The following is a 72,089-nucleotide window of genomic DNA, read 5'->3' as shown; positions in this document are numbered from 1 at the left end:
GGGTCTGCACAAAGTAATTGATTGTGATATCATTTTAAAGGATTTATTTGTGTGTGAAGAAAAATATTGTTTCTCTCCTTTCTGTAGCATTACTATATACATTCATAATATTTATCTTTTAAAAAAAATAAATACTAAAATATGAATCACAATTAAGAAAAAAAAAATTGTTTCATTTTTCCCTGTTCTTGAATGGTAAAAAACATAAATTATGCTTACCTGATAATTTTCTTTTCTTCTGATGGAAAGAGTCCACAGCTGCATTCATTACTTTTGAGAAATAAGAACCTGGTCACCAGGAGGAGGCAAAGACACCCCAGCCAAAGGCTTAAATACTCCTCCCACTCCCCTCATCCCCCAGTCATTCAGCTGAGGAACAAGGACCAGTAGAAGAAATATCAGGAGAAAGGTGCAAGGAAAATAAATCAAGGACTCCACACAAAATAATTATGGGTGGGGAGCTGTGGACTCTTTCCATCAGAAGAAAAAAAATTATTAGGTAAGCATAATTTATGTTTTTCTTCTTAAATGTAAAGAGTCCACAGCTGCATTCATTACTTTTGGGAAAACAATACCCAAGCTATAGAGGACACTGAATGCCAAGACAGGAGGGTACAATAGGCGGCCCATACTGAGGGCACCAGGCTGAACTCCTACCCAACAAAAAACCCTGCTTTGTCCGAAGCCGAGAAAAACCTTAAAAGGAAAGGCCCCAAGAACACTGACCCGCAGATAGTCCAGAAGCCAAGCTTGAGACCGCAAATCGGACTCAACTGAGCCAACAGTCCTCCAGGAGACATCGTCACCCAACAGTTGGTCCCTTACCACTCGCACCTCACTAATGAAGGGGACACCAGCCTAGACTACCAAGGAAACCAAAAAGGTCACCACAATCCATAAAAGGAAACCTCCAATAGTGAGCCCAGCTCACAAGGACCCAAATGGGCCCAAACATAGAAAAGGAGGCTACGCCTAGACCAAGCGGAACCCGGGAAAGACCGGGCATAGAGACAGAGAAAGTCCTCTCTCCAATATCATGCAAGCACTAAAAGAAAACTGAAGACAGAGTCCTAACAGCATCTGAACATAGAATACAAAAATAGGTGTAACGAACCCAGACAAAGAGAACAGAGAGTCTACATCAGGACGACACAGAGGATACTTGCTAGTAAGTAGAAGCAGCCAACAAGAGAACAGACTGCAAAAAGCAACCCCCAGATAGAGGGCACGCTCTAGGCAACCTAAGCCGCCAGACCTACACACAGGTCTCCAAAAGGGGAACACAGAACCTGAATCGAGGCCCTCCAAAAAATAGAGGTTACACCCAGAGCCCGAAGGAGGTGTAATCCTGGACCCTCTGCCTGTAACCCTAGGGAGCTAGCAACTATGCCCATCTAGATCCTGAAAATGACAACGTCTCTCAGAACCCACACCCACCCGGACCAACCCAGCATCAGCAGATCCAAAACAGGGGAACAGAAGAACCCCAAAACCAGCTCAAGAACGAGCAGAAGAATGGCCACAGCCATTCCCACAGAGCACGGGTACAACCTGACTCCTAGAACAGACGATAAGGCCATAGACCCAAAGGATCTAGCAATAAGGCCCAACAAAGTCTTGACTTGGAGCCAGCAAGACTCCAGATGGAACGTAACAACCCAGAGAGAACCCCCTCTCCAATAAGTTAGCCCACAGTTCCAACCACCTGAATCCAGGAGAAGCCCCAAGAAAGGGGCTACGTCTCTATAAAAAGGAGAATAACCCCTTAAGAAAAGGGATGGAGCCAGAAGGGCAACATCTGACCTCAAGGCATGAAGACACCAGCTAAGGAGAGATCAATCCCCAACACAGATGTTTTTTCGAAAGGACCCCCCCGAAAAGTAGCTTGCTAACACACATCCCCTGTGTAATGGATGCAGCAGAGACACTGCAAACATGTTCGCCTGAAGAGCAGTGAGTCCAAAGGGTTACCCTAGCAAGCCTAATGAGCAACAGACACTCAGAAAACCTGACCAACCATGACCAGGTCAAGTAGATTGAGTAAAGGACATATCTCAAGTTCCCAGTACTGGGAAACCCCAAACCAGCCCTTAGGCCTAAGATTCCGGTAACAACCCATAACTGGGTCCACAAGGGAAAACGCTGAGCGAAGCCTCCAACCGGAAGCCTTAGGGAGAAAACAGGTCCGGGCACCCAATTGTTAAATCAAATAATACCTGAGAACTTAACACCCCGTCTCACAAAAAAACAGACACAAGGGATATGAATGCAATATCCATATCATCCGGATAACGAGAAGAACTCGTAAGTCTCGCCCGAAGGAAGGAACCACCCTTTGCTAAAGTCCTACGCTCCAAGGAGCAAAGCGATAAAAGTTGTATAACGACCCTAGAGCTCCTAGACTTCTCAAACAGCCTCAGGACAACATGGCAAGGGATACCTCGAAGTCAAAACTCCTCAAGCAGGGCTAGTCTCCACATCACCTCCATACAAACAGAGGAATACAGGAAGAAAAGGGGCAAAGCCTTTCCAGCTCCGGGAACCCTGAGCTAAGCCCAATGTGCCCACAGGGATCAACCATCTCCCGGAGGGAACCCAGGTCCCTAAAAGGAGACCGAACCCACCCAGAGACAACGTAGGAAGACCAAGAAGGCCTTATAACTCAGCTAGACAGTGCACAATCAATGTGCAATAGCTGCAGCTGTTTACATTGAACAGCTTGCAAGCACACATCCAAGGTGAATAGAGCTGCAGCTGGTTTCAAACTGCAAAACTTTCCACATGCTAGTCAGCTATTCTAGCTACTAGCTGTTGGTGGACCAAGACCAAAAAGGACAAATCCAGAGCCTCAAAAAAGAAGGAGCTAAGCCCTCCAACCCTCCACTACGTGGGGGAGGAAACTCTAGGGTCCAATAATACCAGACATAAGAAAGGGTGACACAGCGGAACTCCACTGACCCTGTTAATCCATGATTGAAGGCTATAAGGAATTAAACAATCCTTCCCGCCTCATGGACCCACAGGTCCTCTTGAATGCTTAGTTGAAACATGTAAAACAAATGATAACATGAGCACTCGACCGGACCAGCCAAGCAGAACAGCGCCACATGTCTGAACAGCCACAAGACAGAACCAAATCCAACAGGACCAGCCTGCACCCAGGGTCCTAACCGTCAAGCTGCATAAATCCTCCCTCAGAGGGGAAGAAAGGAAAACAGACATTTTTAAAATAGGACTAACATGTCCAAAACAACTTCCGAAGAAGTAACAAAGAGTATCGATCCCAGAAGGTTCCCGAAGGAAACAATAAACAAAATAAAAAACATCCTATTGGATAAAAAGAAAATATAAGGCAACCCGGAAGTTAACGCCCAAGAAGAAACAGGCCTACCCGCAGGACCAGCCAAACGGAGACCTGATCTTCCATAAACTGGGAAAGATCTCAATAAAATAACAATCAGGAGATTACATCATCCCCACATGTCTAATGAGGTGCACTATTTGAATTAACAGACTGAAAATTCCCGTATCCGATAAGGATAGGGTCATTTAATAACTGAAAAACATGTCTGAGTAATACGCAAAGGCGTGCAATTCTGTAACTAAAGGCACAACACTCAGGGACAGTTACACCCGCAGGGAACTGTAGAGGCACTCCCTAAGGCGGGAGACCCGGGACAATAGGGCACGAGCACAATCGCAAATAAACGTCTGGACTCTGCAGAAGAATAATCGCCAAAAATAAGTGGAAGTGAAAACGTGCTGCAACCTCCGGGGGGGAACACGCCGCCCTGCATGGAGGAATAATCATAAACTGTCTAATAATAATAAACTGGGTAACCTGAATGTGTAGAAGTATGGAGCGGTAGGGAACTCGCCTCTCGGAGGACGGGACCCCAGAGGCGGATGGCTCAGCTGTCCCTTGATTCCCTGAGCCCGAGGAACAAGGCGCTCTCATATGGCATACAGAACATAACCGGTTGATATGTGTCAACGAGGCCAATCCAGATTTGTCACCGGACACAGAATCTGAATCTGAAATTAAAACAGTCTCAGCATCAGAATCCTCCATAACTGGATAGAGGATATGCAAATATGGACTAAAGAAGTAAAACTAAACGGCCCCTGACACCCCAATGGCTGGGGCAGTCACCACCTCCTATGAACCAGACCCCTGCGGACTAGAATTTCTCCTTCGCCACACAGTCAGGAATGCGGAAATGGAAGATGGAACGTAATCACGCCCGGTCACAAGTTGAACCGTACAGTCCAAAAAAGCGCAACCAACCATAAGGTCGCGTCACTTTAAGAGTTCTTAATGTTCCAAACCATGAGCCCAATTAACATCACACTGAGGGGGATAGTTATCAACGTGTCAACTTTCCTGCCTTCGCCGGCCCAATACGCCCGCCTAAGCTTGCCTACCATCGCCGCCGTGGACCTCAAAAAATTCGCCTAAGTTATCAATAAATCTGTCAAAAAGCCGCGCACCAAGTATGGGGCGATGAGCAGCGGACTGTGAGAGTTATCACTCATCTGATCTCGCTGCTCTTTGGCTTTTTTACAGCTTTATTGCTAGCCTGTCATTAAGCACCCACACTAAACTACACTGTTCTACCCCCTATACCGGAGCCCCCCGCAACTCAATAAAGTTACTAACCCCTAAACCGCCGCTCCTAGACCACGCCGCAACTCTTATAAATGTATTAACCCCTAAACCGCCGCTCCCGGACACCGCCGCAACCAACATTATACCTAGTAACCCCTATCCTGCCCCCCCTATACCGCCGCCCTCTATAATAAAGTTATTAACCCCTATCCTGCTGATCTACCCCCTATACCGGCGCCCCCGGAGCCCCCCACAACTCAATAAAGTTACTAACCCCTAAACCGCCGCTCCTAGACCCCGCCGCAACTCTTATAAATGTATTAACCCCTAAACCGCCGCTCCCGGACACCGCCGCAACCTACATTATACCTAGTAACCCCTATCCTGCCCCCCCATACCGCCGCCCTCTATAATAAAGTTATTAACCCCTATCCTGCTGATCCCGCACCTCGCCGCAACTAAATAAATAGTTTAACCCCTAAACCGCCGCTCCCGGACCCTGCCGCAACCTATATTAAATTTATTAACCCCTAATCTGCCCCCCCTACACCGTTGCCACCTATAATACATTTATTAACCCCTATCCTGCCCCCCACTACACCGCCGCCACTGTAATAAATTTACTAACCCCTAAACCTAAGTCTAACACTAACCCTAACACCCCCCTAACTTAAATATTAATTAAATAAATCTAAATAATATTTCTATTATTAACTAAATTAATCCTATTTAAAACTAAATACTTACCTTTAAAATAAACCCTAATATAGCTACAATATAAATAATAATTATATTGTAGCTATCTTAGGATTTATTTTTATTTTATAGGTAACTTTCAATTTATTTTAACTAGGTACAATAGCTATTAAATAGTTATTAACTATTTAATAGCTACCTAGTAAAATAAAGAGAAATTTACCTGTAAAATAAAAACTAACCTAAGTTACAATTACACCTAACACTACACTATACTTAAATAAATTAATCCTATTTAAAACTAAATACTTACCTGTAAAATAAACCCTAATATAGCTACAATGTAATTAATAATAACATTGTAGCTATTTTAGGATTTATTTTTATTTTACAGGTAACTTTGTATTTATTTTAGCTAGTTAGAATAGTTATTAAATAGTTATTAACTATTTAATAACTACCTAGCTAAAAGAAATACAAAATTACCTGTAAAATAAATCCTAACCTAAGTTACAATTAAACACTACACTATCATTAAATAAATTAAATAAATTAAATACAAATAACTACAATTAAATACAATTACATAAACTAACTAGACCCCGCTTGGAAGATGACATCGCCCGGATAGAAGACTTCTTCAGCGCCGCTTGGAAGATGACATTGCCCAGATGGAAGACTTCTTCAGCGCCGCCTGGAGGATCACTTCATCGGATGGAAGATTTCTTCAGCGCCCCTTGGAGGATCACTTCTGCCACTCCGGATCTCCTCTTCAGTTCCATCGGTGGCTCCGCTGAGTGAAGACGACTAAAGGTAGGATGATCTTCAGGGGATTAGTGTTAGGTTATTTTAAGGGGGGTTTGGGTTAGATTAGGGGTATGTGGGTGGTGGGTTTTAATGTTGGGGGGGGTTGTATTTTTCTTTTACAGGCAAAAGAGCAGTTTTCTTTGGGGCATGCCCCACAAAAGGCCATTTTAAGGGCTGGTAAGGTAGAAGAGCTTTGAACTTTTTTAATGTAGAATAGGGTAGGGAATTTTTTTATTTTGGGGGGCTTTGTTATTTTATTAGGGGGCTTAGATTAGGTGTAATTAGCTTAAAATTGTTGTAATATATTTTAAATGTTTGTAACCTATTTGTTTATTTTTTGTAACTTAGCTTTTTTTATTTTTTGTACTTTAGTTAGTTTATGTAATTGTATTTAATTGTAGTTATTTGTAGTTAATTTATTTAATTTATTTAATGATAGTGTAGTGCTAGGTTTAATTGTAACTTAGGTTAGGATTTATTTTACAGGTAATTTTGTATTTCTTTTAGCTAGGTAGTTATTAAATAGTTAATAACTATTTAATAACTATTCTAACTAGCTAAAATAAATACAAAGTTACCTGTAAAATAAATATAAATCCTAAAATAACTACAATGTAATTGTTAATTACATTGTAGCTATCTTAGGGTTTATTTTACAGATAAGTATTTAGTTTTAAATAGGAATAATTTATTTAAGTATAGTGTAGTGTTAGGTGTAATTGTAACTTAGGTTAGTTTTTATTTTACAGGTAAATTTCTCTTTATTTTAGCTAGGTAGCTATTAAATAGTTAATAACTATTTAAAATAAATTAAAAGTTACTGATAAAATAAAAATAAATCCTAAGATAGCTACAATATAATTATTATTTATATTGTAGCTATATTAGGGTTTATTTTAAAGGTAAGTATTTAGTTTTAAATATGATTAATTTAGTTAATAATAGAAATATTATTTAGATGTATTTAATTAATATTTAAGTTAGGGGGGTGTTAGGGTTAGTGTTAGACTTAGGTTTAGGGGTTAATAAATTTATTACAGTGGCGGCGGTGTAGTGGGGGGCAGGATAGGGGTTAATAAATGTATTATAGGTGGCGACGGTGTAGGGGGGGCAGATTAGGGGTTAATAAATTTAATATAGGTTGCGGCAGGGTCCGGGAGCGGCGGTTTAGGGGTTAAACTATTTATTTAGTTGCGGCGAGGTGCGGGATCAGCAGTATAGGGGTTAATAACTTTATTATAGAGGGCGGCGGTATAGGGGGGGGGCAGTATAGGGGTTACTAGGTATAATGTAGGTTGCGGCGGTGTCCGGGAGCGGCGGTTTAGGGGTTAATACATTTATTATAGTTGCGGCGGGGTCAGGGAGCGGCGGTTTAGGGGTTAATATGTATAGAGTAGCTTGCGGTGGGCTCCGGGAGTGGCGGTTTAGGGGGTAATAACTTTATTTAGTTGCAGCGGTGTAGGGGGGACAGATTAGGGGTGTTTAGACTCGGGGTACATGTTAGGGTGTTAGGTGTAGACAGCTCCCATAGGAATCAATGGGATGTCTGGCAGCAGCGAACTTGTACTTTTGCTATGGTCAGACTCCCATTGATTCCTATGGGATCCGCCGCCTCCAGGGCGGCGGATTGAAAACCAGGTACGCTGGGCCTGAAAAGTGCCGAGCGTACCTGCTAGTCATTTGATAACTAGCAAAAGTAGTCAGATTGTGCCGCACTTGTGTGCGGAACATCTGGAGTGACGTAAGAATCGATCTGTGTCGGACTGAGTCCGGCGGATCGAAGCTTACGTCACAAAATTCTACTTCTGCAGGTGTCTAGCCTTTGATAACTAAGGCGAATCAGTCTCGCCACAAATACGCTGCGGAATTCCAGCGTATTTGAGGTTGACGGCTTGATAACTACCCCCCATAAGCTGGTTGAATCACATAACAAACATGATTTAAAAAAAAAACCTGTTCAATAACCCCCCTCAGGAGATATTAACACTTGATTCCACGATACTAAAGGAGACTCACTGAGACTCTTATGTTAAAGGGACACTGAACCCAAATTTTTTCTTTTGTGATTCAGATAGAGCATGATATTTTTTTTTATTTTTATTTTATTTATATTTTAAACCAACAATATACTATTGACAATACAAAACAAGAAAAACAATAAGAACAGAAAAAAAGAAGCAGTTCGCATATTTTTATTCAGGTATTTTGGATAAAAAAACGAGATGTTCGTGTATAAGCGTTCATACCTGGAATATCTAACATTATAGGCGCATGATCCGAGACACAGATTTCAGATATTGAGACTTTTGCTACGATATTTTATGCAAGCTCTCACTTGTCAACATGAGATCAATCCGAGAAAGTGATTTGAAAGATTTTCAGTAACAAGTATAATTCTGGGTGTCTGGATTTTGCAATCTCCAGATATCTCTAACTGCTAAATTATGAAGAATAGAGTTAAACATTTTTGTTTCAAGATTATCTTTTTTTGTTTTCTTTTGGAGAGTACCTCGTCTTAATCTATCCAGAGGAAATCGAGGAGCCATATTGAAGTCGCCTGCTAGAATTACATGCCCCTCTGCCACCTGTAAGATTTTGACCTGGAGAGAATCCCAAAAATCTGAATCAATTATGTTAGGTGCATAAAGATTACAGATGGTGTAGGTTAGGTTTGCAATTTTTACTTTTAAAATTAGATCTCTACTTTCAGGGTCCGCCAATGTAAATGATTTGACATAAGTTAGCTTCTTTCCCAGCAAAATTGCCACACCTTTTTTCCTGTTTGAAGTTGGAGTAAATAAAACCTCTGCTACCCAGGAAGATTTTAGTTTAATAGATTCTTCGGCATTTAAATATGTTTCTTGTAAAAGAGCGATAGACGTGTTAAGTTTACGAAGATGTGTTAAAATCATTTTTCGTTTTATAGGAGAGGAAATACCCCCTACGTTCCATGAAGTGAGTCTAATATTTGCATTCATAATCCCTTATAACAACAAAAAAAAAGAGCCGAGGGGTGAGAGAGGAGAAAAAAAAAAAAAAGGGGGAAAAAAACCCATTTCTATCTCAATTAACCTGAGCAAGCTTAGGACCATATGATACTTTTATCGTTACTTAATATCAATTGGTCCTATGTTCAACATATTTTTTCTCAGCCTCTTCTGCTGAATCAAAAAAAAAAGGTCTGTCCTTCAAGGATCAGTTTGAGTCTAGCCGGGTGAATTACCGTGGCCTGCCACCCAGCTTTTATCATTTTGACACAGATTGGGGAAAGTTCCCTCCTTTTTAAGGAGGTTTCAATCGAGAAATCTTGAAAAAGCAAGATTTTAAAATTGTTATGATATATCGGTTGTTTTTTGCGGTATTGTTGTAAAAATAGCATTTTGTCCTGATAATTCAGGAATCTGGCAATAATCGGTCTTGGTTTAGCAAGATTTCCAGAGTTATCCCGTGGCTTCCCCAATCTGTGGACTCTTTCAATGACAAGGGGTTGCTGAGGTGGAGGTATACTTAATAACTGAGGTAATATATGAGTCATCACTTTCATAAAATCTTCTTCTTGTCTTTGATTCTGGGAAGCCAATGATCCTAAGATTATTCCTTCTAGACCTCAATCTGATTTGCAGCAGTCTTTTTTGAAAGTAAAGCTAATCCTGTAATACGTTCAGTGCAGAGACGTAACATTTTGTCCCAGAATGAGCCGAGCTACACAAATTCTTGTGAAGAGAGACTTCTGGCACAAGTTAATTTTATCCTCCACAATGTCACCCCCAACTTCAAATTGAGTGTGGCTGTTTGAAATACAATAAGCAGTGCCAGACCCATCAGCTGCCCCACACTCACCCCTCCTGCGTTATTAGTGACGAGGAAAGGGATCTGCTGCACGGCTCTTCCGCTCGGTCAGACACCAGATCTCTCACTGAAGTTGCGGTACCAGGCCGTTCCCTCTTGATATACTTACAGCAGGGCAGAAGATTGCTAGGGAGCGTGTCAGGTCGTATGGAGGAAGTGGGCCATCCCTTAGATCATGACACCGCTGCGCCGGTCAGGTACTCTAGAGATTAGAGTATTAGATGGAAATCTGTGCTGCTGAGAAATTGTCTTCCCCGCGCAGCACCGGTGGGGGGGGGGGGGGGTAGAGTGAGAGCAGCGTGTCTTTTGTCTTACACTTGAGCTTGTGGGTTGGGACTGCACCTGTAAAGCTGCCCAGACGGGGCCCCCGTAAGTGAAAAGAATCAGTCCTGGGCAACGGTTGCTAACACTATACAGTTAGTGCTAGAGTTTTTAACCACACTCCTCGGCAAGCATGTTGGGGTGGGTGAGGGTCAGACTGCCTCTTTGTTGCCAATTTTCCTTTATCCACTGAGTTGGCTATCTAACCCCCTCACGCAACTCCGGAGGGAGGGGGGACTGCCGAAGTTGTTCTCAGCCTTAACAGAGGCTTATTCACGAGTTCTCCTTCGTGAAGCTTCAAGGCTAAAAAGTTCTTTAAAGCGTCATTGGTAATGTGCGCTATAAGGTCTCTCAAGACAAAAACTAGGCCAACTGCAGACACTTTCCTCAGTCAGTAAGGAACCCGGCACGAAAAAAAACGCCAGTGGGTTGACTGCAGGGAATGGAAGCTTGCGCAGCGTGACCTAAACACAAGCTCCACCTCCGGAAACCAGGGCATCGGAGCATGACATTTTAAGCAACTTTCTAATTTACTCGAATTATCAAATTTTCTTCATTCTCTTGGTATCTTTATTTGAAATGCAAAAATGTAAGTTTAGATGCCGGCCCATTTTTGGTGAACAACCTGGGTTGTCCTTGTTGTCCTTGCTAATTGGTGGATAAATTCATCCACCAATAAAAGAGTGCTCTCTAAGAGTTCTGAACACTAAAAAAGCTTAGATGCCTTCTTTTTCAAATAAAAATAGCTAGAGAACAAAGAAAAAATGATAATAGGAGTAAATTAGAAAGTTGCTTAAAATTGCATGCTCTATCTGAATCACGAAAGAAAAAAAATTGGGTTTAGACCCGCAAGGTGTTAGCCTCTCAGGAAATACATTCACGAAGAAAGTAAAATAAAACGATCTTACTGGAATCTACGCCGTGGAACAGGAACACGGCCCTTCAAGTGTGACGGATAGTAGCATCACCTCCGCCATGGACTTGAGAGAAGACAGCAAGCAGCGGAGCGAAGTTCGACAATGCCGATTGCTTGAGGAGCTGTTAACATGAGTCGGGATGGTTTCGCAGAAAGAATCTCCCTGCATCTCCGGACTCTAACCTTCATCCAAGCGCTCACTGAGAGACTGATAGGATCACTTAATACTCTTGTCCCATGTGGAAGAGTACTACCCTCCATAAGAGACAAAATAAATACTGACACTTCTCTGTCAACCTCCTAGGACAAAAGGCAAAGAATGACTGGGGGATGAGAGGAGTGGGAGGAGTATTTAAGCCTTTGGCTGGGGTGTCTTTGCCTCCTCCTGGTGGCCAGGTTCTTATTTCCCAAAAGTAATGAATGCAGCTGTGGACTCTTTCCATTTAAGAAGAAAAGGAGTCCTTGATCATAGAATTATAATTAGAATAACCAATGAATGGAAAACAAACTACCAACTAAAGGCCTATATTAAAATCTGTTAGGAAACTTTGAGGTAGAAAAATTGAGAACAGAAATATCTTTGTGCCCATGCGTGTGTATGTGTATATGTGAGCGTATGCGCATGTTTGCCTGTGTATGTGTATATGTGAGTGTGCGTGCGCATGTGTTCCGCTGTGTGTGTATGTGTATATGTGCGTATGTGTGCCTGTGTGTGCATGTGTATATGTGAGTGTACATATCATATACAGTGTAATATCAAAACCTAAAGAAGCACATTCATTTTTTATTTTTTTTTACTTGAAACAGAATCTTATTATTACCCACATATCTGAAACCTTACACCAATTATTTTTGTATGGGATAATGAAATAGGGGTCAATGCTGGTTGTGATTCAAGGTAATGTTTATTTACCTTTGTAGTCCAAATGATCTGTTCACGATAACTTTTAGAATGTTTATTTTTTCTTTAATATTTTGCTCAGACAAGGACATTAAAAACAACAAAAATAAAAGGAAAATGTGTATAATTGTATTTAGTATTTTTGTAGTAAGAAAAAAATGAAGACCAACCTATCACTAAAATATGTTTCAAAGATGGGACTAACATTTATACTTAGGTTTCCTCATAAAAGAGTGAACAAATAATATATGGGGAAGAGTGACAAAAGGATAAACCAATTCTGATGGATACAATGGCCTAATTTCACCCAGAAGGGTTAACATAAGCAGAGTCTAAACCAGCAGCATTGCAGGGACATATTCCAAATAACTAAGTATAAACATCATCCTTTCACTGATACATTACTCTATTTAGGTTTTGTGATGCCCTCTCCACCCTCAGGTTTTAAGCCTTTTTTAGCTATAATATTTTGTGGTCAGGGTGTATCCTGACATTTTTTTTTTATTTTGCATAGTATTTCCAAAATAAATGAGAGGATAGGAGGGAAGAGAAAGGAGCAGGGGAGGGAAATATGGCAGATGAGAGAGAGAAGGGAAGGAAATTAGGGAGAAAAGGGAAGGAGATGAGGGAGAGAAGGGAGGGAGAGCATTAACATTGGAAACATTGGGGGTGAACAGAGCATATTAGGTAGAACTCAGCACCAGGGTGCATCATTCCACTATTACATATAGGAACAGAGTAAATTAGCACCAAGATCCCTACAGCATGACACTTTGGGGGATTAATTGGCTTAGCATCTTTTTATGTTGGAGGAAGCGTGGTCACTTGTACATAGGTTTTAAATGTAGGAAACCTGCTGAAATGGATGCAGCATAAACTACATTAGGAGAGGCTATGCTCACAAATATTATTTAATAGTATGTTATTGCATTAACAAAAATCTTTCTACCTTAGGTAAGGAACTGACAGCTTAATGTAAAAAGACACCCATTATAAACGTTTTATTCTTCTTATTTTTTTTTTGCATATATTGTAACTAGGTGTTACAACAAAACCATGCAGAAACTTACTTTGATGTCATATACACAGTCATGGTCAAAAATATTGGCACCCCTGCATTTCTGTCAGATAATGCACCACTTAACCCAGAAAATTGTTACAATTACAAATGTTTAGGCATTCTCATGTTTATTTCTTTTGTTTGTATTGGTATGACACAGAAAAGTGGAGAAAAAAAAGTCAAATCTGACACATTCCACGCAAAACTCCAAAAATGGACTGGACAAAATTATTGGCACCTTCTCAAAATTGTAAGAAATAATTGCATTCCAAGTTTGTGATGCTCCTGTAATTTGTAACTAAACTCACCTGTATCAATTAACAGGTGCTGACAATGTAGAAATCACACCAGCAATCAGTTAAAATGGTAAAAAATTGACTCAACGTTTCAGATGTGAGTCTCTGTGTGCCATACTGAGCATGGAGAAGAGAAAGAGCAGTAAAGAATTGTCTGAGGATTTGAGGACAAAAATTGTGGAAAAGCATGGACAAACTCAAGGTTACAAGTCCATCTCCAGAGATCTTAGTGTTCCTGTGTCTACTGTGCACAACATGAAACATGACAGTCAAGAAGTTTACAGCCCATGGCACTGTAGCTAATATGGACGTGGACGGAATAGAGAAAAATGTATCAAAGATTGCAAGGATTGTTCGAATGGTGGACAAAGAACCTCAATCAACTTCCAGACAAATTCAAGCTGACCTTCAGGTACAGGGTACAAATATGTCAGCTTGCACTATACGTCACCATCTGAATGAAAAGGGACGCTATGGTAGGAGACCCAGGAGGAAAAACCCAGTTTCCGGTCAGGGGACGGAGCCTAACAGCGAAACGCTCCATGTCGGGGTGTTGGTCGACTTGTGAAAATCTTAGCTCCCACTCATAGCCTCATAGCCCCTGTCTTGTTGGGCTTTAGCTGGCTGAAGCGAGGCCGTGTGTCAGCGTGAGATGGAAACCATATCAGCCGAGAGGGCCAGCGGTTGAACCACTTAATACTTTTAAACCTATGTAGACCAAGTACATTAATGCATGGGCATAAAGCAGACAAATAACCCAGTGACCAGGAAGCAGCAACGGCAAGCTTACCATCTATCGGCAGTAGTCCCCGAAGCTATGTACAGTGGTTCAGCCACGCTGCAGTGGGAGGCGCTGCTGACGTGCGGAGGTATCCAAGTGTCGCGCTCCTCTCCTGCAGCATTGGAGATCCGTGAGCCGTTGCCAGACGTAAAGACCGGAGGACCGGTGGGAGATCACTGCCCAGAGGTGGAGGAGTGCTGTGCACCGATGTTGTAGCAGTATCCTGATTGGAGCCGGTGACCTGCATGCTGAGAATTTCGGCTAGCAGCAGCTTCTTAAGAGATTACAAGTATACTCGGCAGTCGCTGAGTTGGTTGAAGTGTCGACTGTTTGTTTTCTACCATAATGTATATCACTCAGACAATATGCTGGATTTGTCATGATTTCTTTTCAAGGATCTGCAAAATAAGGAGCTGGCTGTGTGTAAAGCAGTTCCCACTATAGGTCCCTGTGTGTGGTATTGTGGAGCCTGATGTTCTGGTATTGGAACTGTAAGGTATAGGGCTCTAGGGGACATATCAATATAGTGGGTATTCATTGTATTTCTGGCTGTATTGGTGGACATATCAGGAGCCTAAAAAAATTCCATGGGAAGAAATCCATGACTACCTGCAGAGTGTGGAGGTTATTGGAATAAAGAGCTCCAGAGGAACTTTTTTTACTAACAGGAGTTTGTCGCCTTCTTTTAAACTGCCCTGTTTGGGACTGCTGGAGGGACTTTTTTTTTCCTATTAGTATGATAATTTAAATGTTATAAAAGTATTAATACCACAACATATCAGTTTACATTATAACAGTTAAAGTGTAAAATGGGATGGTGTTTTGCTTAAGGTCTGTCATGTATGATAGTACTCTTTGGAAAATATTGCCTATTGCTAGATTAAGTCCTGGCCATTGATAAGTTTGTACAGCAACTGTTTGCTTTCTGTTTTCTGCTTGGCTAGAAAATTATCCCTCTAGTAGATTTGGGCCAGCATTTTTGACTGTTTGATTTTCTGATACCCTGCAGGCATTTTTTTACAATTAAAATTTACTAGTGTAGTACTACACAGAAGCTGGGGGAAGGTGTATATTAGGAGTTTCCTTGCATTGGCTTAAGCTATTAGTAATAGTCGTTACTTGAGTACAGGCCTCAGTATAAGCAGCAGAGGGTTCAAACTCATCCTTATCTCACTTTTAAGTTAAAATAAATTGGCAGTTTTTCTGCCCTAAGATCACACAGAAGAACCATTCACACATACACTCACATTTATACACATTAAAGGCAGAAGGAGAATATTTCAGAAGGACATCAGAGTCCTTCCTTATGTTTGTAGGGTTTAAGGGGTATTAAATCTCAGCCAGACCCAGAGTGTGGGTACTGGCCGTTTTTTCTTTTTTTTTTTTTTTCTTTCTTTTTTTTTGCTTGTTGTTTTTCACCTCACTGTATGGATAAGTTTGTATCACAGGTTAGGGTCAGTTCACCAAAGATGCCTGTAAAGTCTAAGGACAAAAGATATATCCGTTTAAAGCGGATAATCTAGTGTTATGTGGGGACTTTAATATGACTCTGCACCCAATATTAGATCGATTTTAAAAAAAAAATATATCAGTATATAAAAAAGATGCTAAGTATTTTAAATTTTTTTGCCACAAACTAAACTTGGTTGACATATGGCGTATTAAAAACCCGGATATTCAGAAATTTACGTGTGAGTCTAAAGCCCATAGAACCTTCTCTAGGATTGATTTATTTTTGGTCTCGGGAGCTGTATCTATTTGGAAGTTGGAAACAGAAATTGGACAGATTTTGATCTCGGACTATGCAATCATTTCATTGTCTTTTCCTTCATGTGGGAGTCTAGATTTTGTTCCTGGATCAGACAAAAGTGGCTTGAATATAGTAGGTTTAATGCTAACCGTAGGAATAAGGTAGAAATATTTTGGGAAACGCTAAAAGCAGTCTTGCGGGGGGAAATTATGGCATACATGAAGAAACGAGATAAGATGATCAAGATGAGGGAGACACAAATGTCTAACAAGGTAGAAAACGCATATAGGAAACTGCAGATTGACCCCTCTTTGTCTAATTGGGATATATATCTAGAACGTAGAAAGGAGAGAGATATCTTTCTAAAACAAAGATCACATGAAGAAGAAATAAGAATAAACCGACATTATAGGGGATTTTGCGGGAGCTCTGCAAAATACCTTGCGAGGCTTACCAAAAGTAGGATTTTTTTTTTTTTTATAGCTGCCATTAAATATAATGATTCAAGGTACATTGATACCAAGGAAGTCGGTGAGGTATTCTTTAATTACTACCAACAGTTATATGCGTCGGCCAATGTAAATCGGTCCAATCAAGAACTATTTTGGTCCAAGATTAAGACCCCCAAGATACAATTGGAAGAATTGGCTTCATTGAATGATCCTATTACAAGTATAGGGATTAGCAAGGCGATTGATCAACTGAAATTAAATAAAGCAGCAGGTCCAGATGGGTTTCCTGCAGAATTCTATAAATGTTTAAAAGAAGAGTTGCTTGGTATATTGGAGAATCTATTTAATATTTATTATACTATAGATAATCCAATTTCATTGTTCTTCTCTGCGGCAAACATTTCCCTTATCCTTAAAAAAGGTAAAGACCCTGAGGATCCAGCCTCCTATAGACCAATCTCGGTGTTAAACACCGATTATAAGATATTAGCGGTTATTATATTTGCCAGATTGTCTCGGTGTTTACAGGATCTTATATATCCTGATCAGTCAGGGTTTAAGACTTCCAGGAATCCAATCAAGAACTTTTGTAAAGTTACCACTTTTATAGACTATTCATAAAATATCAACCAAAATGATAAGAGGCAGCGGGTACCGGATATGGCAGTACTTACGTTAGATGCAGCCAAAGCATTTGAATCTATTATTTGGGAACATTTATTTCGGTCCCTCGATAGCTTTGGGTTTAAGGGGAATTTTGTACAGTTTCTTAATAGAATTTATGCTAAACCTATCTCATATCTATTAATAAATGGGGTGTGTTCTCCACCAATAGTTTTGCAACAAGGCACCAGACAAGGTTGCCTGTTATCCTCACTATTGTTCAATGCTGCCCTGGAACCTTTTGCAATTAAGTTAAGCCTTAAGCGATAATCTATTAGGTATCTCTCTTGGCTCTCAAAGGCTAAAAGTACTGTTATATGCCGATGACATATTGGTTTTTATGGAGAATATCCATCAATCTATCCCAATATTATTGTTACTCCTCGAAGAGTTTAGCTCATTTTCAGGGTATAAAGTCAATGTTGAAAAAAGTGAACTAATGTGTGTAGGTAAATCTGTCTCTCCCATTGTTAAAACTCCATTTAAAATGGTTAATGCCATTAAATATCTTGGACTAGTATTACATAAGAACCCTAAGCTGTGGTACTCGGCAAATTATATTCCTCTGTTGCAAAAGATCAAAGTAGATTTACAATTGTGGGCTTCATTTCCATTAGCTATCACTGCGAGGGTTAATTTAATCAAAACTATTATCTTTCTTCGTCTTCTTTATCCGCTTCAAAATTTACCTTTATTTATACCTAATAAGGATATTAGGAAATTATATGGATATATTTCTAAATGTTTATGGAAAGATAAAAAAAACCCGTATTGCGTTGACAAGATTAATGCAGAAGTTTTCTACTGGGGGCCTATTGCTTCCAGATATTAAACTATATAATATAGCTACTTTGATAAAAATTTGCTCTTGATTGGATTGCGGATTCTAATACGGTTTCCTCAATTGAGGAAGAGACATTTTAAATACATCCCTTTGCTTTAAAAGAAATTCTTCATTGCAAACCGCGACAGTTGCCGTTTAATGTTTTTTCCCTTATATCGTTTAAGAATATAGTATTGGCTTGGCATAAGTTCTGTATCATGTTAGGCATAGATCCTACATATTCAGATTTTTTACCTATTAGGTGCAACCCTCAATTCATCCCAGGTATCTCACAAAAGGTTTTTAAACTTTGGGCCGAAAGAGGGTTAAACCTAGTAAAGCAGCTTTTTGATGGTAATTATCAAGTGTCTGACGTGGAATCTTTTTTTCATCTGTATGATCTTCCGAGCTCTAATCTGTTTGAGTATTTCCAGATCCGACATTTTATTTCTGCCCAAAGCTGGACTTTCCCTTTATCAGTTGCTTGGTCTGAGGTCAGAGTGATTATAAAGAAATTTTCTAACCAGGATACATCAATTTCATTGATTTATGACATTATGTTGTCAAAACATAAGATTTGTAATTTTTGGTCCCCTCTTGTAACCGATATAGATCACGAGACCATTGAACAGAGCTTTTCTATATTAAAGAAATGTAAGGTTTCTATGGGCTGGAAAGAATCTCACATGAAGCTTATTAACAATTTCTACTTGCATCCGTTGAAAATTGCTACATTTTACTCAACAAGATCAAGCAGGTGTCCTAGATGTTTATTGGGTTAAGATTATTTATTGGGTTAATATGCACCTTAAAATTTCAGTCTCTTTAAAATTGTGAGATATTGTATTTTTAATTCCATTGCTAAATATTAGAGACAACCAGAGGGTATGCATTGTTAACACTATTATCTTGGCTGTTAGACATCTTATATTAAAATATTGGATATCGAGTAGAGTCCCGGGGTTTAAGGAGGCCATGAAAGTTATACAAGAACATTAAGGCCTAGATTTAGAGTTCGGCGGTAGCCGTCAAAACCAGCGTTAGAGGCTCCTAACGCTGGTTTTGGGCGCCCGCTGGTATTTGGAGTCAGTGATTAAAGGGTCTAACGCTCACTTTACAGCCGCGACTTTTCCATACCGCAGATCCCCCTACGCCATTTGCGTAGCCTATCTTTTCAATGGGATCTTCCTAACGCCGGTATTTAGAGTCGTTTCTGCAGTGAGCGTTAGAGCTCTAACGACAAGATTCCAGCCGCCTGAAAATAGCAGGAGTTAAGAGCTTTCTGGCTAACGCCGGTTTATAAAGCTCTTAACTACTGTACCCTAAAGTACACTAACACCCATAAACTACCTATGTACCCCTAAACCGAGGTCCCCCCACATCGCCGCCACTCGATTAAAATTTTTAACCCCTAATCTGCCGACCGCCACCTACGTTATACTTATGTACCCCTAATCTGCTGCCCCTAACACCGCCGACCCCTGTATTATATCTATTAACCCCTAACTTGCCCCCCACAACGTCGCCGCAAGCTACTTAAAATAATTAACCCCTAATCTTCCGACCGCAAATCGCCGCCACCTACGTTATCCCTATGTACCCCTAATCTGCTACCCCTAACATCGCCGACCCCTATGTTATATTTATTAACCCCTAATCTGCCCCCCACAACGTCGCCGACACCTACCTACACTTATTAACCCCTAATCTGCCGAGCGGACCTGAGCGCTACTATAATAAAGTTATTAACCCCTAATCCGCCTCACTAACCCTATCATAAATAGTATTAACCCCTAATCTGCCCTCCCTAACATCGCCGACACCTACCTTCAATTATTAACCCCTAATCTGCCGACCGGAGCTCACCGCTATTCTAATAAATGTATTAACCCCTAAAGCTAAGTCTAACCCTAACACTAACACCCCCCTAAGTTAAATATAATTTTTATCTAACGAAATAAATTAACTCTTATTAAATAAATAATTCCTATTTAAAGCTAAATACTTACCTGTAAAATACATCCTAATATAGCTACAATATAAATTATAATTATATTATAGCTATTTTAGGATTAATATTTATTTTACAGGCAACTTTGTAATTATTTTAACCAGGTACAATAGCTATTAAATAGTTAAGAACTATTTAATAGTTACCTAGTTAAAATAATTACAAATTTACCTGTAAAATAAATCCTAACCTAAGATATAATTAAACCTAACACTACCCTATCAATAAAATAATTAAATAAACTACCTACAATTACCTACAATTAACCTAACACTACACTATCAATAAATTAATTAAACACAATTGCTACAAATAAATAAAATTAAATAAACTATCTAAAGTACAAAAAATAAAAAAGAACTAAGTTACAGAAAATAATAAAATATTTACAAACATAAGAAAAATATTACAACAATTTTAAACTAATTACACCTACTCTAAGCCCCCTAATAAAATAACAAAGCCCCCCAAAATAAAAAATTCCCTACCCTATTCTAAAATACAAATATTACAAGCTCTTTTACCTTACCAGCCCTGAACAGGGCCCTTTGCGGGGCATGCCCCAAGAATTTCAGCTCTTTTGCCTGTAAAAAAAAACATACAATACCCCCCCCCCCAACATTACAACCCACCACCCACATACCCCTAATCTAACCCAAACCCCCCTTAAATAAACCTAACACTACCCCCCTGATGATCTTCCTACCTTGTCTTCACCATGCCAGGTTCACCGATCCGTCCTGGCTCCAAGATCTTCATCCAACCCAAGCGGGGGCTAGACATCCACTGAAGAAGTCCAGAAGAGGGTCCAAAGTCTTCCTCCTATCCGGCAAGAAGAGGACATCCGGACCGGCAAACATCTTCTCCAAGCGGCATCTTCTATCTTCTTCCATCCGATGACGACCGGCTCCATCTTGAAGACCTCCAGCGCGGATCCATCCTCTTCTTCCGACGACTAGACGACGAATGACGGTTCCTTTAAGGGACGTCATCCAAGATGGCGTCCCTCGAATTCCGATTGGCTGATAGGATTCTATCAGCCAATCGGAATTAAGGTAGGAATTTTCTGATTGGCTGATGGAATCAGCCAATCAGAATATAGTTCAATCCGATTGGCTGATCCAATCAGCCAATCAGATTGAGCTCGCATTCTATTGGCTGTTCCGATCAGCCAATAGAATGCGAGCTCAATCTGATTGGCTGATTGGATCAGCCAATCGGATTGAACTATATTCTGATTGGCTGATTCCATCAGCCAATCAGAAAATTCCTACCTTAATTCCGATTGGCTGATAGAATCCTATCAGCCAATCGGAATTCGAGGGACGCCATCTTGGATGACGTCCCTTAAAGGAACCGTCATTCGTCGTCTAGTCGTCGGAAGAAGAGGATGGATCCGCGCTGGAGGTCTTCAAGATGGAGCCGGTCGTCATCGGATGGAAGAAGATAGAAGATGCCGCTTGGAGAAGATGTTTGCCGGTCCGGATGTCCTCTTCTTGCCGGATAGGAGGAAGACTTTGGACCCTCTTCTGGACTTCTTCAGTGGATGTCTAGCCCCCGCTTGGGTTGGATGAAGATCTTGGAGCCAGGACGGATCGGTGAACCTGGCATGGTGAAGACAAGGTAGGAAGATCATCAGGGGGGTAGTGTTAGGTTTATTTAAGGGGGGTTTGGGTTAGATTAGGGGTATGTGGGTGGTGGGTTGTAATGTTGGGGGGGGGGGTATTGTATGTTTTTTTTTACAGGCAAAAGAGCTGAAATTCTTGGGGCATGCCCCGCAAAGGGCCCTGTTCAGGGCTGGTAAGGTAAAAGAGCTTGTAATATTTGTATTTTAGAATAGGGTAGGGAATTTTTTATTTTGGGGGGCTTTGTTATTTTATTAGGGGGCTTAGAGTAGGTGTAATTAGTTTAAAATTGTTGTAATATTTTTCTTATGTTTGTAAATATTTTATTATTTTCTGTAACTTAGTTCTTTTTTATTTTTTGTACTTTAGATAGTTTATTTAATTTTATTTATTTGTAGGAATTGTGTTTAATTAATTTATTGATAGTGTAGTGTTAGGTTAATTGTAGGTAATTGTAGGTAGTTTATTTAATTATTTTATTGATAGGGTAGTGTTAGGTTTAATTATATCTTAGGTTAGGATTTATTTTACAGGTAAATTTGTAATTATTTTAACTAGGTAACTATTAAATAGTTCTTAACTATTTAATAGCTATTGTACCTGGTTAAAATAATTACAAAGTTGCCTGTAAAATAAATATTAATCCTAAAATAGCTATAATATAATTATAATTTATATTGTAGCTATATTAGGATTTATTTTACAGGTAAGTATTTAGCTTTAAATAGGAATCATTTATTTAATAAGAGTTAATTTATTTCGTTAGATAAAAATTATATTTAACTTAGGGGGGTGTTAGTGTTAGGGTTAGACTTAGCTTTAGGGGTTAATACATTTATTAGAATAGCGGTGAGCTCCGGTCGGCAGATTAGGGGTTAATAATTGAAGGTAGGTGTCGGCGATGTTAGGGAGGGCAGATTAGGGGTTAATACTATTTATGATAGGGTTAGTGAGGCGGATTAGGGGTTAATAACTTTATTATAGTAGCGCTCAGGTCCGCTCGGCAGATTAGGGGTTAATAAGTGTAGGCAGGTGTCGGCGACGTTGTGGGGGGCAGATTAGGGGTTAATAAATATAACATAGGGGTCGGCGATGTTAGGGCAGCAGATTAGGGGTACATAGGGATAACGTAGGTGGCGGCGGTTTACGGAGCGGCAGATTAGGGGTTAAAAGTGTAATGCAGGGGTCAGCGATAGCGGGGGGCGGCAGATTAGGAGTTAATAAGTGTAAGGTTAGGGGTGTTTAGACTCGGGGTACATGTTAGAGTGTTAGGTGCAGACGTAGGAAGTGTTTCCCCATAGGAAACAATGGGGCTGCGTTAGGAGCTGAACGCTGCTTTTTTGCAGGTGTTAGGTTTTTTTTCAGCTCAAACTGCCCCATTGTTTCCTATGGGAGAATCGTGCACGAGCACGTTTTTGATGCCGGCCGCGTCCGTAAGCAACTCTGGTATCGAGAGTTGCATTTGCGGTAAAAATGCTCTACGCTCCTTTTTTGGAGCCTAACGCAGCATTTGTTTGAACTCTCGATACCAGAGTTAAATTTATGGTGCGGCCAGAAAAAAACCCGCGGAGCGTTAACAGCCCTTTTACCGCCGAACTCTAAATCTAGGCCATAGTTTTTTAATCTTATCAATTGCAGGATGCATCAGATAGGAGGATCAGAATTTTCCTTTCAGGATGGTGCCCGCTTATTAAGGCATACTCCCTTCCCATACAAAAACAGATCCTTTCCCCGTTCCTGTCATCTGTTAGTTTTGCAGAACTAGTGTTAGTAGGGTTATTCCCCACTACATGGATTGACAATAGACAGGATAATATAGTTTAAATTGGGACCCCCCCTTTTTTTTTGCTTTTTTTTTTCTGTATCACGCAGATTTGCGTGAATTGGTAATTAAAAAAACACACACCGTGAAGATGAATTTATGTTATTTGTATAAATAGTCGTATGCAAACTAGGGTTGAAAAATTGTTTATGTTATATTTGTTGGCTAATGACTATGAGGTATTGTAACATTTGGTGTTTATTAAATAAATATTTAAAAAAAAAACCAACATAATTTATGTAAGAATTTACCTGATAAATTCATTTCTTTCATATTGGCAAGAGTCCATGAGCTAGTGACGTATGGGATATACATTCCTACCAGGAGGGGCAAAGTTTCCCAAACCTCAAAATGCCTATAAATACACCCCCACCACACCCACAATTCAGTTTAACAAATAGCCAAGAAGTGGGGTGATAAGGAAGGAGCGAAAGCATCAACAAGGAATTGGAATAATTGTGCTTTATACAAAAAAATCATAACCACCATAAAAAGGGTGGGTCTCATGGACTCTTGCCAACATGAAAGAAATTAATTTATCAGGTAAATTCTTACATAAATTATGTTTTCTTTCATGTAATTGGCAAGAGTCCATGAGCTAGTGACTTATGGGATAGCAAATACCCAAGATGTGGAACTCCACGCAAGAGTCACTAGAGAGGGAGGGATAAAAATAAGGACAGCCAATTCCACTGAACAATTAATCCACAACCCAAATCAAAAGTTTTAATCTTTATAATGAAAAAAACTGAAATTATAAGCAGAAGAATCAAACTGAAACAGCTGCCTGAAGTACTTTTCTACCAAAAACCGCTTCTGAAGAAGAGAAAACATCAAAATGGTAGAATTTAGTAAAGGTATGCAAAGAAGACCAAGTTGCTGCTTTGCAAATCTGAACAGAAGCTTCATTCTTAAAAACGCCTTATCCTGATGAAAAATCAGAAAAGGAGACTCACAAGAAAGAGCAGATAAATCAGAAACTCTTCTAGCAAAAGAGATGGCCAAAAGAAACAACACTTTCCAAGAAAATAATGTAATGTCCAAAGATTGCATAGGCTCAAACGAAGGAGCCTGTAAAGCCTTCAAAACCAAATTAAGACTCCAAGGAGGAGAAATGGATTTAATGACAGGCTTGATACGAACCAAAGCCTGTACAAAACAATGAATATCAGGAAGTTTAGCACTTTTTCTGTGGAACAGAACAGAAAGAGCAGAGATTTGTCCTTTCAAAGAACTTGCAGACAAACCCTTATCTAAACCATCCTGAAGAAACTGTAAAATTCTAGGAATTCTAAAAGAATGCCAAGAGAATTTATGAGAAGAGCACCATGAAATGTAAGTCTTCCAAACTCGATAATAAATCTTTCTAGACACAGATTTACGAGCCTGCAACATAGTATTAATCACTGAGTCAGAGAAACCTCTATGACTAAGCGTTCAATTTCCATACCATCAAATTTAATGATTTGAGATCCTAATGGAAAAACTAACCTTGAGATATAAGGTCTGGCCTTAATGGAAGTGGCCAAGGTTGGCAACTGGACATCCGAACAAGATCCACATACCAAAACCTGAGCGGCCATGCTGGAGCCACCAGCAGCACAAACGATTGCACCATGATGATTTTGAAAATCACTCTTGGAAAAAGAACTAGAGGCAGAAAAATATAGGCAGGTTGATAACTCCAAGGAAGTGTCAATGCATCCACTGCTTCTGCCTGAGGATCCTTGGACCTGGATAGGTACGTGGGAAGTTTCTTGTTTAGATGAGATGCCATCAGAACTATTTCTGGAAGCCCCCACATCTGAACAATTTGAAAAAACACATCTGGGTGAAGAGACCATTCTCCAGGATGTAAAGCTTGATGACAGAAATAATCCGCTTCCCAATTGTCTATACCTCGGATATGGACCGCAGAAATTAGACAGGAGCTGAATTTTGCCCAAGCAAGTATCCAAGATACTTCTTTCATAGCCTGAGGACTGTAAGTCCCACCCTGATGATTGACATACACCACAGTTGTGACATTGTCTGTCTGAAAACCAATAAACGTCTCTCTCTTCAAATAGAAGCCAAAACTGAAGAACTCTGAGAATCGCATGGAGTTCCAAAATATTGATTGGTAATCTCGCCTCTTGAGATTTCCAAACCCCTTGTGCTGTCAGAGATCCCCAGACAGCTTCCCAACCTAAAAAACTTGCACCTGTTGTGATCACGGATCAGGTTGGATGAACCAAAGAGACCCATAGAACTATACGATGGTGATCTAACCACCAAGTCAGAGATAGTTAAATATTGGGATTCAAGGATATTAAATGTGATATCCTAGAATAATCCCTGCACCATTAATTTAGCATTAAAAACTGGAGAGGTTTCATATGAAATGAGCAAAGGGAATCGAATCCAATGCTGCAGTCATGAGATCTAAAACTTCCATGCATATAGCTACTGAAGGAAATAATAGAGACTGAAGGTTTCCGACAAGCTGAACCCAATATAAATTGTCTCTTGTCTGTTAGAGACAAAGACATTGACACAATCTATCTGGAAACCTAAAAAAGGTGACCCTTGTCTGAGGAATCAAGGAACTTTTGGTAAAATGATCCTCCAACCATGTCTTTGAAGAAACAACAGAAGTTGAATCATATGAGATTCTGCAGAACGAAAAGACTGAGCAAGTACCACAATATCGTCCAAATAAGGAAACACTGAGAACCTTTGAAAAGATTCCTAGAGCTGTCGCTAGGCCAGAAAGGAAAAGCAACAAATTGGTAATGCTTGTCTAAAAAAGAGAATCTCAGAAAATGAAAACAGAATATGCATCCTGTAAGTCTATTGTAGGCAAATAATGCCCTTGCTGAACAAAAGGCAGAATAGACCTTATAATCACCATTCTGAAAGATGGTACTCTTACATGACAATTCAAAAGATTTTCTTTCTTTGGGACAATGAATAGTTCTGAACAAAAAAGTGAGAGAGAAAAAGACTTCTCACAGGCGGTCTTACTCTGAATCCTATTCTGTACCCCAATCTAAGAAGTTTGGACCAAATTGAACCAAACAACTTTAGAAAAATCTTAACCTGCCCCCTACCAGCTAAGCTGGAATAAGGGCCGCACCTTCATGTGAATTTGGGGGATGGCTTTGATCTCTTAAACAGCTTGAATTCATTCCATTTTGAAGAAAGCTTCCAATTAGAAACATGTTACTTGGGGAAGAATTAGGTTTCTGTTCCTTATTAAGAACAAAAACGGTTATAAGCTTAAGATTTACCCTTAGAACTTAATCTTGAAGCAAAAAAACTCCCTTCCCCAGAGTAACAGTTGAAAGTATTGAATCCAACTGTGAACCAAATAATTTATTACCTTGGAAGGAAAGAAAATAGAAATCTGGATTTTAGAAATCAAATCAGCATTCCAAGATTAAAGTCGCAAAGTTCTTTTAGCTAAAATAGCTAAAGACATAGATTTAACCTCAATTTTGATAATATCAAAAAATGGCATCACAAATGAAATTATTAGCATGTTGAATCAAGTTAACAATGCTAAACAAATCATAATCCGATACTTGTTGCGCTAAAGTTTCCAACCAAAAAAGATGAAACAGCTGCAACATCAGCCAAAGAAATTGCAGGCCTAAGAAAAGGACCTAAAAATAAATTATTTTTCCTTAGATAAGATACAAGTTTCTCATCTGAAGGATCTTTAAAATAAATACTATTTTCCATAGGAATTGTAGTACATTTAGCAAGAGTAAAGATAGCCCCATTAACTTTGAGGATCTTTTCCCAAAACTCCAAACTAACTACTGGCAAAGGATACAATTTTAAAACCTTAAAGAAGGAATAAAAGAAGTCCCAGGCCTATTCCATTCCCTCGTATTAGGAACTGGAAAAAAACCTCTGAAGTAACCACAGGAGGTTAATAAGCAGAATTTAAATGTTAGCTAGCCTTAAAATCAAGAGGACTAGTCTCCTCAATATCCAATATAATCAACACTTTTCAACAAAGAACGAATGTACTTTATTTAAAAGTAAAAAAGTAGATTTATTAGTGTCAATACCTGATGAAGGATATTCTGAATAAGATAAATCATCATCAGAGAAGAATAATTCAGTATGTTGTCGGTCATTTGAAAATTCATCAACTAAGTGAGAAGTTTAAAAAAAGACCTTTACATTTTATTAGAAGGCGGAATGGCAAACAAAGCCTTCAGAATAGAATCAGAAAAATATTCTTATAAATTCCCAGGTATATCTTGTACATTAGATGTTAAAAGAATAGCAATAGACAATACATGAATACTGAAGGACATTTTCTATGCATGTAAAAGTTTATCATGATAATTTATTACAAACCATAGCTAAAGATAAAAATTAATAACATTAAAATAAATGAACTTAGCTTTGGTAGGACTGATATCAGTCAGCAGGAATCCAACAGTGTTTTCTGATACAGGAACAATTTTGAGATATCTTGCAAATGTAAGAGAAAAAACAACATATAAAGCAAAATATCAATTTCCTTATATGACAGTTTCAGGAATGGAAAAAAATGCAAACAAAATAAGCCTCTGGAAACCAGAAGCAAAATAAAATAAAGACAAATAATGTCAGAAATCTGGCGCCAAGTATGATGCCCACAACTGACAAAATATTTTTTGGCACCAAGAACGTCTGCAACAAACACAAGCGTCATAAATGACGCAACTACGTGAAAATTCTCGGCGCCAACTAAGACGCGGAAATGACGAAAATACGTCAACAAACGTAATTCTTGTGCCAAAAAAGTCTTGCGCCAAGAATGACGCAATAAATTATAGCATTTTGCACTCCCGCGAGCCACACAGCCCGCAATTTAAAAAAAGAGTCAATTTGAAAATTTCAGGTAAGAATTTTTTTCTTTTTTTTTTCTTTAATATGCATTTCCCAAAATGAAACTGACAGTATGCAAAAAGGAAATATACTGATTAACCTAAATCATGTCACATATAAGTACAAAAACATATATTTAGAACTTTACATATAAAGTGCCAAACCATAGCTGAGAGTGTCTTAAATGAAAGAAAACATACTTACCAAAAGACACTCATCTACATAAAGTAGATAGCCAAACCAGTACTGAAACGAGAATCAGTAGAGGTAATGGTATATAAGAGTATATCATCTATCTGAAAAGGGAGGTAGGAGATGAATCTCTACGACCAATAACAGAGAACCTATGAAATAGATCCCCGTTAGGATGACCATTGTATTCAATAGGTAATACTCCCTTCACATCCCTCTGTCATTCACTGCACTCTGAGAGGAACCGGGCTTCAGCATGCTGAGAAGCGCATATCAATGTAGAAATCTAGCGCAAACTTACTTCACCACCTCCATAGGAGGTAAAGTTTGTAAAACTGAATTGTGGGTGTGGTGGAGGGTGTATTTATAGGCATTTTGAGGTTTGGGAAACTTTGCCCCTCCTGGTAGGAATGTATATCCCATACGTCACTAGCTCATGGACTCTTGCCAATTACATGAAAGAAAAGGAGACCCAAGAGGAACCCACTGCTGACACAGAACCATAAAAAAGCCAGATTGGAGTTTGCCAAAACATAACTGAGGAAGCAAAAATCCTTTTGAGAGAATATGCTGTGGACAGACGAAACAAAATTACATCTTTTTGGTAAAGCCCAACATTCTACTGTTTTCAGAAAAATAAATTAGGCTTTTAAAGAAAAGAATACAGTCCCTACAGTAAAACATGGTTCCCTGATGTTTTGGGGTTGCTTTGCTGCTTCAGGCACTGGATGTTTTGACTGTGTGCATGGCATTATGAATTCTGAAGACTACCAAAGAATTCTGTGGTGAAATGCAGGGCCCAATGTCAGAAAGTTGGGTCTCTGTCATAGGTCATGGGTCTTACTGCAGGACAATGACCCAAAGCACATGTCAAAAAGCACCCAGAAATGGTCAAAGAAAAAGCACTGGAGACTATTGAACTGGCCAGCAATGAGTCCAGATCTAAATCCCATAGAGCATACCTGTGGAGAGATCTCAAAACAGCAGTTGGGAAAAGGAACCCTTTCAATCTAAGAGAACTGGAGCAGTTGGTGAAAGAAGAGTGGTCCAAAATTCCAGTAGAGAGGTGTAAGAAACTCATTGATGGTTACAGGAAGCAATTGATTTCAGTTAGTTTTTCCAAGGGGTGTGCAACCAAATATTACATTGAGGGTGCCAATAATTTTGTCCAGTCCATTTTTGGAGTTTTGTGTGGAATGTGTCAGATTTGGCTTTTTTTTCTCCACTTTTTTGTGTCATACCAATACAAACAAAAGAAATAAACATGAGAATACATTTATAATTGCAACAATTGTCTGGGTGAAGTAATGCATTACCTGACAGAAAGGCAGGGGTGCCAGTATTTTTGGCCATGACTGTATGTATGTATATATATATATATATATATATATATATTTTTTTTATTTTTTTTTTAAAAAAGCTCCAAAACATTTAAGAACCACATTAATTGACTCCACAGCAGCTGGTGGCTGGGGGCACAGTGAGAAATGAAGCCAGGCAGAACAGGAAGCTGTAATCTCAGACTCACATTATCAGGCTACTGAGCTCACAAATTATGCTCATGCCATTTCATGCTATGCATGGCTTTGTTAACAGAAGTCACCAGAGAACCTGCAGTGTTGAGTGCACACAACAGGGAGAAAAAGGGGGACGGGACGAGGTAGATAGTGATAACAGTATGGGGGGCGATGGTGGGTGTGCAGCACCCATAGTGACAGCGCTTACACCCCTTACTGTGCTCAAGTTCTTCCTATAGAAGTGAGTATGAATTGCTAGATCTGGTGACATTTTCACTTACCACAGTGTTGTGTTATTGGCAGGTGATTCTCACTCCGTTCTAGGGCATGAGTTGCACCAGGCATGAGCCTCGTTAGCCTAGGATGTAATACGCCCTTGTTCTACACATTTGTTCATCCTTTCACAAGACTATTACTGCACAACCATATAATCAACATTTTTACAGAACCAAGGGTTCATTTCTAAATACAATTTCTTATCTCCAAAGTGTTTCACAATGACATTTGTACATTCAATATTCTGCTTGTTATTTTTTATTACATTATTGCAAATGCTTTCTTCAACTTTCCTTTGCATAGTACAATTAATATGAGACTGACAGTTATTATATTTTAGATAGAGATAAGTCTACTTACATCTGTAGTAAAATTTGAATAATCTCATTTGTTTCATTATTCTGCCATGGCATAAAGTTGTTAATCACAGATCAGTTCCTGCAGTTGTTTTATTACTCCTGAATGCTTGGTGAAATCATTTTTAAGAGTGGTTAATGTTAGTAAATTGCCTTTTGCCTTAAAATTTAGTGATGTTGTCATAATTATACTTTGGGGCACATAAGAGTTCTGTCTTATTATTATGCATAATGCTAAGATTTATGTCTATTTTTGGATTACAAACACCATTTCACATTATTCCTATTTTGTAGGGACCATAACAAGTGTGTTAAATAAATTGGAATGGGAGTTTTTAAAAAAAAACTTTAGATGTCAGGCCCACAATAAGGCAGCTATCTTTTAGAGGTATTTGTCAAACATAAACACTCTACCTTGGAAACAATTGATAATGGAATTCCAAAAAGTGAAGTTCTAATCCCAACTGTAAAGATCTGGGTTTACAATACTAAACTAAAAGTACATTTCCATATTAGTTTGTACATTTTGTGTGAGCTGTTGAAAAATGTGTGGAAAATTTAAAAAAGTGGATACTATGCAGTCATTAGATACTTGACTCCAACAAAAATCCATAAGAATATGTCAGATATATTAAGAGGCTTTGCTCCATTTTACTTAACCGTTAAAAACTGGTGTGGAGTTTAAGCTTGGAAGAGAGTCATGTGGAAATGGCTTTTGCTCCAGTCCCCAGCAATATTAGCCACTGAAGAAACAGTAGAGAAAATTCATGACATGAGGACTTGACGACTGATAATGAGTCCACTACACAGTGTAAAGAAAAAGAGGATTGCCTTTGCTGTTTTCTGGATTCAAGTAGGAAGGAGATTGTTTGTGAAGGACAGAAAGAGACTAAAGTCAGGAAGCAGTAGATCTGCCAGTAACCATGCACAGTTACCAAGGGAGATCCAGTAGAGTAGTCAAATATACCGTTCTGAATGATAATAACAAGATAGTTAGCAAGTGGTTTGACATAAATCTTCATCCAAAAGTCAACAAAGGTCACACAAGAACAGGGTGGGGCAGAGAAACTTTTTATAGCTTCATGCACCTCTTTTTTGTTGTAATTTTTGAAGCACATACGATAAATAGCACAATCCAAAGTATCTGCCTTACTATCTACACTTTGTATAGCACCCTACAGCTGGAACCAACACCAGTACATATTGGATCCTGAGTAGCACTTCAACCCACACTATGGGGTCCATTTATCATTGCGCGGATGGACATGATCCGCTATAGCGAACCATGTCCGCCGCACATTGATAAATGCCGACAGCATACTCTGTCCGCATTTATCATTGCACCAGCAGTTCTTGTGAACAGCTGGTGCAATGCTGCTGCCTGCAGATTTGCGGCCAATCGGCCGCCAGCAGGGGGTGTCAATCAACCCGGTCGTATTGGATCAGGTTGATTTTCGGCAATGTCTGTCCGCCACCTCAGAGCAGACGGACAGGTTATGGAGACCGCTACTTCATAACTTGTGTTCCTGGCGAGCCTGAAGGCTCGCCAGAAACATGGGGCATCAAGCTCTGTTCGGAGCTTGATAAATAGACCCCTATGTCTTAAGTCCCTAGTGAAGTAAGCACCATTTTCAACACACATCTGATCCTGAACATCACAACAATCCCAAGGTCCTTAGAGGCTGAACAGACTGAGGTAAGGGCCTGACATACAGTCAAATTTTAGTGGTTGTTTTGGACCTGAGAAATTGTCAGCACAGTGAATACCGTCAATTTTGACTGTAAACCAGATGGTGAGTTCACAAAAACTACAAACAAGTATTAAAATTAATCCTGACAATTTGTATAAGCAATTGATGAGTTGTGAATACACCCCTGCAATCCTGAGACAAAAGTATAATCTAGACAGTAAAAACTACATCCCACTTACAAATTTCAAGTGCTGACAAGGTTACAGCATCCATGTTAGGAAATATAGAGGGAATTTAGATGAGTGACTTCCTGCAGAATGGAGAGACCATAACAGGTGACTATTACACCAACTTGATTGGAAAACTGCTCAACGCAATTCAACACAAGAGACATGGCAGGGTGGTTAAGAAACTGCCGTTCCGTCAAGACAGCGAATGCTCTAAGATTCTCTTTCTATGACAGGATCTTACATCTATCCTTACATTTTTACAACTTTTATTACTAGTAAACTAATTTCTCACACTTTCAAGCAAATGAAAAGCACTTTACGTGTAAACTTTCTAATGTTAAAGTATTTATGCATTTTTAGTTCACCTGTTGATAAACACTGTTTTTTTAATTTAATAAAATACTAAACATAGTTGGAATCACACTTGTAAACAAAGCAAATTGTACACTATAAGAAAATATCATTTAAATGATCAAATCATCATTTGTGATTGCAATGAAGTGTTTATATGTTTAAAGAGACATTAAACCCCATTTTTGATGATTTAGACAGAGCTTTCAATATTAAACAACTTTCCAATTTACTTCTATGATCAACTTTGCTTTGTGCTATTGCTATCCTTTGTAGAAAAGCATAAATATGTAGGCTCAGGAGGAGAAATTAAAGTTGTTTAAAATTCTATGGTCTATCTGAAGGTTTATTTTTTACTTTATTGTCCCTTTCATAATGTTAATTATGAAACTAATCAAAATGATATGAAATTATTATTGACATTCATTATGAATTAATATGATTGGCTACGTGAAAATATTGCATTTAAACATATTTATGTCATGTTTTACTTTATTTTTTTTGGTGAGAAACATTTAAACATTTGCTGAAATCACAAGAACCTATTAGAAAACCATTTTTTAAGTAGATAAACCAACGCATTTTGCCATGAGCTCAGGAACTCCAGCTCTCAGCTGTAACTTAAAGGGCCATAATACCCAAATGTTTAAACACTTGAAAGTGATGCAGCATAGCTGTAAAAAGCTGACTAGAAAATATCACCTGAGCATCTCTATGTAAAAAAGAAAGATATTTTACCTCAAAAGTTCCTCAGTAGCCACCTCCCATTGTAAAGGATTTTTAAGCAGCATTTTAGTGTGTTTGTCCTGGGACATCTGAAGGGACTAGCATTGTGCACTCTCATATTATTTCACCAATCAGGTAAAGGAAGCTTACTATGAAATCTCATGAGAGTTAAGTCAAATCTCATGAGATCACAGTAAGAGTTCATGACCTCAGCACTGCTGATGCTGATTGGCTGCTGTTCATTTCTTCATTTTTTTTAATTTTTTTACCTGCAGCTGGGAGCAGCTGAGTATAACTTTTTACACAGAACTTACTCTGCTGAGCTGAGGAGATTGTGAGGTAAAATATCTTCCTTTTTTACATAGAGATGCTCAGGTGATATTTTCCTGTCAGCTTTTTACAGTTATACTGCATCAGTTTCAAGTGATTTAGCACATGAGTATTATGTCCCTTTAATAGTCAAGACTGCTGGAGCCTCCTGCAGAACTGATGGATGTATATATATATATTGTATTGGCTTAAAGGGTTAAAGAAACAACACAGCAGACATCTTCAGTCAGGGCATTGAGAGAACTTTCTAGTATCTAAAACAGAAACAAGAAGGAAGTGAGTTGAGAAAATGTCAGCAGATCATAGACACAAGGAAGCAGAAGGAATACAATAAGAACAGCAAGATACAATGGCCTCTATTTATCAAGGTCTGGCGGACCTGATCCGACACTGCGGATCAGGTCCGCCAGACCTCGCTGAATACGGCGAGTAATACGCTCTCCGTATTCAGCATTGCACCAGCAGCTCACAAGAGCTTAAACTTAAATAAAGTTAAAGTAGTCATTTTATTTTTTTGTTTATCAGGGCTAGTCAAAAACAAAAGTGAAGCTGCCATACTTACATACTAATTGGCGGAATCAACTGACAAGCAAATTGCTAAATTATTATTGAATAGTGTAAATTTGAACTTTGAAAGCCTTTCCCACCTAATTTATGTCAATCTGAACTTTTTGAAGCCTATTCTGCCTGTAAAAAAAGACTTTCCCACCTGTCGCATGACTAAATCAAATCATTTTTTTCTTACATGCATTTGGTTCTTTTGTTGTTGTTTTTTCTGTTAAAATGTCTTTTTGCACAAATGCATTGAATATGGAAAAATCTGGACGTGTAGTATTTGGTATGTATCTATACTTCATTACCCTTGTAAAAGCTTCTAATATTCTGCTGAGGCCAAATAGAAATATAATATAAATGTGTTACTACAGTGATCTAACAATAACTGTGTAAAATGTAGTGGGACTTGTGAAGTTTGGCATATACACTTCTAGTAAGGTAAACCTACAATTTTCACACAGCTAGATTATGAGTTATGCGCATGAGTTATGCGTTATTTAACCCTCTATAGCGCAGCCATTGCAAGTTTTGAAACAGCCGGCTTGTGCGTGCAAAATGGTGGTTTTAAGCTCCATACCGCACAAAATACAAGCGCTGTTTTGACGTGCTTGTGCGCTTTTTCCACATAGACATCAATGGGGAGAGCGGGTCAGAAAAAAACCTAACACCTGCGATCGCGGAATGAAAAGCTCCGTAACGCAGCCCCATTGATGTCTATGGGTTAAAAACAAAAACTAACACCCTAACATAAACCCCAAGTCTAAACACCTCTAATCTGCTGTCCCCGACATCGCCACCACCTACATAATGATATTAACCCCTAATCTGCTGTCCCCGACATCGCCACCACCTACATAATGATATTAACCCCTAATCTGCTGTTCCTGATATTGCCGCCACCAAAATAAATCTATTAACCCCTTATCTGCCACTCCCAATAGCAGCGCCACTATACTAAAGTTATTAACCCCTATTCCCCTGCACTCCAACATCGCCCACACTATAATAAATCTATTAACCCCTATTCCGCCGCTCCCCGACATCACCGCAAATAAATAAGGCTATTAACCCCTAAACCTCTGGCCTCCCACATCACTACCACTAAATAAATCTATTAACCCCTAAACCTCTGGCCTCCCACATCACTAGCACTAGATAAATCTATTAACCCCTAAACCGTTAGCCCCCAACATCGCAACAACCTTTCACTTACCTGTGAAATAAAACCTAAGCTAGCTACAATATAACTAATAGTTATATTGTAGCTAGCTTAGGTTTTTTATTTTATTTCACAGGTAAGTTTGTATTTATTTTAACTAGGTAGACTAGTTAACAAATAGTTATTAACTATTTACTAACCACCTAGTTAAAATAAATACAAACTTACCTGTGAAATAAAACCTAAGCTGCCTTACACTAAAGCCTAGCATTAAAAAATAAATAAAACTACCATTAAAAAAATAAAAACACTAAAATTATAAAAAATAAAAAAAAACTACCATTACAAAAAATAACAAACGAAATTATCCAAAATAATAAAAATTATTCCTATTCAAATACCCTTTTAAAAAAATAAAAAACCCACCCCAAAATAAAAAAGCCTAATCTAAAATAAACTACCAAGGGCCATTAAAAGGGCTTTTTTTGTGAGCCCTTAAAAGGGCCTTTTGTAAGGCATTGCTCTAAAGTTAACAGCTCTTTTGCTACAAAACAAAACAAACACCCCCTAACAGTATACAAACCCCCACCCCCCAAACCCACAAAATAAAAATAAAGTAAAACCTAATATACCCATTGCCCTGAAAAGGGCATTTGTGTGGGCATTGCCCTTAAAAGGGCATTCAGCTCTTTTTCCTGCCCTTAAAAGGGCATTCAGCTCTTTTATGAAATGCCCAACCCCTAATCTAAAAATGAAAACCCACCCCAAAATGAAAAAAAAACATTACACAAAATAACAAACAAATTATTAAAAATAATAAAAAGTATTGCTATTCTAATACCCATTTAAAAAAAAAAAAAACACCCCCCAAAATAAAAAACCTAATCTAGAATAAACTACCAATAGCCCTTAAAAGGGCCTTTTGTAGGGCATTGCCCTAAGTTAAACAGCTCTTTTACCTGAAAAAAATATACAAAGTCCCACTAATATTACAACCCCCACCCCAAACCCACAAAATTAAAAAAAATATCTAAAAAAACCTAAGCTAACCATTGCCTTGAAAAGGGCATGGCCTTTTGTAGGGCATTGCCCTAAGTTAAACAGCTCTTTTACCTGTAAAAAAAATACAAATACCCCCCAACAGTAAAACCCACCACCCAACCAACCCCTCAAAATAAAAAACCTAACACTAACAAAAACCTAAGCTACTCATTGCCCTGAAAAGGGCATTTGTATGGGCATTTAGCTCTTTTGCATTCCCCTGAAAAGGGCATTTAACTCTTTTATGAAAAGTCCAAACCCTAAACTAAAAAAAAAAAACACCCAAAAAAAAAACCTATAACTAACCCCCGAAGATCCACTTACAGTTTTTGAAGTCCCGCTTGAACGATGTTCATCCAGGCGGCGAGAAGTCTTCATCCAGGCGGTGAGAAGTCTTCATCCTGGTGGCCTCTTCATCCTGGTGAATCTTCAATGCAAGGTATGCGATTCAAAATGGCGTCCCTTGCATTCCTATTGGCTGAGGAATATAAATATATAAATATAACTGTGTTGGTTATGCAAAACTAGGGAATGGGTAAACAAGGGATTATCTATCTTTTAAAACAATAACAATTCTGGTGTAGACTGTCCCTTTAAGGGCTATTGGTAGTTTATTGTAGGCTAGGTTTTTTTTATTTTGGGTGGGCTTTTTTATTTTGATAGGGCTATTAGATGAGGTGTAATTCTTTATTATTTTTGATAATTTAGTTTGTTATGTTTCGTAATTTAGTGTTTGTTATTTTTTGTAATTTAGTATTTTTTTTTGTAATTAGATATTTTGTAATTTTTATAGTGTTAGGATTTTTTTAATGTGTATTTTAGTTTTATTTAATTGGTAGCTAGTTTAATATTAGTTAAATAGTTATATTAGTTTAATTGTTAGTTTAAACTTAGTTTTTTTAATTTGACAGGTAAGTTTTAATTTAATTTAAGATAGGGAAATTGTAATTTTAATATAAAGTTAGGGGGGGGGCGTTAGGTTTAGGGCTTACTAGTTTAAATTAGTTTATTGCGATGTGAGGGGCTTTCGGTTTAGGGGTTAATAGTTTAATTTAGTATATTTCGTTGTGGGGGGCTTTCAGTTTAAAGGTTAATAGGTTTATTATAGTGGCGGCAGAATCAGGGGTTAATAAGTTTAGTATAGTGGGGGCGATGTGGGCGGACGGAAGATTAGGGGTTAATAATAATAAAAAATAGTGTTTGCAATGCGGGAGGGCGGCGGTTTAGGGGTTAATAACTATAGTATAGTGGCAGCGATATCGGGGAGCGGCAGAATAGGGGTTAATAATTTGTATTCGTGGCGGCGCTGTCGGGAGCGGCAGATTAGGGGTTAATAAATTTAATTTAGTGTTTGTGATGCCAGAGGGCCTCGGTTTAGGGGTCAATAGGTAGTTTATGGGTGTTTAGTGTACTCTGTAACACTTTAGTTATGAGTTTTATGCAACAATTGCTTTTAGATTGCGAAATGGATCTTGTTGGTATAGGCTGGAACGCAAGCTTTTTAGCCTCACCGCAAAACTTGTAATGGCAGCGCAATGGAAGTCCCATGAAAAAACATAATTTTTACTTGTGCGGGACTGACGTTGCGTTGCAGGCTAAAAGGCTTGGGGTACAGCTATACTGACAATTGCGGTGCTGTATTAATGCTGAAATTACAGGTTTTTTTCAGCGTTAAAACACAAACGCAAAACTCGTAATCTGGGTGAATGTTAATAAAATAAAGCAATATAAATAATAAAAAGTATCTGCAAAGTTTTTTAATTCATATTTAAAATATATATATTAAAATAATTTCATGTTCCTTTGAATGAATACATTTTGTACCTTCATACTTTTCAGATGTTTTCAGTTTTCTGAGTGCACTCACTGAAACAGTATACATTTAAATGTATTTATATTTGATGCTATATAGTACAGCATTACACATGGCTTGTGTTTTACCTTCTGAATATGAACATTTTCTCATTTGCTTATGCCCATTTTCAATCAGTTGTAAATATGATGGTCTTCTCAGATGTAAAAGCTCACATGCCAAAACGATCAGAGCAGTGGTTTTCAAATGTGTACTCAGGACTCCTCAACAGGCCAGGTTTTTGCGATTACCTTGGATGAGAGCAGGTAAAGTAACAATGTTTACTAATCAGCTGATTACTTCACCTGTGATCCAGTCCAGATATCCTCAAAATGAGGCCCGAGGACAGGTTTGAAAACCAGTGAATTGGAGCAATGCACAAATAGATATTAATATGTTGTAACTACATGGTGTTCTCTGTTGTATATGCAACTCTTATGTTATTAATTAACTGAATAGACTTAGTGCTCATGTGTGAACAACAGTGCACATTCATACACCATTTACATAAACAGGATTTTGGAGTTGCAAGCAAGGGTGATTTTGTTCTGGGAGATAGTAAATTTAATGGAAAGTAAAATATTATAAAATAATTTGACAAAACAAAAATTAACATTATTAATTGCAAAATACTTCTCAGATATGAAGATGCAGTTCATGCAACTTTCAACTTTTCAAACCATATTTACTGTCTGTTAAACAAAATAAAAGTAAACCATTAACCAATGGTGGTGGTGGGGGAGGGGGTACAGCATTAGAACTAAGAACCTTTTCAACTAAAAGTCAGGTACCGTACCACATTTTTTACTTCCTGAGCAGTGTTGGTCATTTATTTACCTTATAAAATTCCTAAAGTTTGAGCTCACAACAGAAACCAATTTATCAACAAGAGAGATTCAGAAACGTAATCAAATAAATGGGTGGGGATAGAGAAACATTACAGATATGTTCACGTAAAAAAAAACAAATATTATATTTTTTACAAAAGAATGAAGTATTTTGTGTACAAAACTTATTTTAATATGTGTTGCCCAGGAAGAAGAGATATCTATTATCAAATGTGCCCTCAAGTTGCCAGCATGTCCAGTGCTTTAAGGGGAGGAGTGGGTATTTGTCTTTTGTTAGCATAAATATAAACATCTAAAATACATTTTAATAAACTCTAACACAGCAGAAAACTTGCTTTTATTTTACTCCGAAAGTTTTCCTTTTTGTTTCAATAAGAGAATGCCGTTACCTGCCAGAAATAACTGAAAAACAAGGTTAAAATAATGACAGACCAAGCATGAACTTTAGTGGCACCTGACCTATTAAAATGCTCATGATTCAGACAGAGCAAGCAATTTTACCCAACGTTCCTACTTACTTCTATTATCTCATTTACTTTGTTTTCATTGTATACTTTGTTGAAGAGTAAAGCTAAGTAGGCTGAAATGAGCTTAGGAGTGTGCATGTGTCTATAGCAGTCTAAAACAGCAGTATTTAAAACTATAAACATTGTTATAAAGATTGCTGCCAGAAGAATAAAGACATCCCCCCCCCAAAATAACTCAGTAGAAAGCAGTAGTAATAATATACTGTACATGCTGCTAGTGCTCTATATAATTGAGTAGATAGATTGATAGATAAATAGATAGATAGATAGATAGATAGATAGATAGATAGATAGATAGATAGATCAGGATGGATCTGCAAACTGCACTAACAAAAGGTCCCCCTGCATTTGTATTGTACACATTCTGCACATGCTTATGTATAGACTTGAGCCCTGGTGTCACTGCACTTGCTGCACCAATGGTAGTTTGAGCCCCTGTGTACATATTTAGTATCTGGTCTTGTAATAAAATTCTGATTATTCTAGCTTTGTGAAGGAATAATCTAGATTTTATTAAAGACACAGAGATGAATATTTTCCAAACTCTACTTTCTGTCCTTCTTCCCAACCCATATTATTATTTTAAGAGGAGGTTTGAAGGACATTTCGAGAAGAGAAGCATACCAAGCTTGTGTTGGCCATAGGGAAGTTATTAGTGTGAGGGAGAGAAGATTCCTGCAAACAACAGAAATCATCTGAGCTATCAGGGAGAAAGGAGGAAAGCATAGGCTTCTTGATTCGGCCATGTTTGTAAAAAGGCATCTATTGCTAAAGCATCGGGATCTGGGCGCCAGCTTAAGTATTGAGGGAGTTGGTAATTGAGACGAGAAGCAAAAATGTCCAAAGAAAAAGGGCCAAGAAGAGATTGAATTGAATGGAAAACTTTCCTGTGAAGTCTCCAATCGCTGGAGTCTCTGAGAAAATGAGAACCCCAGTCTGCAGCTGAATTTGAAAGACCTGGAATATACTCTGCTTTGATAGAGATATTCCTGTCTAGACAAAGATGAATAAAGTCCTTGGTATGTTGCACAGATTCCTCGATTTTGTGACACCCAATCGATTGAGATATCTGACTGCGGAGATGTTGTCCATCCAGAGAAGAATGGAAGCAGGAGCCAAATATTTTACAAAACTTTTTACCGCAAAAGATCCGGCCAAAATTTACAAACAGTTTATATGGAGATCTTTCTCTTCTGCGGACCATTTGCCTCTGGTAATGGATGGGCCGCAACAAGCCCCCCAACCCGACAGGCTGGCATCCGACACTGTAATTAAGTCTGGAGTTTTCCCGAAAATATCTCTCCCATTCCAAGCTTCCACATGGGAAAGCCACCATGAAGATGAGATTTTTAATCTTTGGAGTTTGTGATAATGAAGAGGGGCAGGAAAGATAGCCTGAATAGAGGATGAAAGTAACCCAACTAATCTGGCTATCTGTCTGACTGTGACAAATTGTTTGGAAAGAGTCTTGGAAATGTATTTCTTGATTTTCTTTATCTTGACTAATGGAAGGCTAAGGCTAAGGATAGATAGATAGATTGATAGATAGATAGATCAGGATGGATCTGCAAACTGCACTAACAAAAGGTCCCCCTGCATTTGTATTGTACACATTCTGCACATGCTTATGTATAGACTTGAGCCCTGGTGTCACTGCACTTGCTGCACCAATGGTAGTTTGAGCCCCTGTGTACATACCCCTGAGCTCACCTAGGATTACTCTTTAGCCAAGGATAACAAGAGAATTAGGCAACAATGATAACAGAAGTAAAATGGAAATTTGTCTAAAAAGTTATGCCTTGTACAATCTGTTTAAATTTAGTTTTGACTTTACTGTACCTTTAAGGAGGGCACTCTTCTTTGTGTGTATGGTAAAAAATGTGGTTGTTCTAAGGAGAAGAAGGAAAAAATTCTGATTATCCTAGCTTTGTGAAGGAATAATCTAGATTTTATTAAAGACACAGAGACGAATATTTTGCATTACTTTATTTTACTACTCGTGTGCAGCCTTAAAAGTACATAAATCACATAAAGAGTTAAAATAAAACAGAGAAAAAAGAGCCTACATAACTAGCCAATGAGAATGCTAGGCGACAAAGGTAAAAACGGACCAATCAGATGAACCATATTGACCATAAACAGACCAATGTGCTCCCCATCTTCCTCATTCTTGCTTGATGCTCATTATAAAGAATCTTCCTAAGAAACAGAAAAGTCCCAACAGTCCAAATAACAAACATAGAACAAAAAAGAACCATAAAACTTTAAAGAACTTAAATGAATTTTGACTCGTAGAGAACTCAGGATTGGAGGATGATAATCCGTAGATCCATCTATATCTCTATGAGGTTGAAGAAGATTTGATTGTAGGAACAAATCCGGATTTAATTAGCGATGTTTGAGTAGTTGGTAACTAAAATTAATATATATTAGTGTGCTTCTCTCTGTGTGTATTTAGTCTCCCTATGGGAAAAAGGGGAAACCAGACGTGGACTCCTTGCTCAGTGTGCTTAGAGGAATATGGCTACACCTCACTGACGAGGCCCAATGAAGGCCGAAACGATCGTCTGGGGTTGCTGTGTTCCTTGTTCAGAGAGGAATTGCCTGGTATTTCGGCGCTGGACTGACCGTTAAAGGCGGGATCAGACTGATATACTACAGGAAAGTTCTTCTCTGTGAAAGCATTACTGGGCTAAAAGAAGCTGCACCCAGGTGGTAAATCGCCATAGAACAGGCTAACAATAGTATTGAGCCAGTTGTTCATTCCTGTGAGTGTGCTTCTCTCTGTGTGTATTTAGTCTCCCTATGGGAAAAAGGGGAAACCAGACGTGGACTCCTTGCTCAGTGTGCTTAGAGGAATATGGCTACACCTCACTGACGAGGCCCAATGAAGGCCGAAATGATCGTCTGGGGTTGCTGTGTTCCTTGTTCAGAGAGGAATTGCCTGGTATTTCGGCGCTGGACTGACCGTTAAAGGCGGGATCAGACTGATATACTACAGGAAAGTTCTTCTCTGTGAAAAGCATTACTGGGCTAAAAGAAGCTGCACCCAGGTGGTAAATCGCCATAGAACAGGCTAACAATAGTATTGAGCCAGTTGTTCGTTCCTGTGAGTGTGCTTCTCTGTGTGTGTGTATATATATATATATATATATATATATATATATATATATATATATATATATATATATATATATATATAGCTTTAGTATAAATAATTAAAATAATAATATGGGTTGGGAAGAAGGACAGAAAGTAGAGGTTGGAAAATATTCATCTCTGTGTCTTTAATAAAATCTAGATTATTCCTTCACAAAGCTAGGATAATCAGAATTTTATTACAAGACCAGATACTAAATATTTTGCAAGTTTAAAGCAATTATTGAAATAAATTTAGAAAGGCGTGTTGAATGGGTTTAAAGTAAAAATGTTTGAAAGTAGCATCAGAGGACCAGTCTGCAGTTCTACAGGAAATCAGGAGAAAAGGATTTAGAATTGAAATCAAGAGCCCAAACATCAGAAACTCTACAAAAGAGATAAGGCATAGAAGGGTAGCTAATTTAGCAAAAATTTGTTTTAAGGATAGGGAATCATTAGAGGGCCACGATTTAAAAAGAGAGAACATTAAAATCTTTGTCTCAAAATAAACTATGTTTAGGGGTAGGAGGTCTTTTTAATCTAATAGATTTGGGAAGACGACAGATTAAAGGATTCTTTCCAATAGGCAGATTGTTAATAAAATTGTGTCTAGTGGAAATAGCAGATCTAGAAAGAATGATAGTTCTATAAGCTAGACCAAGGTCAAAGAGGTGAGAGAGGAACTTTAGAATTTGAGTTATAGAGGCTGAAAAGGGATCCAGACTCCTAAGCATGCACCAACTAGACCATCTGGTCCATGCGGAAAGGTAAGATTTGTGGGTTCCTGGAGCCCATGAATCCCGCTTGAGAGCTTTAGCTGAGTCCGAAAGTTCGAGGAGATGTCTGAGCTCCCTGTAATCGACCAAGTTATCAACCTCAGGGATTGATTGAGAATGAGATTGTGGGGATTGCCTTCGGGGTCTAGAAGGAGGTCTGGTAGAACAGGAAGAAGAAGAGGAGGTTTGAAGGACATTTCGAGAAGAGAAGAATACCAAGCTTGTGTTGGCCATAGGGAAGTTATTAGTGTGAGGGAGAGAAGATTCCTGCAAACAACAGAAATCATCTGAGCTATCAGGGAGAAAGGAGGAAAAGCATAGGCTTCTTGATTCGGCCATGTTTGTAAAGAGGCATCTATTGCTAAAGCATCGGGATCTGGGCGCCAGCTGAAGTATTGAGGGAGTTGGTAATTGAGACGAGAAGCAAAAATGTCCAAAGAAAAAGGGCCAAGAAGAGATTGAATTGAATGGAAAACTTTCCTGTGAAGTCTCCAATCGCTGGAGTCTCTGAGAAAATGAGAACCCCAGTCTGCAGCTGAATTCGAAAGACCTGGAATATACTCTGCTTTGATAGAGATATTCCTGTCTAGACAAAGATGAATAAAGTCCTTGGTATGTTGGACAGATTCCTCGATTTTGTGACACCCAATCGATTGAGATATCTGACTGCGGAGATGTTGTCCATCCAGAGAAGAATGGAAGCAGGAGCCAAATATTTTACAAAACTTTTTACCGCAAAAGATCCGGCCAAAATTTACAAACAGTTTATATGGAGATCTTTCTCTTCTGCGGACCATTTGCCTCTGGTAATGGATGGGCCGCAATAAGCCCCCCAACCCGACAGGCTGGCATCCGACTCTGTAATTAAGTCTGGAGTTTTCCCGAAAATATCTCTCCCATTCCAAGCTTCCACATGGGAAAGCCACCATGAAGATGAGATTTTTAATCTTTGGAGTTTGTGATAATGAAGAGGGGCAGGAAAGATAGCCTGAATAGAGGATGAAAGTAACCCAACTAATCTGGCTATCTGTCTGACTGTGACAAATTGTTTGGAAAGAGTCTTGGAAATGTATTTCTTGATTTTCTTTATCTTGACTAATGGAAGGCTAAAAGTGGCTTTTGATGTATCTATGAGCAAACCGAGGAAAACAAGAGATTTGGAAGTCATGCTTAATTGGGATTGAAGAGAGAGAAAATTCTGGTTCATCAGAAGAATATCGTCCAGATAAATAATTAAACAAATTCATCTGAGTCTCAGGAAAGAAACAGAGACCACAGGTTTGGGAAGTTTTGTAAATATCCATGGAGAAGAGGAAAGGCCAAAGGAAGACTAATGAAATTCCAAATTTTGTCTTCCCAGGAAAAAGATAGACATTTCCAATGTTCCAGTGCTATTGGAACAGTGAGATAAGCATCCGAAAGATCTAACCTGAAAAGCCAATTGTTGTCCAAAAAACAATCTCTTAGAAGATGAATATCTTCCAGTTTGAAGTGATTGTAAACATAAGCATTTAGCGATCTGAGATTTATAAAAGGTCTGAACTGGTTGTTTTTCTTTTTTTACTAAAAATAGGTTGCTGAAATAGGCCAGATGAGGATTTATACTTTGAGTAATTGCTTCTTTTAGATGAAGATTTTTTATTTCTTTTTGAACCAGAACTTTGTCTCTTTGATTAAAATGAATAGGGTTTTGATATAAAATTTGAACAGGAGGAGAAATTAAATCTATTTGGACTCCTTGAACTGCTTGTAAAATCCAAAGGTCCAAAGTTATGAGATTCCAGTTGTGAGCAAATAAAGTTATTCTCCCTCCAACTTTGAGTGGGAAAGGAGGAGGAGGAAAAAGAGAAAATGTTACCTGTAGGAGGACGAGATCTTGATCTGATGTAATGTCCTCTTTGTTGCCATGGTCTGGCATGTGATGGGAAAAAAATTGTATGAGGTACTGGCTTCATTGACATATCTGGGAGATTGGAAGTGAGGAGGGTAGCTTTGTTGAAAGTGAGGTCTGGATAAATGTGTGGTATGGCCGGGAAAGCGACCTCTTCCTTTACCAGCCCTGTCAGAGAAATTCTGTGAATAAAGAATTTTTCTCATAGATGTTTTCACTTTATTAAGGGTTGAAAGGATGTTTGCGTAAAGATTCAAGTCTTTCAAAAAGGCATCCCTAAAAGTAAACCATCTTTGTCAGAATGCAATTCATTTACAGCAAAATCGCAAATTTTTGGGTCGATTTTGCAAAGGATATTATTTCTCCTTTCTACAATAATAGCGGAATTAGTGTTACCAACAAAAGACAAAACAGGCTGGACCCATTCTCTTACAAAGGTGGGTTCCATAGAGGATTCTTTTAAAACTGCCTCTTAAGACAGTTAAAAAAGTTTAGTAATTGGGCCAATGGTATCAAGAAGTTTATCTTGGTAATTTCTCCAAGCTTTATCTAAGCCTTTCTTTATTTTGTATCCGGGGGATCCAATAAACTTGATAACCTTGGTGTCTATTTCAGGGAGAATGTTACTGTTTTGGGGAAGTAAAGGTCTAGGGCATTCAGCCCTCATATTATTTCTTGACCTTTTCTTTAAAATTTCCTTATGTTGGAAATCCACGAAAGTGTCAATTTCCATGGGGTGAAACCACTTAGAGGACCAAGGGTGATGCAAAGTATCTTCATTAAAGCGAGAATTACCTAAGGCATCTACAAAATTAACCTCACCTTCGTTAGTATGTTAGTTAGTATGTTAGTACATTTTTTAGAGTGTTTTTTAAATTTTTTACTTTTGGGTTCAGAATCAGAGAAGGAATTTGATTCATAATTATTAGAGGTTGAATTATCTGAGTCTTCAGAAAAATTATCAGAATTATAAGAGGTAGAGGAATCTGAAACCTTATCTTTATATATCACTCTGGATTTTTGTTTTGAAACTCCGTTTTTATGCCCCTTGGGAATAAGGGGTGGTTTGGCGGATGTTTACTTCCTTTTCCCGCAAGGAAGACTGGTTTCTGATAACCTTTGTTTAGATTTACATATAAGTTTTTTGCTTGTTTTCACAGCACTAGAGGGGGTCTTTCTCTTTATTGCTTTCCTAGTGGAAGATTTGGAAATTAAAGATGTCATGTGAGACATTAATTTATTGTTCAGTCAGGGGATTAGTGCAACTCAGCTTTTTTTGGTGGCGTTGTTCGGTGAGGCCCTTTGAGCGCGGGCATATTTCAAGTGCGGGAGGAAGTACATTGAGCTTATTTTGGTGAACGGGAGAAGAATCCTGATCGGCACTTTCCAGCGCTATAGAGCTCTCACCCCTGTGAGGATGTCTAAGAAACAGAGAGCCTTTGCTTTTAACCTATAAGTGATGGAAACACAGCAACATTCCATTACATAGGAATCAAGCCCTAGCACCATCTTCTCAGAGCTCTAATATTGGCAAGCTACGGCTGCATTATAGAACCCAAGCCCGGCATGGCATCTGTGCTTTCTCTTCTGGACGACATCAGGGTCCATCTGCAGCAATACCAGATAGCCTTCATAGGGACTTTACACTCCGCTATGGACCTACCTAATGCAGATGGCACAGAGTTGGGGCTGGGTGAGGTGCTCCCAGGTGGATTAGAACAACGCAATGGCACCCCACTCAGTGAGACTCCGCTTTCTACAAAGGAGACAAGTGTCCTGTATTTGCAGTACGACGCCTGTAAGGCTCAGATTTGTATGCAGAATCTTGGTGACCGCATGCAGACCACGCTGACCCCTGTACTGCTGGCCGTGAGAAAAATACATACTGAGGATGTTAACTTCTACCTAGATGTTCATAACACTTATCTCGCAAGGCTCGGAATGAAGCCAGCATCGGAACACATTTCCTCCCAGCGACAACAGCTCTCTTTGTTCCAGGCATCCTGGCACGAGATTCTATTGGCACTTGATAGAAACGTACTCCCTAAATCTATGGCAAAGTTATGGAGGACCGGCATAGGTTAGGTAAAGATGTGTTCCCAGCCTTGCTAGGTGTTTGGTAGTAACATGTTTCACCGAGTGAGAATTTTTTAACTTTCCCCACGCTGAACATTATGATTCGTATAACGTGCATTTGCTTTCTTTATATAGCTGCTTTAGTTGACTGTTTTAGAACTACATAAGATAGCAAGTTGCACTGCTTACAATGGCCCCTTACAGTTTTGCCTGATCCTTCAGTGCAATTTAGAAACTAATAGCTGTCTCTGTGCTTCTTAGCACTGAAATAACTTGTATCTTATAATCTATGTTTGCAAGATTGGTTTTCCCTTTCATTGTTTCATTCATATATGTCGATGTACATGTGTAAACTAATAGTGCTTTTCCCATAGTGCTATATATAGGGATTTTGGCTTTGTTTTAGGTTACATAAAGCTACTCATATTTTATTTAAAAGTAGCTATATTTGTGTTGTTTCTCAAATATGACTAAATATATATAGTTTTACACCAGGGGAACCTTTGGCTTAACAAGTATGGTTTCACATGTTAGCACTGCAATACATTTCCTTCATGTGTAGTAGATAGATATTTACATTTTCTAGTGTAAGTGTGCTCTACCCTATTTGTAACCCCCTGGATATAGGGATGCAGTCGAGATTATAATGAAGCCTGTTGTCTTGACCTTTTTGCCTCCTCCAGGTTATAGCTGGGAAGCAAGGATTCGGAGTCGCATGTGTCATAGCATCTTACGCATTAGATTCCACAAAAGTTACTTTTATGGTACTCTTGTGCTGGGTATAGGGCCCATACCTGGCCTACGGGATTTGCCTAGAATTATGATTCTTCCTCCTTTAGCAGAGATGCCTATATAATTTGCCTCATGCTAATAAAGGTCATACTATATTAATCATTTTATTATAGAAACAGTCTTAGCGCTATAGTATACTTCTGGGTCATCTCTATTTTGGGTGGTCTGTACTAGTTAGGGGGCGGTGTCACACTTAACAGATTGAAACTTTAAGCAGTCACGGATGCTTATAAACACTATTTTAAATGATATATCTCAATATCTACCAATATCTGCTTATGCTTTCAGCATTTTGTACTCTCAGTAGTGATCTAACGGCTCCCATACATGGTGACTCCCTTATATTAGTAGCTGTGCTTTCACCAATAAATTAATGATCCCTATTCTTTTAGAAACTATAGGAGAGATGCTGTTCTGTTGTAAGATCAACATCTGTCTCTCTCCCCACTCCTTAGCCAGACTCTATAAATGAGTAATACTATGTTTCTTTGTATGTTCCTTTGCTATAGAGCTTTCAAATGTCAGCAGTTTATCTTTATTGTCAGTTTTATATATTGGTTTTATTATGTGACCCAAAGATTTTCTTCTACTCCTCCCCACCCCACCCCCACTGGTTTTTCTTTGTTTTTTTTCTTTTTCATGTGACCCAAGAGTGACCCTTAAGTAACTATTTAATACTTCCTTAGTGAATCAGTTGGTCTAAAAGTGACCGGTCCAGTAGTTATCATACATTAAAACATTTTTTGTTTTGGGGGAGTTCCATAACCCATATTGATCGTTTATACATATCACTTTTAGCCTCTCTAGTGCCATGTATCTATCCCCCGCCCCCCATCCCTGCCCCTTTCCCTCTTTTGTTCCTTTTTGGGGTGTCTTGGCGCTGTGGAGCGGCATCAGGGATCCCTGTGTGCGGTTTTCAGACTCCTGCCCCCCCCATCCATACGGTTTCCCTTGATATATACCGTTACTACCCTTCCCCCTTATGTTTATAATTTTCCTTCAAGGTCAATAATCCTTTCTTTGCTATAACATGAGTATACGGAAATGTGTTAACATGTGGAAAGCTTACAACATGGATTTTACCAGTATTCTATAACCAAATACCCTAGCTTGTGTGGCTTCTATATGTTCTCATATGCCTTGATAGCTCATGTCTTAAGATCCACAGTTTATATTATAGATATTAACTAAGCATTCCTTACTTTTGTTTATGTTGAGTAATAAGTTACTTATGTCCACAGAATGTTCAAAGCACATCAAAAGTTGGAAATGTGGAATTCCTTTTCTGTATGCTCAAATTTTTCTGTGGTTCAAAGGATTCTCTTAGTATTCTTCTGTTACAATATAAGATTTATGTTTATAGATTATGTTTAATTTTGGTTTGTTGCAATGTCAGATATATCTCTTGATTATTTCAAAGCACAAAAAAACATTAAATTGTGAGGTTAAGATTCTTTATTATACAACAAAAATAGAAAATGTGAGGTTCACCTATAGTATTTTTTGCATAACTGTGATGTAACAGACTTGTTTATTTTGTGGTAACTTGACTGATATGTTCTTTCCTGCATATGTATCTGATTGCTGTAACGTATTGCGTCTGTTCTTTTATATGTAACCTCAATAAAAATTATTTTAAAAAGAAAATTAAATCAGCCAATAAGTATGTGAGGATCACTTTGGTACTTGACCAATATATCTTTTAGCTCTGTTCTTCCCTGCTCAGGTGGTGTGCTTTAAACATGAGGAGAAGTAATGGCCCTCTCACTATATGCAAGTAGTAGGCACCTTCTGTGGCCCCTGTCCTGTACTCTTGAGTATAAGATGATTGTATAAAGACCATTGATATTTCCAAACTTTTCCCATTCTTCTACACCACCATAGTAATTATTTTGCTACGAGACCACAAAAATTATTGAGTATAAGTCCATTAATTTAACAGATTATGCATGTGTATATATGTCTTTTGTAGACTTTGTAGATTCTAGTTGTGTATCACTTTTTTAAATAATTAAGATTTTTCCAAATTTCTTATATTACAGGGTTAACATGAGAAGACGTTGCCAAAAGTTCTTCATTGGAGCAGGCATAGCTGTGCTCTGCCTTCGAATTCTATTCCTTTTCACAATTTCAACAGCACCTGGCTCTCCAATTGAAAAACAAAACAGTGACCTTAAGGCAGAGCTTCCTGATATCCCATTGCTTGTCAAGCAGCAACCTATGGTGTGCAAGGCAAACACTTCAATCCACAACTTTCCTAATTTTACTAATGAACCTCAAAATATGAAGAACTTTTTAACCTACCGTCATTGCAAGAGCTTCCCACGTCTACTTGACTCTCCTCTGAAGTGTGATGGACCAGTCAACTCCAAAGAGGTGTTCCTGCTCCTGGCCATTAAATCCTCCCCAGTCAATTATGAACGCAGGGAGGCTATCCGAAGAACATGGGGAGCAGAGAAAACTTATAATGGTGCTAATGTAAGGAGAATTTTCATCTCAGGAATTCCAAAACCTCAAAAGGAGAGCAACAGGATAATTCAGCTTCTGGCCATTGAGAGCAAGACATATGGAGACATAGTTCAATGGAACTTTGAAGATTCATTCTACAACCTAACCCTAAAACAGGTGCTGTTTCACCAGTGGTTATTAGAGAGTTGTCCTTATGCTCACTTTATATTTAATGGAGATGATGATATTTTTCTCAACACCTTCAATGTGCTTACCTACCTTCAGGAATTTAGAGATAGTGGCAGAGATCACCCTCTCTTTGTTGGTCAGCTAAACACATTTATGCCTCCAATCCGTAATAAAAATAGCAAGTATTATGTCCCAGAAGAGCTGTTTCGCGAGGAATATTTTCCACCATACTGTGGTGGTGGTGGAATCATTATGTCTAGCTTCACAGCACACTCAATCTTTAAGGAATCCCAGCATATCCCACTCTTCCCTATTGATGATGCTTACCTAGGGATGTGCTTACAAAGGGCAGGGTTGAAACCAGGTAACCATGAGGGAATTAGAACACTGGGAATTAAGTTGCCTAACTCAGTGGACTCATTTGACCCATGCATTTACCGGCAAATGTTAATGGTTCACAGGTTTGTGCCTTATGAAATGCTAGTCATGTGGAAGGCTGTGCAGGTAACAAACCTAGAGTGCAAGAAGAGAAGCATCAAGCATGGTGTCTATAGAAAATATAACTTCACTGAACAGGAACTGGGTCATGGCATAGTATAATGTCCTCGCATGGATAACAAGCCAGACTTTGATTGTTTCTACAAAAACAAGTTTGATGTATATTTATTTTCTTTTTGGGGACATTTTCTTGGGATGTGTTCATATTGCATATTTCAAAAAGTGATTATATAAAAACTGAAGTATCATACTGCAAGTGGTTAAATGCTCATGTTTTTTTAACACTGTATTGATCTACACTGGAAGTGTAGAACTCCTATATAGATTTTGGTAAGTTTGTAATTGTGATCTAATTATACATATTCACAGAAAAAAAAACAATTGGTACCAAAGATATTTTAACAAAAAAATAACAAGAAGTTAAAAACTGTTACTGATCTTTTCCAGAAATGAATCACAGTTCCAAATGCAATAAGGTTTAAGGCAAAAACAAACCACCAGGCTGCTTGACTACTGCTCTACGTGATACGTGAATTCTAGAAGATAAATACAAAAAACAGAGGGTGTATCAGAACAGTGCATTATTACTAGTACTCCAAATGAGTATGTATATTTAAGAGGAAAAAAATTCAAGGTGCTAAATACATAATGCTGAGGAGCTTCATAGTCTACCATCTGACTATACTCTTATTCCAAAAAAAGTCTTACTGTTTTTCAGCTTCTCAAAAAAAAAATAGTTGTAACAAAGTCTCTTAAAAGATTTGTATTCAAAAGAGACATAATACATAAAAGTACTTTATTACACCTGTCATATAGCCATAAATATAGTGGTGCAAATTGAATACACAGGCATATCTGTGTGTTTAATGACATTGGATATAGAACTGTAAGATTAGGTACAGCAGTTACATATGATCATTTTGATTATTGTTGAAAATACATTAGTTTGGCCCCGTTTCTGTTAACAAATCTGAGCTTCTACACAAATTGATCTTCATTTAACACAGAGACTTGTGCTGAATCACTCTTTTTAATTGAGGCCACTGCAGTGGTATAGAATATATTTATGCAAAATATATTTTTACATTTCTTCATTTCTTTTAATTGAGTCAATAATATCACTACTGACTGGAAGATAAATTGTAAATCATACAACAGTTTTACAATCTACTGATCACATAGAGGTCTCCTGCGGATCTCAATCTATCTTTTGGGCACATATGTTATACAGTAACCCTTGCAAAGACCTCTTTTGAAGGGAAACTTAACTGGACTATTCTCTCTATGTATTATACTTCTGCAGTTATGAAGATAAAAAGGAAATTTATGCTTACCTGATAAATTTATTTCTTTTACGATATGAGGAGTTCACGGATTTCATCCTTACTTATGGGATTACGCCTCCTGGTCAGCAGGAGGAGGCAAAGAGCACCACAGCAGAGCTGTATATATATAGCTCCTCCCTTCCCTCCCACTTCAGTCATTCGACCGAAGTTAGGAAGAGAAAGGAAAAGCCAAGGTGCAGAGGTTACTGAAGTTTAACAAAAATAAAGACCTGTCTTAGAAAATGACAGGGTGGGCCGTGGACTCGTCATATCGTAAAAGAAATAAATTTATAAGGTAAGCATAAATTTCCTTTTCTTTTACAAGATATGACGAGTCCACGGATTTCATCCTTACTTATGGGATACAATACCAAAGCTATAGGACACGGATGAAAGGGAGGGACAAGACAGGAACCTAAACAGAAGGAACCACTGCTTGAAGAACCTTTCTCCCAAAAACAGCCTCAGAAGAGGCAAAAGTATCAAATTTGTAAAATTTGGAAAAAGTATGAAGAGACGACCAAGTTGCAAGCTTGCAAATCTGTTCAACAGAAGCATCATTTTTAAATGCCCATGAGGAAGCCACAGCCCTAGTAGAATGAGCCGTAATTCTTTCAGGAGGCTGCTGTCCAGCAGTCTCATATGCAAAACGGATGATACTCTTCAGCCAAAAAAAAGAGAGGTAGCCGTAGCTTCTGGCCCCTACGTTTTCCAGAAAAAACAACAAACAATGAAGATGATTGATGAAATTCTTTAGTCGCCTGCAAGTAAAACTTCAAGGCATGGACCACGTCCAAGTTATGTAACAGATGCTCCTTCTTAGAAGAAGGATTAGGACACAAGGAAGGAACAACAATTTCCTGATTAATATTCTTATTAGAAACAACCTTAGGAAGGAAACCAGGTTTGGTACGTAACACCACCTTATCATAATGAAAAATAAGATAAGGAGAATCACATTGTAAAGCTGAAAGCTCAGAAACTCTGCGAGCAGAAGAAATAGCAACCAAAAATAAAACTTTCCAAGATAACAACTTAATATCTATGGAATGCATAGGTTCAAACGGAACCCCTTGAAGAACATTAAGAACTAAATTCAAACTCCAAGGAGGAGCAATTGGTCTAAACACAGGCCTGATTCTAGTCAGAGCCTGACAAAAAGATTGAACATCTGGAACATCTGACAGACGTTTGTGTAGTAAAATAGACAGAGCAGAAATCTGTCCCCTTAAGGAACTTGTTGACAACCCTTTCTCCAATCCTTCTTGGAGAAAAGATAAAATCCTGGGAATCCTAACCCTACTCCATGAGTAGCCCTTGGATTCGCACCAATAAAGATATTTACGCCACATCTTATGGTAAATCTTTCTAGTAACAGGCTTACATGCCTGGATCAAGGTATCAATGCCTACATCAGAGAACCCCCGCTTAGATAAAATCAAGCGTTCAATCTCCAAGCAGTCAGCTGCAGAAAAACTAGATTCGGATGATAGAAGGGTCCCTGAATGAGAAGGTCCTGCCTCAATGGAAGCTTCCATGGCAGCAGAGAGGACATGTCCACCAGATCAGCATACCAAGTCCTGCGAGGCCACCCAGGACCGATTAGAATCACAGAAGCCCTCTCCTGTTTGATCCGTGCAATCACCCGGGGAAGGAGAGCAAACGGTGGAAACACATAAGCTAGGTTGAACGACCAAGGCACTGCCAAGGCATCTATCAATTCGGCCTGAGGATCCCTGGACCTGGATCCATATCTTGGGAGCTTGGCATTCTGATGAGACACCATCAGATCCAATTCTGGTCTGCCCCACCTGAGAATCAGGGTGGCAAAGACCTCCGGATGGAGTTCCCATTCCCCCAGATGAAACGTCTGTCTGCTCAAAAAATCTGCCTCCCTGTTGTCCACTCCTGGGATGTAGATTGCTGACAGATAACAAGAGTGAGCCTCCGCCCACCAAATTATCTTGGATACTTCTGTCATCGCTAAGGAACTCCTTGTTCCTCCCTGATGATTGATGTAAGCCACAGTTGTGATGTTGTCCAACTGAAACTGGATGAATTTGGCCGAAGCCAACCTGGCCAAGCCTGAAGCGCATTGAATATTGCTCTCAATTCCAGAATATTGATTGGGAGTAGAGACTCCGACCGAGTCCACATACCCTGAGCCTTCAGGGAATTCCAGACTGCACCCCAACCTAGTAGACTAGCATCCGTTGTCACTATCACCCATGAGGGTCTGTGGAAACACGTCCCTTGGGGCAGATGATCCAGCAACAACCACCAAAGAAAAGAGTCTCTTGTCTCCTGATCCAGATCTATCTGAGGAGACAAATTTGCATAATCTCCATTCCACTGCCTGAGCATGCTCAGTTGTAGAGGTCTGAGATGAAAACGAGCAAATGGAATGATGTCCATGGCCGCCACCATCAATCCAATTACCTCCATGCACTGAGCCACTGATTGCCGAGGATTGAACTGAAGGGATCGGCATGTATTCAGAATCTTTGACTTTCTGACCTCCGTCAAAAAGATTTTCATGGATACAGAGTCTATTAGAGTTCCTAGAAAAGGAACCCTCGTCTGTGGAATTAATGAACTCTTTCCTAGATTCACCTTCCACCCGTGAGTCCTTAGAAAGGAGAGGACAACATCGGTATGAGACTTTGACAGCTGATAAGACGACGCCTGGATCAGAATATCGTCTAGATAAGGCGCCACTGCAATGCCCCGCGGTCTGAGAACCACCAGCAGAGACCCTAGAACCTTAATGAAGATCCTGGGTGCCGTTGCCAACCCAAAAAGAAAGGCCATGAACTGAAAATGTTTGTCCAGAAAGGCAAACCTCAGGAACTGGTGATGATCTCTGTGGATAGGAATATGAAGATATGCATACTTTAAGTCCATGGTAGTCATATATTGACCCTCCTGGATCAATGGAACCATTGTTCGAATAGTCTCCATCTTGAAAGATGGGACTCTGAGAAACTTGTTTAGACTCTTGAGATCTAAAATGGGTCGGAACATTCCCTCTTTTTTGGGAACCACATTCCTGTACTGGAACGGGACAAATTACTCCCATAGTAGAGAGGTCTTTTACACAACGTAAGAACGCCTCTCTTTTTATCTGGTCTACAGACAATGTGAAAGAAGGAACCTTCCCCTTTGGGAGGAATTTTTGAACTCTAACTGATAACCCTGAGACACTATTTCCAGTGTCCAGGGATCCTGAACATCTCTTATCCAAGTCTGGACGAAGAGAGAAAGCCTGCCCCCTACTAGATCTGGTCCTGGATCGGGAGCCGCCCCTTCATGCTGTCTTGGGAGCAGCAACGGGCTTCTTGGACTGTTTACCCTTGTTCCAAGCCTGCTTAGCGGCAGAGGAAGAGGGGACTCCTTTGAAATTACGAAAGGAACGAAAATTACTCTTTCGTCCCCTTTGCTTAGATGTTTTGTCTTGTGGGAGGAGATGACCCTTACCTCCCGTAATATCAGAAATGATTTCTTTCAAATCAGGCCGGAATAGGGTCTTTCCCTTAAAGGGAATAGTCAAAAGTTTCTATTTAGAGGACACATCCGCAGACCAAGATTTTAACCATAAGGCTCTGCGCGCTAAAATGAAAAATCCTGAATTCTTAGCCGCCAATTTGGCGATCTGAAAGGCGGAATCCATAATAAAAGAATTTGCCAGCTCAAGGGCCTTAATTCTATCCATTATTTCCTCTAAAGGAGTCTCAGTCTTCAGAGACTCTTCTAGGGCGTCAAACCAAAAGGCAGCCGCAGTTGTGACTGTTACAATGCATGCCGTTGGTTGCAAAAGAAATACTTGATGAACATATAGCCTTTTTAGAAGATCCTCCAATTTTTTATCCATAGGGTCTTTGAAAGCACAACTGTCCTCTATAGGAATAGTCATACGCTTAGCCAGAGTAGAGATAGCTCCCTCCACCTTAGGGATCGTCTGCCAAGAGTCCCGAACGGTGTCAGCTATAGGGTACATCTTCTTAAAAATAGGGGAAGGGGAGAACGGTATACCCGGTCTTTCCCATTCCCTAGTAACAATTTCCGAAATTCTCTTGGGAACCGGAAAAACATCTGAATAAGAAGGTACCTCTAAGTACTTGTCCATTTTACTTAATTTCTCTGGTGGGACCACAATAGAGTCACAGTCGTCCAGAGTCAATAAAACCTCTCGCAGTAAAAGGCGGAAGTGTTCAAGTTTAAATCTAAAAGACATGACGTCCGATTCTGTCGGGGGCAATGCACTACCTGGATCAGACAGGTCCCCCTCAGACAGGGCCTCCCTACCCCCCAAATCAGAGCCCTGGGAAGGTACATCGGAGATAGCCATTAAAGCATCAGAAGTCGCAGGGACTACATGAGTCTCTGTCCTGCTGCGTTTGCCTTGTAACACTGGCAACTTAGATAAAACTTCTGTAAGAGTGGATGACATGACTGCAGCCATATCCTGCAGAGTGAAAGAAGCAGACGCCGTTGAAGAACTTGTCGTTGCCTGAGTGAGTGGTAATGGCTGTGACGCTTGGAGGGACAGCTGCGGCATATTCTGAACCTCTTCAGCAGAATCCTGAGCAGCATCCGCTACAAACTTTTATTAAAGAAAATGTGATCCCTGAACTGTAAAGTCCTTTCTGTACAAGAAGGACAAAAAGTAACAGGAGGCTCCACATTTACATTTAAACATAATGAGCATGTGACACTTTCAATATCCATAATCTTATTTATCTCTGGACGATTATGGTACTATAAGTATACTTTTGTAACAAAGTGCAGCTTGGTCACCTTTAATTTCCAATAGATATAACCCTTATATAACTAAAAAATGTATTGGCCCTATTGTGAATTGCACAGTAAAACACACAGTAATGCAATTTGATGAAAAATACTTTAGCTACCAGTGCACCCTGTAACAGCGCTACTGCGGCGCCTACCTGCCCCCACGCTACTGACACAGATAGTGAACAAACTCCCTGATGCTGCCGACCGCTTGCTTCAAGTTACACCATGCGGTCCAGACAAGCGCCTAGAGCTAACGTCCTTAGCCAACTCCGTGAGAGACAAGTGCGTGGCTTCCAGACACATCTGGGCTGAAGCGCGTGAAAGAAGTCCCGCCCCTCATGGGCGGCAGAGGAAAAGTCTGCCGCAATAAAAAGTAATTTAATGGCCGCGCATCCAAAAATCCCCTGAGAACAATGATTGTTAGATCGATAGTGCGCATAAACACACACCCAGCAATAAAGCAGTACCCTTTGCATATGCATTTGCCAAAACACAGTCTAATAATGCTATGAAACCCCCAGCGTCATAACAGCCACCAAAGATCACATCAACAGGAGCCCATACCAGCTTCGTAGCCCCACTATGCGACCTTGTACCAACCAACTGTAAACTCCCTAGTTACACCAGAGTTCAGTTTGATAAGCAGGGGTACCAATTACAGCCCACCCTCTGAGATAAAAATCCTTCCCCAGAGACAAAACGGCTGCACATACCTGGAAGCTGGGCAACAGCTTAAGTAGTCCCACAACAAGAGGTCCTGCAGTTCCCTCCTGTAGATCTGTGGAGACATACAAGGTCTTAGTTACCACATGCTAAGACCATTATATGAAGGGCAGCACACATCATGGGAGGCACAGAGAGAATAGAATCCCTCCAGTTCCCAATGCTTTGAAGCCACCAGATGCTTCTCTTTTGATAACTGAAGAGACTGATCTGCTTTAGGCTACACCCTAACAAAGTATCACACTTAGGCACTACAGAAAAAAATAATAAACTCTTGATTAAAGAATCTAAACTAACACCTCACTTTACCTCTTCCTATCACTAACACAGGCAAAGAGAATGACTGGGGTGGGAGGGAAGGGAGGAGCTATATATACAGCTCTGCTGTGGTGCTCTTTGCCTCCTCCTGCTGACCAGGAGGCGTAATCCCATAAGGATGAAATCCGTGGACTCGTCATATCTTGTAAAAGAAACATTGGTTTATTTAAGAAAGGAACATGTAAAAAAAAAAATGAAACTTAAAATGCCTTCTTTTACATGGAAAAAAATAAAAGGGCATGCAATTTTAAGCAACTTTCTAATTCACTCCTATTTTTTTTCGTTCTCTTGATATCTTTATTTAAAAAGCAGAATAGTAAAGCTTAGAATCCAGCCCATTTTAGGTTCAGCACCCAGGATAGCGCTTGCGCAAACCAATAAGCAAGCATAACCCAGGTTCTGAAACAAAAATGGGCCGGATCGTAAGCTTCACATTTGTGCTTTTTAAAAAAAGATAACAAGAGAACAAAGAAAAATTGAAATAGAAGTACATTAGTAAGATGCTTAAAATTGCCTGCTTTATCTGAATCATTATGAAAAATGTGGGTTTAGTGCCTTTTAATGTCTTAGGAGGCAAGGAATGCAAATTTTATAGACCGTGCCTATTCAAAGATTAAATTTGCTCTCGTTTTAATAATGATTCATACATTACAGAAAAGTTTAGCTTCAAACGCCAACTATCATGTATTTAATGGGCCAGTAAAGTAAAGTTTTTAAGGTTCAGATAAAGCATGCAATTTAAAACAACTTTCAAATGTATTTCTATGATATAATTTGCCTTCCTTTGTTGAAAAGCATACTTAAGTAGGCTCAGGAGGAGCAAGGCACAACTGAGAGCTAACTGCCATTTGGTGGCTGCACATATATGCCACTTGTCATTGGCTCACCTGATGTTTTCAGCTAGGTCCCAGTAGTGCGTTGCTGCTTCTTTAACAAAAGATACCAAGAGAATGAAGGAAATGTGGTAATAGTAGTAAGTTTAAAGTTGTTTAAAAATGTATGTTCTGTCTGAATGATAGACAAACCAAAAGATGAAATCAAGTGCAACACCACTCTAAGGACTAGATTAAGATTTTTGTGCTAGTCGGTTTGAGTTTGTGTTACAAGTTTAAAAAAAAAACTTATTTTGCGCTAGCGGTAACCTGAATAGCGCGAAAAACCTAACTTGAGTTTTTGTGTGCATGTATTCCCCCATAAAAATCAATGGAGAAAAAAAAATGGAAAAAACCTAACACCTGAGATTGTGCAAACACCATTGCATTTTCGCATTCCCCATGAAAGTCAACGGAGGAAAAAATGTTGAAAAAAGAAAAAAAAACATAGCATATTCGCATTAAAAAACTTGAAATATTTACAGTAAATACATAGTTAAAATCTTTATTAAATATAAATATTGCATAAATATGTTCTATCATGTTTTCGTCTACTTAACCCCTTAACGACTGAGGACGTGCAGGGTACGTCCTCAGAAAAAAGGCAGTTAATGCCTGAGAACGTACCCTGCACGTCCTCAGTCTGGAAAGCAGCTGGAAGCGATCCTGCTCGCTTCCAGCTGCTTTCCGGTTATTGCAGTGATGCCTCGACATCGAGGCATCCTGCAATAACACTTTCTGGCCATCCGATGCAGAGAGAGCCACTCTGTGGCCCTCTCTGCACCGGACATCGATGGCCGGTATCGTTGGTGGGTGGGAGCCGACTTGGGAGGCGGGTGGGCGGCCATCGGTGTGATCTGGAAGGTGGAGGGGGGCGGGATCGGGGGCGGAGCCTTCGGGGGCGCGCACGGGCGCGCGCGCGTGCACGGGGGGGTGGCGGGCGGGCGCGTGCACGGGGCGGGAGCGGGTGGGAACCGCTACACTACAGAAAAAAAGTAAAGAGTAAGTGTATTAAAAAAATGAAATAAACATTTTAAAAATAAAGCATTTAAGCGATCTGGAAGGGGTGGGGGGTTGGTATTGGGGGGGGGGGAAGCTACACTACAGAAAAAGGAAATTTTTTAAATAAAAACACATATTTTCACTAAAATGGGTACTGGCAGACAGCTGCCAGTACCCAAGATGGCGCACATTAAGTCAGAGGGGGAGGGTTAGAGAGCTGTTGGGTGGGGGATCAGTGAGGTTGGGGGCTAAGGGGGATCCTACACAGAAGCATATGTAAATATGCTAAAACAAAATGCACAAAAATGCACAAATTTTCCTTTTATTTTAGTACTGGCAGAGTTTCTGCCAGTACTTAAGATGGCGGGGACATTTGTGGGGTAGGGGAGGGAAGAGAGATGTTTGGGAGGGATCAGGGGGTCTGATGTTTCAGGTGGGAGGCTGATCTCTACACTAAAGCTAAAATTAACCCTGCAAGCTCCCTACAAGCTACCTAATTAACCCCTTCACTGCTAGCCATAATACACGTGTGATGCGCAGCGCCATTTAGCAGCATTCTAATTACCAAAAAGCAACGCCAAAGTCATATATGTCTGCTATTTCTGAACAAAGGGGATCCCAGAGAAGCATTTACAACCATTTGTGCCATAATTGCACAAGCTGTTTGTAAATGATTTCAGTGACAAACCTAAAATTGTGAAAAATGTAATGTTTTTTTTTAATTTGATCGCATTTGGCGGTGAAATGGTGGCATGAAATATACCAAAATGGGCCTAGATCAATACTTGGGGTTGTCTACTACACTACACTAAAGCTAAAAATACCCCAAAAAGCTCCTTACATGCTCCCTAATTAACCCCTTCACTGCTGGGCATAATACACGTGTGGTGCGCAGTGGCATTTAGCGGCCTTCTAATTACCAAAAAGCAATGCCAAAGCCATACATGTCTGCTATTTCTGAACAAAGGGGATCCCAGAGAAGAATTTACAACCATTTATGCCATAATTGCACAAGCAGTTTGTAAATAATTTCAGTGAGAAACTGAAAGTTTGTGAAAAAATTTGTGAAAAAGTGAACAATTTTTTGTATTTGATCGCATTTGGCGGTGAAATGGTGGCATGAAATATACCAAAATGGGCCTAGATCAATACTTTGGGATGTCTTCTAAAAAAAATATATATATGTCAATGGATATTCAGGGATTCCTGAAAGATATCAGTGTCCCAATGTAACTAGCGCTAATTTTGAAAAAAATATGTTTTGAAAATAGCAAAGTGCTACTTGTATTTATGGCCCTATAAGTTACAAAAAAAGCAAAGAACATGTAAACATTGGGTATTTCTAAACTCAGGACAAAATTTAGAAACTATTTAGCATGGGTGTTTTTTGGTGGTTGTAGATATGTAACAGATTTTGGGGTTCAAAGTTAGAAAAAGTGTGTTTTTTTCCATTTTTCCTCATATTTTATAATTTTTTTGATAGTAAATGATAAGATATGATGAAAATAATGGTATTTTTAGAAAGTCCATTTAATGGCGAGAAAAACGGTATATAATATGTGTGGGTACAGTAAATGAGTAAGAGGAAAATTTCAGCTAAACACAAACACTGCAGAAATGTAAAAATAGCCTTGGTCCCAAACGGACAGAAAATGGAAAAGTGCTCTGGTCACTAAGGGGTTAATGGCAAAGGAATCCAGGTTGGTTACGCAAAACCACCTTATCAGCATGGAAAACAAGATAAGGCGAGTCGCATTGCAATGCAGATAGTTCAGAAACTCTTCGAGCCGAATAGATAGCAACTAAAAACAGAACTTTCCAAGATAGAAGCTTAATATCTATGGAATGCATAGGTTCAAATGGAACCCCTTGAAGAACTCTAAGAACTAAATTCAAACTCCATGGCGGAGCAACAAGTTTAAACACAGGCTTGATTCTAACTAAAGCCTGATAGAACGACTGAACGTCTGGAACATCTGCCAGACGTTTGTGCAGTAGAATTGATCAAGCAGATATCTGTCCCTTTAAGGAACTAGTTGATAGCCCCCCCTTCTCCAATCCTTCTTGGAGAAAGGACAAAATCCTAGGAATCCTGATCTTACTCCATGAGTAGCCTTTGGATTCGCACCAATAAATATATTTACGCCATATCTTATGATAAATTTTCCTGGTGACAGGCTTTCGAGCCTGAATCAAGGTATCTATGACCGACTCCGAGAAACCCTGCTTGGATAAGATCAAGCGTTCAATCTCCAAGCAGTCGGCCGCAGAGAAACTAGATTTGGATGCTGGAACGGACCTTGAATCAGAAGGTCCTGTCTCAGTGGCAGAGTCCATGGTGGAAGAGATGAAATGTCCACCAGGTCTGCATACCAAGTCCTGTGTGGCCACACAGGTGCTATCAAAATCACTGAAGCTCTCTCCTGTTTGATTCTGGCAATCAAATGAGGAAGGAGAGGAAATAGTGGAAACACATAAGCCAGGATGGCCGACCAGGGTACTGCTAGAGCATCTATCAGTACTGCCTGAGGATCCCTTGACCTGGACCCGTAACAAGGAAGTTTGGACGAGACGCCATCAGATCCAATTCTGGTGTGCCCCATTGCCGAATCAATTGTGCAAACACCTCCGGATGGAGTTCCCACTCCCCCGGATGAAAAGTCTGATGACTTAGAAAATCCGCTTCCCAGTTCTCCACTCCTGGGATATAGATTGCTGATAGATGGCAAGAGTGAATCTCTGCCCATCGAACTATTTTGGTAACCTCTATCATCGCTAGAGAACTCTTTGTTCCCCCCTGATGATTGATATATGCTACAGTCGAGATATTGTCCGACTGGAATCTTATGAATCTGGCTGACGCCAGCTGAGGCCACGCCTGAAGAGCATTGAATATCGCTCTCAGTTCTAGAATATTTATCGGGAGGAGAGCCTCCTCCTGAGTCCACAAACCCTGTGCTTTCAGGGAATTCCAGATTGCACCCCAGCCCAATAGGCTGGCGTCCGTCGTCACTATGACTCACGCTGGCCTGTGGAAACACATTCCCTTGGACAGATGATCCTGTGACAACCACCAAAGAAGAGAGTCTCTGGTCTCTTGGTCCAGATTTATCTGAGGAGATAAATCTGCATAATCCCCATTCCACTGTTTGAGCATGCATAGTTGCAGTGGTCTGAGATGCAAGCGAGCAAACGGAACTATGTCCATTGCCGCTACCATTAAGCCGATTACCTCCATACACTGAGCCACTGACGGCCGAGGAATGGAATGAAGAGCTTGGCAGATGGATAAAATCTTTGATTTCCTGACCTCCGTCAGAAAAATTTTCACGTCCACCGAATCTATCAGAGTTCCCAGGAATGGAACTCTTGTGAGAGGGATAAGTGAACGCTTTTTCACGTTCACCTTCCACCCATGAGATCTTAGAAAAGCCAACACAATGTCCATGTGAGACTTGGCTAGTTGGTAAGTCGATGCCTGGATTAAGATATCATCCAGATAGGGCGCCACAGCTATGTCTTGCGGCCTTAGAACCGCCAGAAGGGACCCTAGCACCTTTGTGACAATTCTGGGAGCTGTGGCCAACCCGAAGGGAAGAGCCACAAACTGGTAATGCTTGTCCAGAAAGCGAACCTGAGGAACTGGTGATGATCTTTGTGGATAGGGATGTGTAGATACGCATCCTTTAAGTCCACGGTGGTCATATATTGACCCTCCTTCATTGGTAAAAAAGTCTGAATGGTCTCCATCTTCAAGGATGGGACTCTGAGGAATTTGTTTAGAATTTTGAGATCCAAAATTGGTCTGAAGATTCCCTCTTTTTTGGGAACCACAAGCAGATTGGAGTAGAACCCTTGCCCCTGTTCTGTTTTCGGAACTAGGCAGATCACTCCCATGGTATAAAGGTCTTCTACACAGCGTAAGAACGCCTCTCTTTTTGTCTGGTTTACAGACAATTGAGAAAGATGGAATCTCCTCCTTGGGGGACAATCTTTGAAATCCAGAAGATACCCCCCTGGGATATGATTTCTAAATCCCAGGAGTCCTGAACATCTCTTGCTCAAGCCTGAGCAAAGAGAGAAAGCCTGCCCCCTACTAGATCTGGTCCCGGATCGGAGGCTACCCCTTCATGCTGTCTTGGTGGCAGCAGCAGGCTTCTTGGCCTGTTTAACCTTTTTCCAAGTCTGATTAGGTCTCCAGACTGACTTGGATTGAGCAAAAATCCCCTCTTGTTTTGCGGCAGGGGAAGAGGAAGAGGGACCACCTTTGAAGTTCCGAAAGGAACGAAAATTATTTTGTTTGGTCCTCATCTTGTCTTATCCTGAGGAAGGGCATGGCCTTTTCCTCCAGTGATGTCTGAAATGATCTCTTTCAGTTCAGGCCCAAATAGGGTCTTACCCTTGAAAGGGATGGCTAACAGCTTAGCTTTTGATGACACATCAGCAGACCAGGACTTAAGCCATAACGCTCTACGCCCTAAAATGGCAAAACATGAATTTTTCGCTGCTAATTTAGCCAGTTGAAAGGTGGCATCTGTAATGAAAGAATTAGCTAGCTTGAGAGCCCTAATTCTATCCAGAATATCATCTAATGGGGTCTCAACCTGAAGAGCCTCCTCCAGAGCCTCGAACCAAAAGGACGCTGCAGTAGTTTCAGGAACAATGCACGCTATAGGTTGGAGAAGAAAACCCTGATGAACAAATATTTTCTTTAGGAGACCTTCTAATTTTTTATCCATAGGATCTTTGAAAGCACAACTGTCCTCAATAGGTATAGTTGTACACTTAGCCAGGGTAGAAATAGCTCCCTCCACCTTAGGGACCGTCTGCCACGAGTCCCGCATGGTGTCTGATATGGGAAACATTTTCTTAAAAGTAGGAGGGGGAGCGAATGGAATACCTGGTCTATCCCACTCCTTAGTAACAATTTCCAAAATCCTCTTAGGGACCGGAAAAACATCAGTGTAGGCAGGAACCTCTAGAAATCTGTCAATTTTACACAATTTCTCTGGAACTACAATAGGGTCACAATCATCCAGTCGCTAAAACCTCCCTGAGCAATAAGCGGAGGTGTTCTAGTTTAAATTTAAAAGCCGTCCTATCTGAGTCTGTCTGAGGGAACATGTTTCCTGAATCAGAAATCTCTCCCTCAGCCAGCAAATCCCTCACCCCAACTCAGAGCATTGTGAGGGTACATCGGATAAGGCTAATAAAGAGTCAGAGGGCTCAGCGTTTGTTCTCACACCAGACCTACTGCGCTTCCCCTGCAACCCAGGCAGCTTAGATAAAACCTCTTTGAGGGTAGTATTCATAACTGCGGCCATATCTTGCAGGGTGAAAGAATTAGACGCACTAGAAGTACTTGGCGTCGCTTGTGCGGGCGTTAATGATTGTGACACTTGGGGAGAATTAGATGGCATAACCCGATTCCCTTCTGACTGAGAATCATCCTGCGACATACTTTTAGTAGCTAAAATATGTTCTTTGCAATTTATTGACATTTCAGTGCATGAGGGACACATTCTAAGTGGAGGTTCCACAATAGCTTCTAACCATATTGAACATTGACTTTCCTCAATGTCAGACATGTTGAACAGGCTAGTAATGACTACAAACAAGCATGAAAACACTATTTATTGAAAAAAAATAACAATCTTAAAAAACGGTACTGCGCCTTTAAGAGAAAAAAAGAATACACGTTCTGCAAAACAGCTTTAAAATGCACCAAATTTTTCAAAATTTTGCAAGCAGACACAATATATGTAGTTAAGATTGCCCCACAAGGAATTTTAACATTTAACCCTTTGATGTGCAAACCGGATTGAAATTAGGCCTAAATCCGGAAAAAAAAACCTCAGCACCTTCCCACAGCCCTGTGGCCCTACCTGCCCTCAGGGATAGTAAATATGGGGTTAAAGCTTCTATTTGGCCCAAAACATTCACCAGGGCCCTCAGGAGTTGGAGACATCTCACTCGATGTCTCTACAGCCTCAAAGAACCGCACCAGAGCGGTTTGTCAACTAGCCATGTGGGTTCTGAGACCCCAAAAAATAAGCCAAGCGTACCCTCAATAAAGTTGCCCAAAATGTTATTGCCCACAAAACGTTAAACCGCACTCCCAGATCATAAAACGTTTACCCACAAACATTTACAACTCAGTGTCAACCCTTTTTTTAATTAGCCCCTTATGCAAGCTTAGTAATGTCCTTCTAATTAGCTCTTAGGATTACTGCTTACCCTTACCCTCATGGGGATACTGTCAGCCTTTCTGAAATACACAGTCTCTCCAGAAAAATATGACTGAACATACCTCACTGCTGCAAAGCATGAAAACGTTCCTCACACTGAAGTTTCCTGTACTCCTCAGCCTCTGTGGGAACAGCACTGGACCTTAGTTACAAATGCTAAGATCATCATCCTCTAGGCAGAGGTCTTCATCCATCTGCTGCCTGAGAGTAAATAGTACACACTGGTACCATTTAAAATAAACTCTTGCTTGAAGAAATTAAAAACTAATATTTTATCACCTCTTTCACTTTACCCTTCCTAGTACTTAGAGTGGGCAAAGAGAATGACTGGGGGGTGGAGCTAAGGGAGGAGCTATATAGACAGCTCTGCTGTGGTGCTCTTTGCCACCTCCTGTTAGGAAGGATAATATCTCACAAGTAAAGGATGAATCCGTGGACTCATCTTACCTTACAGAAGAAATCAACTTTCCAAATAAGATTTAACACCAACCCTGGTCAAAGAGGGAAGTTTTCTAGCATTTGGATCTGCATTCTTTATAAGGGAAAGGGAAGCAGAAATATTAGAGCCCTATGTTTATTGGACATGCACAGGAACAAGTCCCTCATCTCTCACACAAGACAAAAATCCAAGACGTAAATCCAACACTCTGTGCACCCATTACTTTCCTAAGTAGTATATAAAATTAAGCTTTAATTATTTTGCCACCTGTTTGATGTTGTGGCAGTGTGCAAATATTGTTTGTGTTTTTTTTTTTCAAAAGTTGCACTTCTTGCTTGCAATTTCAGAGCTATCATGGTAGTAGTAGTGAGAGACTGAGAGTCTGACCGTCAGACTCTGTCTCTCACTACCATTACCATGATAGTTCTGAAATTGCAAGCAAGTGCAACGAGTGACTGTGGAAGAGACTGTGCCCTACTTAAGTTAAAGACAGTGTTGTCACCCCGCTGAGCCGCTCCAGTCCTCACTGGCTCCGCTGCTCCACTGATCACATGGGTCTCCTCCTGATCTCTACTGGCGCTGACATGCAGAACACACAGAAGCTGGCTGGGTGAAAAGCCGGGTCCGGCAATTTCAGAGCTATCATGGTAGTAGTAGTGAGAGACTGAAAGTCTGACCGTCAGACTCTCAGTCTCTCACTACCATTACCATGATAGCTCTGAAATTGCAAGCAAGTGCAACAAATGACTCTGTGAAAGAGACTGTGCCCTACCTAAGTTGAAGACAGTTCGTTGTCGCCCCGCTGAGCCACTCATCACAGTATGGGTCTCCTCCTGATGTCTCCCGGCACCGGCATGCAGAACACACAGAAACTGGCTGGCTGGTTGAAAACGTCATGTGACCCCGGTGAAAAGCCGGTCACGTGACTGCTTGGCGGTAATCCGCCCATTTAAAATTTTAAAAAAAATTTTCAAAGCAGGCAGCAGACATATTCAAGTGTGCAGTAGAAAAGTGCAGCCCCCCAAAAGTTTTCGCTCTAGGCACCGGCCTTGTTGGCCTACCCATAAACACGCCCCTGCCCCTTGGACAAATAATTCTGCATCAGATAGATCAATTTGCAAATAAAACACCCTGACTTACTTACCATTAAGTTTACTGTTACTCACTCCTATGAGATTTTCCAGCCACAGTGTATGCAAACACAACAGCTTGTCTGACCCCTCAAACACAGCCTCACTAATTGTGTTTTATTCCTTGTATGTGTCACAGGGAGTCAATGATATTCCTTGTTTAGAACTATATTGCAATTCAAAGACAGAAAAAATGCAGCAAAGTGCAAAATTCATAGCTGGATCTGTTCATCTTTTTTTCACGCTCTAATATATTTGTATATGTGTTAGAGTAGGAATTTGATTAAAGTGTGTGTGCAAATATATACATATGTGTGTGTGTGTGTATGTGTGATTGTGTGTATATTCACTTCCTTCATTACATACATTACATACATATTTCGGAGCTCTACTTGTAGGACCTAGAGAGTGGTATTTGTATATAGATCTATCGTAAATAATCCAGAAAATTAGGAGTCACGAGTCAGGGGTAAAATTCAATTTACTACAAAACACAAACACACCACACTCACTAGATAAAATAACAGATGAACAATTTTTAATGTGATGTATGTATATATATATATATATATATATATATATATACATACACACACACACACGAGTAGCTAGTCCCACATAACCTCCTCACCTCCAATGCCTTTATAGAACAAAAACATACATCCTGAAGCAGAATTTAACCCCCTGGCTATCAAAATGCACTACAGAACATAACAAGTGAATATACTGCAATCCTCTCTGGTAGCCAAGGGGTTAAAGTGTGCTCTGCTTGTTATGTTGTCATTCTAGGCAGCATTGGAAGCCTTGTAAAGTCCTAACCTGTCCTGAAGCCTTCATTCCTTCAACAAAAAGTGTCTGATCCACATTAGCATGGAGCTTGGCTGTGTGAGGGAGGCAACAGAAGTACATAAAACAAAAATGAAACTAACAGTAAACATGCCTGGCGAAAATGGGAGGGGTTTAGTTTTAATATTTGCCCCTCTCTCCTTCATGGCTCCTTGGACTGCTATAACATATTCCCAATGAAACACTTGACTCTGTAAGCAGCTGGCAGCACAATTCTTACTAAAATTAATGCACTCAGAAAAAAAAAAATACATTGACTACAGGCAGGCGCCCCTCACTGCAATGTGCCTAATGGGAAATCCGGCCCTGCTGCTAAAGCCATTTGTTTGGGAGTGAAGTTGGCAGACAAAGGTGAGGATCCTAACTTAACAGGTGGAGCAGGTTAGGGCAGCACAGGGAAGCAATGTGCCTCTGTATTTTGCTAGATTTAATTTCCATTACCTGCTAACAAAAACGGCAAAGCAGACGCCCTCTCCCTTGAGCACTCCCTCCAGCATCATACCCACTGAACATTTGATTGGATCCTCCCCACATCTTACAGAGGAACTGAAATGATCATTACAAACTGATGATAATATACCATATCCTCACCTAGTTAAGAAGCCTGATGGGTTTTACTATCAGGAAAATAGGTTATACTTACTAACCGACTTACATCTTAAAATACTAGAATCCCTTTCTGGGCATCCAGGCATACTACAAACCCTGGAAAACAAGAGAGAGTTCTGGTGGCCAGCAATGAAGTCGACAATTAAAGAATACATACAAACTTGCACAGTATGTACCACCTCAAAATCTGAAAAAAGACCACCTTATGGACTCCTGATGCCCATACAAATACTGTAAAAACTCTTGCAACATGTCAGATTTTGATTTCATTGTCGAACTCCCAACTTCAGAGAACCAAAACACCATTCTTGTGGTTATTGACCTACTCACCAAGATGGCGCATTTTATACCTTTCCACAAACTCCCCACATCATCAGAAACTGTGCAACTTTTCCTAAATAATATAGTAAGACTTCATGAAATTCCTCCCATACTTACCACAGATCAAGGCACCCAGTTCACCTCACGTTTCAGGAGGAAACTATGTGAACTTATACAAATTGATCACTGTTTCAGTACCTCTTTCCACCCGCAAACAAACGGACAAGCAGAGAGATTAAATCAGTGGCTAGAGCAATACTTGCATTGCTATTGCTCCAACCAACAAGGTGATTGGGTACAGTACTTACCAATGGCAGATTATGATTTCAATAACTCCATTAACTCTTAACGAAAATTAAACCATTTTTCGCCAACTATGGCTATCATCCAGCATTCCTTTGACATCACCAGGCGTTTCAGACTCAACAAAAGTAGATGAGATGACTAACTCTTTGCTGGAAACCTTCAAGATACTCCTCCAGAACATTCATGAAGCACAGGCATCACAGAAGAAGTACTATGACCTACGAAGGTGGTCACCCCATCATATTCAGTTGGTAATCTGGTATGGTTGTCCACAAAAAAAACTAAAACTCCAAATCCCCAGCAAAAACTTAGGTGGTTTATTTATGGGCCATTTCCTATTAAGAAGATCATCAACCCCAATGCCGTCACTTTACAACTACCTGCCACTCTACTGGATTCCAGGAATTACAGAGGACAGCTAAAATATCTGGTCCACTGGAAAGGGTTCCCCTCTGAGTATGATACTTGGGAAGCATCCTCCAATCTTAGGGCTCTGAGATTGGTATCCCTTTTTCATCGTCGATTTCCAGACCTACCGTATCCTTAAGCTGTGGGTCAGCTTGTTTGATGGGGGGGTCATGTCAGGATCTCTCTCTCACTCCTTTAGCCCTTCCCACTGTGCCTTTATATTCTGGACGCACCCTCATATAGGTGCTTAGTATTTTGTGTTAGTTGAGTGCTATCACTAGCAGCTTCACTGAGCTCTCCATTTATAGGAATTATTCTAGCTAACTTCGCTTTCTCTAACCTGGAAGTATTGATCCTATTCTGTAGCTTTATTATCTGCCTGAACTCACATTGGAGATCATCAAAGGACTCAAGATCTACTGCAGCCGTACTTAGGAGATATATCAGTCTTCCAGCTCTGAATATCGCTGCAGTCACAGCTTATAATCAGTGTCTATAATTCAGTCACGCATCCTAGATATATTTGGACTTCTAATTACCTGCTGACTTGCAGTTTTCGCAGCAAGTATCTTCGTTGGAACCTGTCAGCTGTTCCACTAACTCACACAGTATTTGCTACCCGGCGGACTTGTTTTCCAGCTTACTCCGCCCTTACCAAACATCTACCTCAGAGAAACATCCATACCTGCAGCATCACCACCAGGCAGCCTAGTACAAGCCGAATATATTACCAACCCAGATCACTTCGGATTCGTTCAGCGGACTTTGACTCCGCCCTTAGCAGAAACGTCACTGGCTGGTATACCACCCCCTTGTTTGATGTACCACTCTGTTTCAGCCAGTGAGCCAGGAAGGAAAGCAACATTCAACCTGTTTCTGTGTGAGCATAGAATAGAATCTCTGTAACAGGAAATCTACTCGCATTAATATCACAGTAGACTTTACCATTCTACTTCCATATAGTAGAAACTCAGTCTAAGTGAAACATATCCAATATTTAAAGGCACATTCCTATACCAAAACTGTTCTTCAGCT

The 72,089-nt window shown here is 39.7% G+C and overlaps 1 protein-coding gene across 1 annotated transcript; it reads left to right on the top strand.

Annotated features, from left to right (window-relative positions):
* Positions 1-50,798: 50,798 nt before the first annotated feature.
* LOC128647248 (N-acetyllactosaminide beta-1,3-N-acetylglucosaminyltransferase 3-like) lies at positions 50,799-51,815 on the top strand. The gene has a single exon (XM_053700040.1). It carries the CDS (start codon positions 50,799-50,801, stop codon positions 51,813-51,815), a length of 1,017 nt encoding a protein of 338 aa, XP_053556015.1.
* Positions 51,816-72,089: the final 20,274 nt, after the last annotated feature.

Source organism: Bombina bombina, chromosome 2, assembly GCF_027579735.1.
Source record: "Bombina bombina isolate aBomBom1 chromosome 2, aBomBom1.pri, whole genome shotgun sequence".
NCBI classification, from domain to species: Eukaryota; Metazoa; Chordata; class Amphibia; order Anura; family Bombinatoridae; genus Bombina; species Bombina bombina.
Note: the sequence above shows the minus strand (reverse complement) of the source record. Positions and strands in the feature narration are given on the sequence as shown.

Excerpts from the sequence above, each read along its gene's own strand:
- LOC128647248 (XM_053700040.1), top strand. The coding sequence starts at position 50,799 with ATGGTGTGCAAGGCAAACACTTCAATCCACAACTTTCCTAATTTTACT.